General features: G+C 40.1%; 1 protein-coding gene across 1 annotated transcript; it reads left to right on the top strand.

Annotated features, from left to right (window-relative positions):
* The first annotated feature begins 24366 nt into the window (after nucleotides 1–24366).
* On the top strand, nucleotides 24367–25730 carry LOC133804017 (transcription factor MYB44-like). Its single transcript, XM_062242161.1, has one exon. It carries the CDS (start codon nucleotides 24785–24787, stop codon nucleotides 25538–25540), a length of 756 nt encoding a protein of 251 aa, XP_062098145.1. The 5' UTR covers nucleotides 24367–24784; the 3' UTR covers nucleotides 25541–25730.
* The last annotated feature ends 46359 nt before the right edge of the window (nucleotides 25731–72089 follow it).

Raw genomic sequence — 72089 nt, 5'->3', positions numbered from 1 at the left:
TCCCCTAAGTCATACTCATCTTTTTCTTTTTCTGATAAGAGCTTCTTCATCAGCTCCTCCATTTGAGCAAGACGCTCAAGGGTTTGGTCCTGACTTCCTTGGTTGTTCCAAAGTTGTTCAACAGCTCTGGTTCCATGGTACGCGTTAGGCGGGTTATCATCCCCCCTATCTCGAGATAGGTTATATGGGACATTCCCGCTGTCACGTACTTCAAATAGGCCTTCCCCTTGGCGAGCACGACTGCCATTTCCAACTGGATCTCCTCTCTGAGAGTTCAGATGATCTCGGAGGTCGCCCCTCGGGACGGCCTGAGGGCTTTGAGCCGAGCTCAAACGATGGCGCAGGTCTCCGCTGGAGATGTCACTTCGACGAATTCTAGTCCAATAACTTCCATTTGAAAAGCTCGGAGCCCGCCGCTAGGGGTGAGGATCCGGGACTTCCCTGGGCACCCGGCTACGATGGGAAGGTCCGGCAGAAGGGGGATTTCTCCTGCTTCTCCCATGAGCCAGAATGTCTAGGACTGGATAGGGAGGAGATGGGTATCTTATTGGTGAAGGAGGATGCCTGACTGGGGACGTGATCCTAGTCCCGTCAGGGCGAATTAAGCTAGGTCGCGGCCGCTCCATTCTACCATCCTCTGCGTCCTGTGCTCGGCGGTCTGAGCGGGGCACAGGACAGCTGGCCAGGGCGGGCTGTCGTCGTGAGCCCTCCTTGGATCTCCTTCGCGAGCTTCCTTGAGCCCTCCTGGGTGCACTCGAGGGCAGAAGTGAGCTAGGAGTTGAGGTTCGGACCGATCGGCTGAATTGCTGCTCGGCCCTAGGAAGTTCCTCAAATGTGGTTTCCCAGTGGTGCAACGTGGGAGTAGAATTTGATGTTGGGGGTCTGACCGACCGACTGGGCCTAGACCGGTTACCCCGGCGGGACTTATGAGTCTCACCATGCCTCCTTCTGATGTTAGCGTCAGTTGTAAGAGGGGGTAGTCGGGCCAAAACCTCTTGAATTTGCTGGTTTGCTTTCGCTAGCTAACTCCTCAACTGTGCATTTTCCATTTCTACCGCCGTGTAGAAATCCAAGTTCGGATTGGGCGACCGGGGAGCCAAACTTCCGGTGTCGTCTTGGCCCATTGGCTGCTTGCCCGGTCGATGCTGAACCTCAGGGTTCTGATCATCGGACATGGCGGCGTAGTGGGCCTCCTGCCCATCATGTTGATCCGCCTCGTTACCATGTCTTGAGCGAGTAACTACCATGATTGGGTATTTGCGGTAGCACCAATCTAAAAGCTCTCAATGAAAGCACCAAACTGTTGACGCGGTTCTTCGACAACAGATAATTATATGAATAAGGAGAGGGATTAGTGCTAAATGATGAACCGTAATGGATGAATGATCTCAAAAGAAAATTACAACTCGAGTACTTTTTTAGGTGGTTCAAAGGTTAAAATTCTTCTAGTCCACCAGCCAATATTATTGATATATCTATGATATTCCTTACAGGGTATTTCTTTACAAATTAGAGGCCAACCCCTTGCAACTCCCAAGGTCTCCATATTTATAGGGAGATGACACCTGGGTGTTGGCGAAGGAGGTCATCCCGTGACCCTCTTACCCATCATGTCACTTCTGCGACATTCATGATTAATTCATAAAACCTGACAATGAAGTTTAGTCTAATCAATAGGTAAGGGGGATAATGGGCCGCATGGCCCAAACCAGTCATGGGGTGCCTGAACACGCACGTTTATGCTGCGTGTCTGAGAATTCAGGAATGGTGTAGACACGTGATGTCTAATATATGCATGTTTACATTGCGTGGTTGACTTTATAAAGGGTCGGAGGTGTCAACTCAAGCTCGTACCCCGAGCTTGATGTAGTCTCAGCTCGTGGTGTCCACACTGTTGATCCGATGCCTTAGTAATCTCACTAAACCTTTGGCTATCTCGAGCTAAAGAGGTAGAGACTTGTAACAGCAGCTCCGGGTAGGTGGCCTCCACGTGGCTGATAGAATTATGCCCTTTTCCAGCTCGCTAATAACCCGTGGATATTTAGGGCATACAAACACAGACACCCAAATAAATGAAAATAATTGACATTGGGTTTTCTACCTTTCCAGATTTCATAAGGAGTTTTATTTGTACCTGGACGTAGAAAAACACGATTAATTGTGTAACAAGATGTATTAATTTCTTTAGCCCACAATTTCTTTGTGAGTTTTTTGTTATTTAGCATAACTCTGGCCATTTCCTGCAAAGTACAATTTTTTCGTTCCACTACCCCATTTTGTTCAGGGGTATTGGGAGCAGAAAATTCATGTAAAATTCCAAAAGATTTACAATATTCATCATAAACAGAATTTTCAAACTCCTTACCATGATCACTTCGTATTCTTACAATCTTTCCAATGTTACAATTTTTTCAACTCTAAGTCTTGTACATAGTGTTTGAAAAGCTTCAAATGTATCTGATTTTTCTCTTAAGAAATCTACCCAAGTAAATCTAAAAAAATCATCCACACATACAAAAATGTTTCTCTTACCATTAATACTTCCAACTTGTATAGGACCCATGAGATCTATATGCAATAATTCTAACACATTTGAAGTATTAATATCAGACAATGCTTTATGGGAAATTTTCAACTGTTTTCCCAATTGACATGATTCACACTTACCAAGCAATTCTTTACCCAACTTGGGTATACCACGGATGAGACCTACATTAGCAATCTTTTTCAAGTTTTTGAAATTTATATGTCCAAGTTTTTCATGCCACAAGTCAGTAATATTAAAACTTGATGAAGACGCATGACATGTGAATTTTTGTGTGAGTGTGTAACAATTATCTAATGAACGAGAACCTTTGAGAACAATATCACGACTTGGATTTATAACATTACACTCATCATGCGAAAAATTAACAAGAAAACCTTGGTCACAAATTTGACTTATGCTAATTAAGTTGGCTTTCAGCCCATCCGCAAGAAGCACATTTTTCAGTTTCGGTAACCCTTCAATGTTTAGAGTACCTTTACCTAAAATATTTCTTGTCATTCCATCCCCAAATGTTACTACTCCACACTTCAAGGATTTGAAGTTGGTAAGTATGTTGGCATTACTTGTCATATGTCTTGAACAACCGCTATCAAAGTACCATGAACTAGATGCATGCATTTTATGATAGGTAAAGGTAGTCAAGCAAACAGCGTTAACTTTCTTGACCCATATTGTTTTATTTTGAATTTCTTTTGGTCAAGAATTGATTCATACTACCAAAGTGTTTAACATAATTCTTTTTAAACAAATTTAACAGAGAAAAACACTTAGGTCTTATGTGTCCTTTCATCCCACAAAAATGACAAAATGGTACAAATTGCCCAATGTTTCTTTTTGGAGAAATTTTCTTTAGTTGTAGATCTGTTGGAACAGGTGACAACTTTGTGGTCTTGGCAGAGTGACTTGTTCCTGCAAAATGGTTAGTTGGCACAACAATCATAGATTTTACAAAAACCGTTTTTCTTGAGGATTCAGATCCATTAGATCCTAATCCACTATAGTCACCAGCCTTTTTTCCTGCAGAAAGAATATCATCCAATATTCTAGATCTAGGAGTAAGCATTTTGACATCTTTTTACAAAAGATCGATTTCTTTACTCAAAGAATTAATTTCATCATTTTTGGAAGCAATAATCCTCTCAAGTTCTTCAATTTTTTCAAATTTTTTTAATTATTGCTAACCATTAGACGATTCTCAGAGCACACTTTCAGCCATTGATCATACATTATTTTATAAGACTCTTTCAATGACTCCTCATCTAAATCATAATCATCAGAATCAATGTTAGAATTCTCATTATTCTGAACAGAATTATTAAGGCATAACACATCCTTGTAATCAACTGAAGAGAAAACCATACCTTTGTGAACAGAGGTTAAGGCAACACTATTTTCCTCCTCATCACTCTATTCAGAGTCTTGATCACTCCACGTGGCTGTCATGACTTTCTTTTTCTTTAAGGTATTTGCACACTCAGATTGAATGTGTCCAAATCCTTCACATTCCCTACACTGAATACCATTTTTATTGGTCTCAAAGGGTTTAGAAAAATTACCTTTTGGATTTTTGGATATGGCCTTTTTGTTTCCCAATTTCTTTATGTATTTTTGGAAATTTTTTGTCAACAGAGCCATCTCATCGTCCTCGTCATCCGAACTTTCCTTCTTTTCTTTAGAAGATTTCAAGGCAATAGATTTCTCCTTGATTTCTTCTGTCTTATCTTTTTGTCTAATTTGTTGGTTTAGTTCAAAAGTTCGGAGTGAACCCATCAATTCTTCTAATTTTATTTTGTCCAAATCTTTTGCTTCTTCAATTGCAGTTAACTTCTTCTGAAACCTGTCATGGAGAACTTTAACAATTTTTCGAACCAAAACATTCTCTTCAAGTTTTTCACTAAGAGCAAATTCATTAGAAATATCTGAAAATTTTCTCATAAAATTCAGTGAGGGTTTCATTTTCAAATTTTGTTGTGAGCATAACAAGCCTAGAACGCTTGACATCAGCAGTTCCTTCAAATTGAGTTTGAAGGATTTGCCAAGCATATTTGGAAGAATCACACGAAGAAATCAATTTAATGTAACCTTCACCAACACCATTAAAAATAGCATGTAATGCTTTATTATTGTAACTGGATAGTTTATCTTCAGCATCAGTTCAATCCAGTTCAGATTTTACCTTAGTTACATCATCGCTTTCTGCTGGAGGAGTCCAACCACTTAAAACAGCTCTCCAAGCCTTTTCATCTTGAGATTTGATGAAGGCTATCATTATAACTTTCCAATATGGATAGTTCGAATCGTTGAGTAAAGGGGGGCGAGTTATGGGGCCTCCTTCTGTGAAAAAAGACATTGCAAGAACAAGAACAACAAACAGAATAAACCAAGATCACATTCAGAAATGAGTGACCCGCTCTGATACCAATTGAAATTCCATTTTTAGAAATTACCAAATTAATTAAACCATGTGAATTAATTAAAGTGCGGAATGGTAATTAACTATTTAAACAGATTACAGTTCTGTCAGGACAGAATCCGAACTTGTCACGACAGAACCTGAACACAATAAAAAGACAGTGCAAAACAATAAAGAACACAACAAATTTTTACAAGGTTCAGAAACCCTTTCGGATAAACTACTCCTTGGGGCCACGCCCAGAGAATAAAACCAATTAATAAAGAATCACAAGTACAAAATATTGACTTAAACAAAACAAAACTCCCTCTTGAGATTTGCCACAACTTTGTTGTACTTCTCTACACTAATCTGATCTTGATTGAAACGCTCAACCACTTGAACTCCCTTCAATGGCCAGCGAGTGCTTGCATCCTCCCGACGCAAGGCTTGTAAAAATCCTCTCCCGAAGAGTTATGAAAGTTGTGTTCAAATTACAATGTATATTCACTCATGAACGTGGTATAAACTCACCACATAAACTAAACACTCATATTTCTACAAGATCACGTGAATACTATGATCTTGAATACAAATAAGGAACTCTCACAAATATTACAATACACTCACAAATTATGCATCTAAGCGTTCATTTTTCTCACTACCTTTAGAGCCCTATTTATAGAGTCCTTTTTCGTGCTCATAAAGGCTGAGAAAGAATCTCATAATGAAGGCAAGAATAATTGAAGATATTCTTGATTGATGAAGAATGGATTTTTTAGAAGATGCTGATTCGACAGATACGATTTTGGTGGGGACGGCTCAGACCTGTGTCGGATAAAAAATAGCTCAAAATAGAAAGAACAATTAATGACATTAAAGATTCAGTTTCCTGAATTTTATTTCTTGAGCTGTACGAAAATATATAATCAAATATTCCATAAATGACTTTGGATAAGTACTGAATATTTGCTAGATATAACTTCCCTTTATAATCAAATTAAGACAATATAAAGCTAAATAATGAAGCTAATATAATCCGAAATTCACAAAATAAAAAAGGAAAGTGAATTTCTAAAAATTACAATTGTTATCCCTAAAATAAGAAATGAATGACATGGCAGGCATTAATTACACGTGGCTGACACCTGGCAGAATCTGTGTTCGACTATCGACCAGGAAGACGTCCAGTATCATGCGATCGGTTTCTTCATACGACCAGCCTGATCGTACGAACATTATACGCGGAGGAAATCTTAGGCAGTTATGATGGAATCCGAAATTATCTCCCATGATTTCCTGAGTATCCGATTATTTAGGAAAGAATATCTGTAACAAATCAATGTAAATCTTCCCTGAGCTTATAAATAGAGGAAGAGGGCTCAGGGAAGAGGATCAGATCCTTTTCTTTTGAGCAAAAAGAGGTCATTTGAGATTAGAGAGAGATTACACTAGAATAATTGTATTTTCTTCTTCAGAGGTTAGTGAAACTCATTGAACCCCAGTTCTTTGATCACCCCTTTGGATCTTATTTCAATAACAATTCAAGTGGACGTAGGGTATTACCATATCCTGGGGCTGAACCACTATAAAATCTTGTGTCTTTATTATTTTTGTCATTGCATTCTTTTCAACGTTTTCATCCACGTCAAGCGTATTTTGACTCTGTGTCAGTTGGCCAAAATCTGGGTCAACAACAATAAAGGGAAACAGAAATTGATCTTTTAATTAAAAAGATATTTCTATAAAATATGCCAATTTTAGGATTTACAATATATGTGAAGGTGACTGATCGGCAAGAGCCAGGAGCAGCAAGAGCCGGGAGCGGCAAAAGCCGGGAGAGGCAAGAGCCGGGATCAGCAAGAGCTGGGAGCGGCAAGAGTCAGGAGAGGTAAGAGCCCTGAGCGACAAGAGCCGGGTGCGGCAAAAGCCGGGAGAGGCAAGAGCTGGGAGCAACAAGGGGCCGAGAACAGTGTTGAGCACATGGAGTGCGGGCCGTTAGGGCTATACCCTCCTAGGATGCTGGAGTCATCCTCTCGGTGAAGGCCGCAAACCCAGGGCTCAGAAAATCACTTGGGACGGCATGGCCGCTATGTGTTTAGCTTGTTGGCTGCTTCATTGTATTTTGTTGTAACACTGAACTACTGCGATATTATACTGCTAAGATGTTGATATGTTGTGCTTATGTGTTGATATGTTGCTATATTACGCTATTGTGCTTATGTGTTGATATGTTGCTATGATGTGATGCTATTGTGCTACTGTGCCATTGCGTATTCTAATAACAGTCTATAGGTTGTTTATTGCCTTGAATTAAGTGTTTATTTGTTGGGATAAATTATAGTAAGTTGTGCTTTAAGGTTCTCTTGCTGGGCCTCGGCTCACGGGTGCTCTGTTGTGCAGGTAAGGGCAAGGAAAAGACTAATCAACCATAAGTTAGAGGGCATGGAGCAGTGCGTACATGTTTGGCCTATCTGGCTGCCACAGGTGGGGTATTTTGAGGAGCTGGTCATGAACATTGATTTTGTCACCTAGGTCGACTGTAAAGTAACCTTTTGAGTTGTAAATGTGTTTTTAAACGATATTTTTGGGATCCCAATGTAATCCTTTTCGTGATCTAAAAGAACGACCGCCTTTTTACACCGAAATCTTATTTAAACAAGTTTACATTTTAATTAACTACACATTTTAACCTAAAGCCTCGATTAGCGAGTGTTTAGCACGTTTCAAACTCACTTAGTAACGGCTCTAAGAAAGTAGGGCGTTACAGATCGGTGGCTCAATTAGAGTACGCAAGGCCTATAGGGAGTCTTATGTATGTCGCCCAGTGTACTAGACCTAATATATTATTTGCGGCAAGTAAACTATAGTTGGTTTACTAGTAATCCAAGTGTGGATCACTAGAAGACTATTGGGAAAGTCCTAGGTTATCTTAAGAAAACCAAAGGATTAAGCCTTCACTACTCCAAATTTCCTTCAATCTTAGAAGGATATACAGATGCAAGTTGGATATCCAGTCTTAGGGACAACTTGTCTACCACTGGTTGGGTATTTACACTTGGTGGGGGTGTAATTTCTTAGGGGTTCCAAGAAACAAACCTATATGTCTCACTCTACTATGGAAGCAGAGTTCATATCCTTAGCTGCTACTAGCAAAGAGGTCGAATGGTTAAGAGATCTTTTGATTGAGATACCCCAAATCAAAGAGAATGTATCCACTATATCGATACATTGTGATAGCCGAGCAACATTGGCTAAAGCATACAACGAAGTGTATAATGGGAAGTCTAGACACATTAGTCTAAAACTTGGATATATAAGAGAATTGATTCAAAGAATAGTCATCTCAATATCCTATGTGAGAACAAGTGAAAACTTGGCGGATTCTTTTACTAAGCAACTAACGAGAGATTTAGAGGCTACCTCATCTCGAGGGATGAGACTTAAACTCCCTAAAGAGATTCACGATTGATGGTAAATCTTAATACTAGTTACTTAACTAGTGTTAGGTTCAATAGGTAATAACAAGTCAATCAAGTGAATATTAGTTGTACTCCCATCTGAGATGTGAGTACTTATGAGTTACCAATTTTAGGGGTAAAACCAAGAAATTTTTAATAGAACTCGATCTTGTGAAGACAAATATTTTATGGTAACAAAATACTACAAGAGTTCTACCTATATGGACCTAGAGGTGGTGTTGTTTCTCATGAGAATTGAGAGTATTCTCAAGAACGTCCTATTGGGATTAGTGCCCTTTAAATCATATGTTTTGAACAATGTTTTATAAAATAAATAATTGAAATGAATTTTTGCATATATTTTTTGTTTATTATTATTATTATTAGAATAATATTATATGAATATTAGAAAATTCTCAAATTCGTTATTGTGACTATAATCTTGTATTGGTACGAGAGGATTAAGAATGTAGGGAACGAATTTAAACAGTTCGCAATAAAACAAAATTATGTGAAATCTTTGGATTAAATACTGTAAGTACTGTTCACTAATATTATGAATACATGTAATAGAGTCCAAGAATGGGTCTTGGATATTTCTTTTATTTATTTAATTATTGATTTATTATTTGAATTTGGTTTTTTTGAATTTTGAATTTCAAAATTTTAATTAATTCTTTTATAAATCTATCATATGGAAATAGTTTTTAACATAAGACTTTTGACAGAAAAATATAGATTGTATTATTCTCTCTATTCCTGAAAACTGTCTCAGACATAATATTTCAAGATCTCATGTGTTGAGAATATCTTGTGAATCAGAAATTTTTCCCGACCATTACTCGATGTGCCCACACACATCTTGAGGTGTAGAGATACATCTTGGAAGATCTTGGTCTGAGTATTTTGAAGAACTGCTTTGGATTGGATGCTCGTTGGAGATACAAAAAGATAGCGATGAATCTTGATAGTTCTTCAACTAGTAAATCCCCATCTTTTATTTCACTATGATTAATGTATTGCGTGTTAATGGATCCAATTATTTAAAGTTTGTTTAAATATATTTTTTAAATCTCTGGGCCCATCACCCTGTGTTTTCCGCTGTGCACATGGTAAACCAGTTACCAACACGTCCATGAATGGAAAGTGCACATGACCATTAACGGTGTAAAGCGAGACATATAGGTCTCAAGTGACCATAGCAAATGTGTGTGTGTGTTATCACTTGTTTGTTATTATGGAAAATTGGTTCAATGCCTAGTGCAATCAACTTTTCAACAAACTTTGTTATAATTACACTAAAGTAAAGTTCAAGTTGAAGGACACTTTACTTTACGCACTAGTGCAATGACTTCTATAAGAGAGAGTTATTATTTAATCAATTGGGGGATATGTTATATTTTAAATATAATGTTGATTGATTAATAAGTGTTACAATAGTGAATTATTTAATCTAGTGGGGGAATGCAATATTATTTATATAATATGATATTTAGATTAAATAATGTGACAATGAGTGTCACATATTGTAACATATAAAATGAGAATTACAATATTTGGATATGTGAATATTCAAATATGTAACATATTTGGAGTTACAAATTCAATTACAAGTTTGTAACTCCCAAATATTACCCAATAATGTATAGATTTAATGTTACATATTTTGATTTGAATTTATCAAAGTCATAAGTGATATGGCTGTTGGAGACATGAATTTAACCTCGATAATGTGTTTGGAGGTTACAAAGTCATGTGGGAAGAGTATAGAGCCGTTTGAAAAATTGCAAAATGGAGTTTTGCTAAAATTATGTTGCGACCAGGAATAGCTCTGGTCGCAGCCAGAGAAGCTGACAGCCAAACCCAATTTCTTTTTTCCATCTTGAACGGTTCTAACAACTCATGTAACTCCCAAAACTCACACTACTACAAATATAGGCTTTCTCTGCGGTTTTTTTTAAACAATAAATAAAAAGCGTAGAGAAAAGGTTTGAAAGAGTCAAAAAAATTATATTTAATGTCCGCGCCCTATTTTATTGCGGTTTTAAAAAAAACGCAGTGAAAGGTTTGAATGACTCACTTTTCTCCGCGGTTTTGGGTCTAAAACCGCAGAGAAAAGTGTAGAACTTTTCCCCACTTTTCTCCGCGGTTCTATACCCAAAACCGCAGAGAAAAGTTATAACCGCGGAGAAAAGTGGTCTCCACCCACTTAAGCACAAAAACCTATTTTTCCCTCTCATTTGCACATCTTCTTCCCCTTCACAGAGACACGGCCGAAGCTCGCCCACCACCGTCCCTACCCACGGGTAAGCCCCACATTGTCCATTTTTTTTTTGTTTTTTTTTCCATTTCCTTGCATATTAAAGCTTGAAATCATGTATATATACTTAATCTTGAGTTATTTTGAAGTTTTAGGGTAAAAATGAAGAAATTTTGTGTGGGTTTAATGGTGGTTTCTATGTATGTTTATATGGTTATTTTTTTTAATATTTTTTAAATTTTATATAGGATTGGAAGACATTGTCATTGTTTAAAACGTGTATTGATCACTAAAACTTGATTTCTTTAATGTATATTTCGGTTTTAGGGTATTTTTGTATTATTTTATTTATAATAATGTTGTTTACATAATTTTTTATATTAAAAATTAGTGCTTGCATAATTTTGTATATTATTTAGGTAATGATTTTTTTAAAGTATATTTTTGTTAATTATATTATTTTAGGGTCAATTCAATTACCATACATTTACTAATGTTTAACTTTTTATTGTAGGAAATATTTGTTTGAGTGTGAGGTTGAAATTGTTGAATATTAATTTTTAAGGTAAGTAGTAATTACTACTTAATTTTTTATTTTTTATTTTTATTTTTTATATTTATAAACTATTGTTAGAGGAGTTTGAATATATTAGATATTCATCCATGGTGAAGTAGGTTCTGAGATAAAATTGTGTGCTGCAGAGATAACAGAAGGTTGAGAACATGTGTGTCTTAGTGAAGTAGGATCTGTGAATTTTCTGTGTGCTGCGGTGACTTATGGTTGAGAACATGCATGTTGTTTGTTATATGTTTTATTTGATGTGAATTTATAGGTAGATAACTTGGGATATGCTATAAATACAGAGGAAACTCTGCCCAATTTTTTTTTGATGATATTAGTTGAACATGTTTTATAAGTTACTATATATAATAATAATGTTTTTGTTTTTGTTGAAATTTTAAATACATATGAATTTTGGATATGTTATAGAAATAAATGAAACTCTGCCCATTTCATTTTATAATTTAATAATTGAACATAATTTTAGAGTATTACTATACTAATTTTCTTTTCTTAATCAACTTAGGAATTAGGTAGATATTATCATTATGGATAAGTCATGGATTCTTGAGGATAGAGAAACACAACAATTTCAAGACGGATTCAACCAATTTTTAGAATTTTTCCAAACAAATTGTAGTGATCCAGAAAGAATTCATTGTCCATGTATAGATTGTGGTAATGGAACAAAAGGAAATATTAGCATGATAAAAAATCATGTATTTTGTCGGGGATTTGATACAAGTTATCGTACATGGTATTGGCATGGGGAATCATTGAAAAATAATAATCCATATCCATTCGGGAGGCGAGGGGTTGATGATTTGGGTTATAGTGATTTTGACGATCATCCTATGGAATTGCTCGGTGAAGCACAAGAAGAGTTTGTTGATGATCCTTCAAAATTTGATAAATTGGTTAGAGATGCAGATAAACCATTATTCAATGGTTGTCTGAAACAAAGATTACCAACGATGGTAAAATTTTACAACATAAAAGCAGAAAATGGAGTTAGTGATAAATGTTTTAGTCAATTTTTAGCTGCTTTTAAAGAGATTTTGCCGTCAGATAATTGCTTCCCTGAGTCTACGTATGAAGTGAAGAAAACTTTAAATTGCATAGGCTTGAAGTATGAGAAGATCCATGCATGTCCGAATGATTGTGTGTTATATCGTAAAGAGTATGCAAACATGGACACTTGCCCAGAATGTGATTCACCCCGCTACAAACCTAACAAGAGTAAGGAGATTAGGAAACTTATTCCTCAGAAAGTGATGTGAAACTTGCCTTTGATTCCGCGGCTTAAGCGATTATATCGAAGTGCAGAACACTCTGAAAACTTAATATGGCATGAGACTAGGCGAGTGAAAGATGGTAAACTTCGACATCCTGCAGATTCGCAGGCTTGGAAAAAAGTTAATAACTTAAATCCAGAATTTAAAACTGAAGCAAGACATCTTCGTCTAGGTCTAGTTGCCGATGTTGTAAATCCACATAAATCTCTAAGTAGTAGGCATAGTTCGTGGCCTGTCTTCCTTGTTATGTACAATCTTCCTCCGTGGTTAGTGATGAGAAGAAATTTTTTGATGCTCACGTTAATGATTTCAGGCCCAAAACAACCGGGACACGATATAGATATTTATTTGGCACCATTAATTGATGATTTGAAAGATTTGTATGAAAATGGTGTTGAGGCATATGACGGTTTTAAGAAAGAAGTCTTTAACTTAAAAGTTGTTTTGTTGTGGACTGTTAATGATTTCCCAGCTTATGGTAATCTATCAGGGTTAAGCACAAAAGGTTACCAGGGATGTCCAATATGTTGCACTAACACAAAGGCTATTCGTCTGTCTAATGGGCACAAAATTTGTTATATGGGTCATAGACGATATTTGCCCCTAAATCATCATTATAGGGACAAAAAAAAAAGCATTTGATGGTGATAAAGAACAAGGTGTTGCTCCTTTGCCACTTTCGGGGCAACAAATTCTTAAAGAAGTAGAGAAAATTGATTTCAAGTATGGAAAAATGTAGAAAAATAAGAAAGTAAGTGGATGTTTCCAAAGGAAATCAATTTTTTTTCGTCTCCCTTACTGGAAAGATTTACTTGTTCGACATTGTTTGGATGTCATGCATATAGAAAAAAATGTGTGCGAAAGTATTATAGGTACATTACTTGATATTCCCGGTAAAACTAAGGATGGTTTAACTAGTCATTTAGATCTTGTTGAAATTGGTATACGAACTGATTTAGCACCTGAACAGAAAGGTAAACGCACATATTTACCTCCTGCTTGTTTCACGTTGTCCAGAGAAGAGAAAAAAGTTGTATGTAAATCATTTGCAGAGATGAAAGTGCCTGATGGCTATTCATCCAACATTCGAAACTTGGTATCCATGGGAGATTTGAGGCTAATGGGTATGAAATCACATGACTGTCATATGTTGATGCAACAATTACTTCTGATTGCTATTGGTCAGTATTACCGAAAAAAGTTCGAGATTGTTTAACGAATTTTGCATATTCTTCAATCATTTATGCGGAAAAGAATTAGAAATGAAAAAATTGGATGCATTGCATTGTAAGATAGTGGAAACTCTATGCAACCTTGAAATGTTTTTTCCGCCATCCTTCTTTGACATTATGATTCATTTAATGGTTCATCTAGTAAGGGAAGCCAAGTTGTGTGGACCAGTTTGGGCGAGATGGATGTATCCATTTGAAAGAAGTATGAAGGTGTTGAAAAGTTATGTGTGTAATCATTATCGTCCTGAAGCTAGTATGGTTGAATGTTATATATCGGAAGAGGCAGTAGAATTTTGCTCAGAATACATGAGTGGGGTTGAAGCAATCGGAATCAGCAAACCACGAAATAACTCAGATGGAGTTGATAAAGGACTACGAGGGAATGGAATAGTGATCACCATGTCTAGGGCAGAATTAGATCAAGCTCAATTGGTTGTGTTGTAAAATAATCCTAAGATTCAATCATATATTATGTAAGTAGAAAATATATTTCAATCATATATATTAGAGTAGTGATTTTCTTTTTGTTGTTTAAACTTTTTGTTATTTCTTTTATGTTTCAGTGATCACATAGAGTTATTACAGTCGATGATTCCAAACAAGATTAAAAATAAACAAAAATGGGTTATAGATGAGCATAATAAAATGTTTTGCCAGTGGCTGAAGAATACAATTTTGACGAAGTTGGGAGAAAAAGATCATGGACTGTCGACTGAGTTGAAGCGCATATCTCTTGGAGCAAGTATTGATGTAATAAAGCATCAAGCTTACATTGTTGAAGGGAAACGATTTCATACTAAGTCAAGAGATGATGCTCGGCTGGTTCAAAATAGTGGAGTAAGTGTAGTCGCAGAAGCTATGCATTTTGCCAGTGCAAAAGATAATAACCCAATTTTAGGCACAATGACATACTACGGGGTTGTTGAAGAAATATGGGAGCTAGATTATTCATTATTTCGTATTCCTCTTCTTAAATGTTCTTGGGTAGACAACAATACTGGAGTTAAAACTGACGAACTTGGATTCACTCTGGTTGATTTAAGCAAGAAGGGAAGCAAGAATGATCTTTTTATCATGGCTGCCCAAGCGAAACAAGTGTTTTACATTCTTGATCCAGTTAATGATAAATGGTCCATTGTTTTATCAGTTCCCGAGCAGAAGTTCTCAGAAAAAGAAGAGTACGATGAAAATTATGATTTATATCATGACTGTTTCATTGTTGGACAACCGATACATGAACAAGTTGAGAATATTCAGGAACATTATAATGAAAGCGATAGCGATGATCGTGATTATCTTAGAATCGACATCAAAGAAGGAATATGGGTCGATTGTGAATCGACCAGAAATAAAATAAGAAAAAGAAGAAAACATGTTTAGTATGTTATATAATTCATTAATACTTGTGATTATTTATTTGTATAATGCATTAACACTTGTGATTATTTATTTGTATAATGCATTAACACTTGTGATTATTAATTTGTGTGATGCAGATGGCTGATAAAAGAGATGACAAAGAGAAACAACAAGGTCGTGGTAAAACAAGAATGAGTTACATGACCCAACAAAAAGCCAAAGGAATCAAGAAAAATCTTCAATGGAACGATTTGGGACAACCAATAGGTGATGTGTATACAAACATGATATCATATCTTGGATCTAGAGTACGAGCCACGATTTCTATCAACTCAGGTGATTGGAGGAAGGTCCCACAAGATTTGAAAGATGGTCTATGGGAGGATATCATTGTAGGAAATTATCATTATGATATTTATTTATTTATGTGTGATATCTAAATTTAATAATTACTTTTCTTAATTATATTCTCAGGGTGGTCACAACATTCCTCAAACCATCAAACGTGAGATTTTGAAAAAAGCTGGTCAAATAATGAGAGATTTTAAAAGTGAACTCACTACCGAGTACATCAAACCTTTGGCTGAAATGGGTATGATGGAAGAACTCAAATTTCCCCCAAAGAGGTATAGCGATATAATTGACGAGAGAGAATGGTTACAATTTGTAACTAGTCGTCTAAGTCCAGAGTTTCAAATAGTGCATCAAGAACAAAAAAAACGTGCATGACTAATGAAGTCAAGGCATCGAACCTCTCGTAGAGGAATGGCTAATATAAGAGAAGATTTGGTAAGTATATTTGATATTATAGTTTAAATAATGGTTGATATTATCGCAACATATAACTATAATTATCTTGTACAATGTAGAAAAAAGAACGAAATATTCAAAATCCAGAGAGGTATCAAGTTTGGCTTAGATCACGTGAAAAAAATAAAGTTCTTGTGGCAGAGCTAGACCGACAGATTGCCAAAAAGATAGTAAGTTTTCTAAGGTTTTAGAATCAATATATTGTTTTTATTTATATAAACTAATTTAACCAAATAATATCTTGAGTAGGAGGACGTCAAAGAAAAATTGAGTCGTGGCGAAATTACAGCTCAGGGTCGAGATGACATCTTGACTCAAGCATTAGGGACACCAGAACACCCAGGTCGTGTTCGAGCTGGCGGGTATGATAATTTATAATAGTTTTTTTCTTTTAAGAATTATTTAGATTGGTTTATTGATGGACTTTATTGATTTTTTTTGTAGGCTCACTGCGACCGTTTCCAAAATGTTTGGAAAAAACATAAAAGAATGACTGCAAGAGAGGAGATTGCTTGACTAAAAGCTGAGATTGAAGAGCTAAAAAGACATAAATTTAGGACAGAAGAGGAATTATCTCAAAATGAAGAATATAATGAGGAAAATGATGAGTGTGGATACTACAATGAAGGGCAATTTGATGAGGGACAATATTATGAGAATACAAGTGATGAAGTCTATCGACCTGCCCCCAACGCAGATGATCATTTTCATCAAACCGAAGACTATCCTTTTGATGAAGATGATGGATCATCAATTTATGAGTCTCCGCCACCACCGAGCTATGAAGTTTATTTGTGTTCTGATAATATTGACAATGTGGTGGCTAAGGGTGTAATCATTGTACCAAACATGGGTAGCCAAATTACCGTTCATGGAAATGTACTTGATGATTCAGTTGCGAGGGTTTGGCTTATAGGTGTCTTACAAGAAGAAGCTGAGATCCCTATTCCCTTTGGTAACGTACGATATGTTGGGGACGCACGAGACACATTCCTGCCTTGGCCAAAAAATTTAATTGTGGCTTGTCAGGTATAAAATTATTTGCTTAGATATTTAAATTTTATTTTTAAATGGGTACACTATATTGATATGTTTAATGCTATTATGTATAGTCCATCTTCATCTAAACACAAATCCCTATCACCAAGCCCACATTTATCATCAGTTGGATCTCACGTAGTCATCCCCGCTGAAATAACTCAACCAGAACCTTCAAATTGGTTAACAGATAACCAATGGGACAAAATTGATATGAGTCTAAAATTTATAGTGAAGGAGTATTATTCCAATAAAGGAATAGATGGGGTTGTACAAGTTCCCGTTGACCCGGAGTTTATAGGAGAACGCGAGGCTATCTTCATCACTTCGAAAGACGTTTATCAAGCAGCCTCCATGGATAATATTGGATCCTCAGCTATGCTGTTTGGTATGAGGTATGTATCAATCCGTTATGTCATTACAAACTATTAGAGGAGTTTGAATATATTAGATATTCATCCGTAGTGAAGTAAGTTCTGAGATGAAATTGTGTGCTGCGGAGATAACAGAAGGTTGAGAACATGTGTGTCTTAGTGAAGTAGGTTCTGCGAATTTTGTGTGCTGCGATGGCTTATGGTTGAGAACATGCATGTTGTTTGCTGTATGTTTTGTCTGAATTGAATTTATAGGTTCTAATAATTTTGGATATGCTATAGAAATAGAGGAAACTCTGCCCAATTTTTTTTTGACGATATTAATTTATTAATTGAAAATGTAATATGAATGATTGATTCTCTACAGATGCATTTGGGAAAGCATGCACCCAAATTCACGACAATTATATAAATTTTTTGACACCGAACATCTTTCTATTGGCAATGATGAAAGTAAAAACTATACGGTGGATCTTATAGCCAAATGGATGATGACTATGGATAGACGAGGCCAAATATATTGCATTCCTTGGATTGTTGAGTAAGAACGAACTACTTAAACATTATCACTACTATAGTTGAATTTTAATTTTATAATAATCATATTTTATTATTATTTTAGTCGACATTGGATGTTGGTGCTCGTGATGATGCGGGGGATGACCATAATTTTGAACCCTTTAAAAAATCATAAATCTCCACCAATAATTACGGAGGTTATGGGAAAGTAAGTTCTTCAATTGTAATGTATGCATTATTAATTTTTAAAAGTTGAGAGCATAATATGTATTTAATTAATTTTAATTTTTGTAGAGCATACGCACAATGTTTGGAAAATGAATACATCGTCACATTTACAAAATTGGTGAGAGGTTCTTGTCCAAAACAACCTGAAAGTCATGAATGTGGTTATTATGTACTAAGATACATTTATGATCTTGTAAATGCACCGAATCCGGCAGAAGTTATCAAGAAGAAAGTATGTTATATTTTAAACTCTTTTTTGCTTAAGAAAAACTAGATATAGTATTTAATTATCTAATCTATATTAACTTTTCAATTTTGCAGTGGTTTGACAAAAAGCAATTCAATGTCAAAGATGATCTACTACCACTACAAAGTGATTGGTTAGCTAGATTAATGCCATTTGTTTATGAAATCTAAATTTTTGTATGTATGTAAGATTAAAGTGCTAACTTATATTGGTTAGAACGATTAAAGTCTTTGATTCATTACTAGCCAATTATTTTGTATTAAATATGAAATGTATATATAACAATTTTTTAAATTGGTTATACTATTGAAAATAATTATGTATAATTAAAATTGAAAATTAATTTTTTTTATTAAAAATTCTGGGTTATCAACCGAAATTGAAATTTTTTTTTTAATGAGAAGCTCTTTTCTCTGCGGTTGTAGTAAGCAAACCGCGGAGAAAAGAGACTTTTCTCTGCGGTTTGTTTATTACAACCGCAGAGAAAAGTCCCTTTTCTCTGCGGTTTGCTTACTACAACCGCAGAGAAACGTCTCTTTTCTCCACGGTTGGCTTACTACAACCGCAGAGAAAAGTGTAGCTTTTCTTCGCGGTTTGCGTAACACTTTTCTCTGCGGTCGAATACACTGCGCTTTTCAATACTCTCGAAAACCGCAGTGTATTGAGTAAAAAAACCGTAGAGAAAAGTCTTTTTTGTAGTAGTGTCATTTTTAATTCCATAAACATTCAATTAAACATTGGTAACAACCATGAGGTTGGTGAAATTTAAAATTCAAAGAGTTTCTCAAAACTTTATAAATAGGAGCCTATTGCTCACTTATAAGACACACAATTTCTATCCACTAGAACACTTGGCTAGAAAATCACCTAGAGACTTGTTTATTCCAGATAGCTATTTTCATATTGTGAGAATCCCTTAGTGCTTGAGATAGGGGAAATAAACTTTTGGCAAAGGTTGTAAACATTGTTCAAGTTGATAATCTCCAATGCTCTTCACTTTAGTTGTGTGAGTGAGAGTGTTTTGTTTATTGTCTTGTTATTTCTTTTCTACTATTGTTTTTATATCATCTTCTCTTTATTTTCTATTTACATATTTGCTTGTATCTTTTGCTTTTAGAGTTGTAATCTCTTCTGCATATTTCTTCTACTACTTCTAGTTTATTTGTACTTATTATCTAGAGTTGTATTTTCTATTATTATTTCCATCTACATATTTCTATATTTACTTGTATTTTTGTTATTGAGTTATAATCTTATTTAATTAGCCATCTTGTGGTTGTATTATTTTACTTAGAGTTATAACTGTCTTATTATCTTTTATTGAGACAATATAATTATCTCCAAGACCATCATAAAGGAGTTGGAAAATTGCTGTAACACCATACTTAAGAGAATATACAAAAACATTTCTCTATTGTTTTTTTTTCTTTGTTCTAAGTTATTCATTTTTTCCGATCACTTCTTAGTTGATGAGCTCTTACCATCAACATTAGTTATGGTATAATATTAATTTTCTATTTTTGTTTTAACTTTTTATTGGGATCTTTATTAATGGTGATTGACTAATTATTATGTTTATTTGTTGTCATAAATGGAATAATATTTGTTAAATAATATCATTCTCACTTTCTATAATATTGTTACAATAGTTGTCTTGATATGAAAAAAAAAAATCTATTATTTTTATGATGAGCGCCCCCTACAAATGCGAACACCATCTAAATATATTAAACTTCATATTTCGGTTAGAAGTTTGAACGTGAAATTCCCAAATTATTAAAATATGCATTCTTATTCGTCCAAAAACTAACCAAACATACCTACTTAGTATGTTGTGATAGCAATCGCAAACAGAAACTTGTCCATTATACGATACTTAAGTTTTTCTTAATGAAGTCTAACAAACAAACAAAGAGACAATAAAAAAAATAGAATGTATAATAATAATAATAATAGAAAACAACAGCAGGAAGATCAATAACCAATTTTCACCAGTAGTTTGACCAAAGGGACAAAGACAAGTAACCCATTCCAACGCGGTATTGGGCCAGAATCCTGTAGGGCCAACCCAACCGGCAAATGGGTTGGAGGGGGACAAAATGTGGGCCCTTAACCATCCCAATCCTGCATGCATTCTTGTGTTCCCAGCTCTTTTCTTTCTTTAATTTTTTGTTTTTAAAAAAATAAATATATCAACAGACAAAAAGAAAAGAAAAATATCTTAATTTAGAAAAACCCGAGTCCCGAAAGTGGGCCCCACTTACAACCGCCTGAGTAAAGAAAAGAAAAATATTCAACTGTGCTATGTTCAGTGAAAGGGAAGAAGAGAAGCAGTTCCATCCAGTGATTTAAAATAAAAACAATAATATAAATAAAAGAGAAATGAAGAAGTCGGTGGACTTTTTCTAGGGTTTTGAAGATTGATGATGTAGCTGAGGGTGCCAGGCTGGCAGGGGCCAAAGCTGGCGAGTAGTATCCAACTGCTCAACTGCTTCTCGCTAAAGTTACATCTCACTGGTCCTCACACAAGACTCCATAATCTTATAAAGGAAGGCCACGTGGGCGGCTACGATGGTGCCATCATCACTGCCTTCCGTTCAGATTACTGGGGTGGAAAGCTGTGATTTTTTTTAACTCAAGGAGGAAGGAAAGCTGTGCTTCGCTTCGGTTCGGATTATAGGCTTCGTTCTAGGCGCGTGGTTATGTGTCTCTACTCTATCTTGTTAAGTACTCTAAGGTTATTCAAGAAAATAAATAAATAAATCATCTCTTAAAGATTATATTTATTTGGAGGTAATAGAAAAAAAAATATTGAAAAGGAATGAAAACAAGTACATTCTTTTTTTCCTGAAAGCAATCAAAAGAAAGCCAAATCACCTGAAATTTGGAATAAATATTTTACTAAATAATGGATAGAATTCTAATTTCATTTCATATTTTATTTTTCCTTGCTCTAATTGTCCTTTTGTGGTACCAAAATAATTACTTAACAAAATTATAAAATGTTAACCAAAAATTATTTTATCGTATATAATTTTAACATTTTTTTTAATGAAATAAGATTATTAAATCTTTTTTAAAAGAAGTTTAATAAATTAAAAAAAATGTATTCTAAAATTGTTGTGAGTTTTGTTATAAAATAATGTTTTTTTTATAAAGAAATGATATTATATACTATTTAAATTTGTTATATAAATAGTTTAAGCTTATTAAGTGTATTTATATATAAAATAAATTATTCCCTTTTATTTCACATTAACCAAATATAAGTATAATTATTCAATTATTGATTTCATAACTCCAACCAAACGTTCGCTATCTCACTTTTATTTTATTACTATTTTTATTTTTATTCTTGTATCATTGTTTCATTCCTTACGACAAAACGTACCCTAAAGTCTAAAATTAAATAGCACCTAGTATTTGATCATTGATTACGATTTGTACTTTTTTTTTCTCAATGTATTGATATGAGGTATCCTATGAAAATATACTAGGTTGTTTGTACGCCTTAACTAAAAAATTATTTTTTATTTTTAAAAGCAAAAAATTATTTTTTAAAAACAAGTTAGAGTGTTTGGCATTATTTTCAGAAAATAATTTTTAAAAACAAAATTACAAAAAATAAAAAAAAATTAGAACAACAAAAAATTATTTTTTATTGTTCTCAAATTTTCTTTCCTAACTTTCTCACTTCTTATTTTTCATTATTTTTTTTTTAAAATTATTTTATCTCATTATTTATTACAAACTTTTAAAATATTTTTCTCTTTATAAATATATTTATCAAACAGACTTGATATTTTTTATTGTTTTGGGGTGCTATAAGATGTCTAACATGACTTGTTGCAGTGTTTATATAAAATTAAAATATGTGACACACATTGAATTACATTAATAGCATCATGCTATATCTAGACACCCCATAGTAATTTTTTACAATTTTGGAGACAATCTATCACATTATCAAGTCCAAGATTTTAAACCAATATACTATTCATTATTTTTTTTTAAAAAGTCTAATTTTGGAACAAGTTATCAATGACTTAGTTTGTTTTATAATTGCCCAAATTCCCATAAAAATGTTATCTAGACTAACCATTTCTTTTTTGTATAAAAATATTCAAATAAATTTATTTGATTTGATTTGATTTTTTGTTTTCATTAAATGTAATGATAATAGGGGACCTGTTTTCTTCTTATATTTATCCACTTCGGGTTTGTTTCGTAACCTTGTTTCATTAATTTATTGAGAATCAACAATACCTACTTCTTAAATTGGAAGGACCGAAATCCTTATTAATTAGGGAAAGTGAGTGTGACGCGAGGAATGAAGCGAGTGGGAAGAGTAGCTTTCAGGTATTGAATAAAAAAGTCAAAGGGATTCAACAAATATCACGTGAGATTCTTACAGGCTGGAAGTGGGCCCATCCGACGTGGAAGACGTTGAAGTCATCCTCAACCAGACTATATTTTAAATAAAAATCGGCCATATTTATCTATTTATATATTATTTATCAATTCAATCGGATTTCGCTTTTCGCGAGCCCCCATTTCAGCCGTTGATTTCAAGTGACTAAAAGGGCCTATTAGAAGCGGATTTGGAGTCTTACAGCTGTAAGTCTAAGCTAAGCTAAGCTAAAGTTAGTCAAAAAAGGCCTTTGGGCCCACTTGCCGTTTCAAAACGTTTTCTTATTTGTGTTGAACAGCTCGGCCTTTACTGTCATGTTTTAAACGCTCCAATTAGTTCCTCTAAACTTTGCATGAAAATGAATGTAATCTCCTTTAACGGTAATCATAACACGCATACTTATATAAATCCTTTTGTACATGTATAAAATTATATTTTCAACATATACAAAATTATTATTTGTGCACATTAAAAAAAATTATTACTTATAATTTTGTAAATGCATCCGAAGCAGGATTTCATTTTTAACGAGATAATGGTATTTTTTTTTAAATGTTTATAAGAGTTTTATTATATTCTTTTACAAGAATATTTAGACTATAATTGCGACAATGTCCCAATTCGATAACGGTTTTATCATTATCTTAATTTTGATCTTATTACTTTTCTTTTCTCTCTCTCTCTTAGCACTTCATTTATTTAGTTCATATAAGTTTGTATATATATGTGTATGTATATTTATACTTTGTATATCTTCTCCATATATGGAACTATTCAAATCACAAATTTGCTCCAAGCATCATGAATATATATATATATATAAGCCTAATTAAGAGTAGCACATAAAGTACTCACTAATCGATTAGTTAGTCTTACCAAGGAAGTATAAATTCTCGCCCATAATATATTAAGAATAATATTAGGTTGGTTTTCTATGTGAAATAGGGATGAGAAAAATAGCTGAGGTTCGGGTAGAGAACGGTCTATCTTACTTATTTCCCATATGCTTTCTTATTTCAAGTGTGAGAAGAACAAACAATATTACCCTATTAAAGTGACATGTATTAATACACTCGATCCGTACTATATATATTATATATCACTACAAAATTAATTTGTTGAATGTATTTAATTTATAAAATAATTATATATATTTTACCCTTTCATTAGTTCAAGGATCTACCATACACTAATGAATAGTTCATCAGGAAAAGTTAATTCAAGTTAAATCATCATCTGTAATATGAAACTGGCCTGGTATATAAGATTTTTCGACACTACTTTATTACTTAACAAACTATTTTTGCATGCTCTAATATAACATTACTTAACAAACTCTTACTTGCACATTAATACATATATGTGTTAGCTACAAATTTCAAGTTTCACTAGCAAGACATGAAAATTAATCATGATCTTTCTCACTTTTTATCTGCACTAAACATATATACATATATATATATGTATATTATATAGTAATTAAGACATAGTGATCATTGGTCATTATTATGTTAAATAAAAATGTCACGTAAATGGTAACAAAATAAACAAACATCACATCGATTAGGCACCTTAAGCCTCTTGTATACTTGTATCATGTAAAACAAGACAACAAAGCAGAATCAAACGGAAACCGCGACCGCGACACCAATTTTTATTTCTTTTGTTAACAAAAAGAATAAGATTGTGCGCATCTATGCAGTACATGGTGCAGTTAAGTACTCCCTCCCACCCACTTTACAAAACCCAGTTTCCTGGAAGTTCCCTCATTCCTCTTCCCCCATTCATTACTACATAGGTTATACATAAAAATATCTAATTTCCTTAATTCTCTAAACCTTATTGGGAAACCAAATAAGTTCATGCACCCATTCCCGCGCCCCCATCTTCCTCTCTTCTTCTTCTCTCGCTCTCTCTCTTATATATATAAACCAAAGCTCACTCATTCTTTTCTCTCATTCTCTGTATATCAGTTCTAGTATTTATAACAACTGGGAGTACTATTTATTATATCGATATCTATTGACTTGCACGTGCAAATAGAAGCAATGAATTATAATAGGTGTTCCTCTTCCACTACTTCATCTTCGGACTCTTCGTCTTCGGAATCTTCGGGGAATAACAAGGTACCGAGAAACGGGAACAAACCGGAGCGGATCAAAGGCCCATGGAGCACTGAGGAGGACCGGATTCTTACCGGCCTCGTGGACCGGTACGGACCCAGGAACTGGTCTTTGATAAGTCGATACATAAAGGGTAGGTCCGGCAAGTCCTGCCGACTGAGGTGGTGCAACCAACTCAGCCCGAGTGTTGAGCACCGCCCCTTCTCGGTCGCCGAGGATGAGACCATACTAGCCGCTCATGCCCGGTATGGAAACCGTTGGGCCACCATTGCCCGGCTCCTTCCGGGTCGGACCGATAACGCCGTCAAAAACCACTGGAACTCGACGTTGAAGCGGAGGGTTCGAGAGGCGCATCAGATGGAGGACGAGGATCATCATAATCATAATACTATCTCTTGTGGAACCGGTTTTAGGGGTGAGCCCAATGGATCGCTGCCATGTGCCAACACTAATAGTATTATGAATAATAATGTTAACGGCCAGTCGTCGCCGTTGTCATTAGAAGATGACCCGCTGACCACGTTGACTCTGGCTCCACCGGGAGTAGGCGGAGATGTAATGCAGGAGGAGCGGAGGGAGAGTTTTCCGGCGGGGTTTTGGGATGTGATGAGAGATGTTATTGCGAGGGAAGTACGAGAGTATGTGAGTACGACGTTTTCTGATAACTCTGGCTTCCGATAGTTCTAAAAATAATCAAAAGCTTTTTGTTTATTTAATTTTTTTTCCTTATGGAATTGTGGATGTGTGTTACTCTCACACATTGTTGTTCGTTCGTGGCTGAATTTCTGTTAATATTTGTTTGCATTAATAATTTAAAAAAGAAAAACTAGAAAGAAAAGAAAAATATTACTTTTCAAATTTGCTGATTTTACTCGAAATGGTATTACAGCCTGTACCCAGATAAGATTCTAGCAACATTACGAGATAACCATTAAGCCATAAATTACTACAACCTTTAGATAATTTCGCCTCCTCTAACAATATATATATATATATATATATATAAATGAAATATTGCTTAAATATTTTTTTATTGGAAAATTTGAAATTTATAAATATAAATTATCTTTATTTGTTTGTAGAATGCTACAAACTGCGCAAGGCGTGAACTGTGGTATTTCGATTATTTAAATAAGTGCCTGCTATTTGGATTATACGGCCGAAGGAATTAACAAATTTAGAACATTTTTTTTTTAAGTATTCAATATTTGATCCATGCCCATCTTAAATTTTAAAATTTGATACAAAAATATTTTTGTAGGAATGTATAGATTTATATTATTTATTTATAAATTATAGGTAAATTCTATATTTATAGAAATTATACCCCAAATTTTGTTATATAATGATGTATATATTATAGTTATAGTAGATAGCCCGCCAATTTTTAAAAAATTCTAAATATTTTATAATGTCAAAAACTAAATTTCAAAATACTTAGTTGCACGCGTATAAAAAAAAGACACGCATTTAATTGAATGTTTAAATCTTGGTTTGGGCATTGTAAATTATTTAGAATTTCCTAAAATTTTGTAGGGTGACTACTATAATTACAATGTACAACGTCATATAAAAAAATTTGGATTATAACTTCTCTACATGCCGGAAACAGAATCAGCCCTATCCATAGAGGCTAAACTATATATAAACATATATAAAAAATAATGATAAATTTCTTTCCTGAAAGTGCATGCGATGAGAAACAATACTCAATGGAGGATCAAAATTTGTGTCTGCGATGGATCAGTGAGAGGATTAACGAATATAGATCTTTTGAAAACCTCCTGAAGACATGAACTCTTCTATATAGATAGATAGGGGATTCTCATAGGAATTGAGAAAATTTAAAGTGCACCCGTAAAAAATGGTGTACCGTACACTCCTTCGTGTTTTCAGTACCTGGATAATTTTTGGTGTATCAATTCCCTGGACAAGTGCCGCGACGCAGCCCACCCAGCACTGCGACGCTAAGGCGACTCAGAGAACCGCCCTAGCCCCTGAGTTCATACGGGCCACGACGCTCTAGGAACAACGCTGCGACGCAACACAGCGAACCTAGAAATTATGATTTTCAGAAATGACAAACTAATTCCAAAATCCAATTCAACAACTTTCCTACAATTTTCCAACCTCTGAACGCCTTTAGCAACTTAAACGCTCAGGAAACAACAGCCAAAGACCTCAAAAACACCCTAAAACACTGAAACACAACACTTACCAAGAACACTTAAATAAATCCCAGGGTTACAACTCCATACCTCTGAATTTGTCAGAAACTCTGATTCCCTTGGCTCGATGACGCCCCTAGCAGCCTCCAGTCTTCAACCACAACCTCAATTCCAACTCAGAGCACCCCTAGATTGAAAGCTTCAAGAATTCCACACTCACTAGCTTGAGATACTTAGCCTATGCTGAGAGATAACTTAGAAGGAGAGAGGGAGAGCTAATGTTATACGTGAATAACTAAACCCTCAGTAAATGGTTCCATCTACTCTAATTGTGTGTTCAAATGACCAACTCACCCCTATACACTCTTAACCTTAAAGGTAACCTCCAAGGGAAAATCGGTCATTTTGCACTACTTCCCGCTAAACCTCAAATAACGCTGTAAATTCCCAATTAATTCTAATCTCCCAAAAAATCACCAAATAAATTCCCATTACCTGATCAACCCCGGTAATGTACTAAGTTACCAAAGTACCCCTAGGCTCACTCTGAGCCGGGTATTAATCCTTGTTGTGAATTTTCCGCTAACTCGCTCACTAGGATTGCCTCAAGCCGAATATCACAAATATATCCACATAATAATGTGGTCTCAATCACATAACACATATAGTTACAATTATACTCTCAACGAGCCAAAATTATAAAAATGCCATTATTAACGAAAACGGGTCCACGTGCATATTTAATACACACAAACATGCATAAATATTCATGTCACAATATAATTCAAATATGCCACATATATTCAATTAAATTCACATAATTCGCATATAAATCAAGTTATGCCCTCCCGACACACTAATCAATGTGCTAGGCCTTATTAGCAAATTTGAGACGTTACCGTAATGGGCGAGCTGCAACTAAGATTCTTCTCGTCGTTCTTGAACTAGGTCTAGAAATGCATTAAGCAGGTCATGATTTCGTTCCTGCGTTAAGGTTTTCTGCTTGTGTGATGTCACCATAGCCTCGACTAGGAGCATTGCTCCACTTCCAAAAGTTCGAGAGAAGGGAGTATGCCTAGGGGAGGTTCGATGTGAGGTCTTGTAGGCCCAGAGAACTTGTGGGAGCTATTCAGGTCATTGGCCTTTAACGTCCTCTAATCTTTTCTTTAGACTTTCCTTAAGAGATTATTTTACTGCCTTGACCTGCCCAATGGCCTGCAGGTATGCCACTGAAGAGAAACTCTTAATTATGTCATATTTCTCGCAGAAATTCATGAAAAGATCGCTATCAAACTAAGCTCCGTTGTTAGACGTACACGATCTTCTTTTGGAGTCTAAAATGACATATTATGTTCTTCACTACAAAGTCCAATACTCTATTCGAGGTTATAGTCGCAGAGGTTCGGCCTCAACCTACTTTGTAAAGTAGTCGACTGCGACGACCGCGTAGCGAACTCCTCCTTTGCCAATAGGCAACATGCCAATCAGGTCAATACCCCATATAGCAAATGGCCAGGGCGAGGAAATCATGGTTAACTCCATGGGTGCAACTCGAGTAATGGTGGCAAAGCGTTGGCACTTGTCACACTCGAGGACATATGAGGTCGAGTTCTTTAGTGTGGGCCAAAAGTAACACTATCTTAGAACCTTCAAGGCCAAGCTTTGCCCCCCAGCATGGTCTCCACAAAATCCCTCGTGGAACTCTTTAAGGATAGCCTACGCTTCCTCGGGCAGAACGCATCTTAAAAGAGGCATGGAATGACCTCGACTGTACAGAATCCCCTATACTATAACATACCTCGAAACCTGGCATAACAATTTTTGTGCGTACTTGTGGTCTTTGGGAATTTTTCCAGACATGAGGTATTCTACTATTGGGGCCATCCAGATCGGTCCTTCACGAATCATTTCGATCCCTCTCGGCTCCTCTTCTATGCTTGACCATTCTAAGAATTCTACGGGGACCACACTCAATGTGTCCGCTGCTTTGGCGGTGGCGAGTCGGGCTAGAGCGTCAATGTTGGTGTTCTGCTCGCAAGGGACTTGCTCGATGGAATAGAACTCAAATTCTGATAGCTCAAGTTTTACCTTAGCTAGACAAGCTACCATTTTGATTCTTTGGGCTTGATATTCCCCTAACACTTGATTAACCACAAGCTGAGAATCACTGAAGCGTTGAATTTCTTTCGCTTTCAGCTCCTTTGCTACCCAAACTCTAGCCAACAAATCCTTATACCTCGCTTCATTGTTGGTCGCGTCAAACCGAATTAGAGAGCCATATGGAAGCGATGTCCTTCAGGTGTCATTGGGATTATTCCAGGTCCAGATCCATTTTCGTTGGATGATACATCAACTAAGAGTTTCCACAATTTTTGTACCGGTTCCTTCATAGGTTCGTTCTGGAACCTGCTACATTCGGCTACCAAATCGTCGAGCGCATGGCCCTTTATTGATGTCCATGGCTTGTACAATATCTTGAACTGGCTGAGCTCGATAGCCCACTTCAATAGACGTCCCAATGCTTCAGGATTTTGCAAGATCTGCCTTAAAGGTTGATTGGTTAAGACGTGTATAGTGAGGGATTAAAAATACAACCTGAGCTTTCTCGAGGCCAAAATTAGGAAAAACGCAAGCTTCTCAATCAAAGGATATCAGGACTCAGCTCTCAGAAGCTTCTTACTTATATAGTACACTAGTTTATGCACCCGATTTTCTTCTCGAACTAACACAGCGCTAACCATGTTCTCTGTTATTGCAAGGTATAGGTATAGACATTCCCCAGCAATAGGTTTTGATAAAATAGGGGGTTCAACCAGGTGCTTCCTCAGAACTTGAAATGCTTGTTTGCATTGTTCTACCTATTCAAATCGTCTATTTCCCATGAGCAGATTATAGAAGGGGAGACATTTGTCCATGGACTTGGATATGAATCGAGTTAAGGCCATGAATTTTCCAGTTAGGCTGTGGACTTCTTTCCGCGACCTAGGCGACAGTATTTTTAACTGCGATCTGATTTTTTCAGGGTTTTCCTTGATCCCCCTTGAGTTAACTATGAAGCCTAGAAATTTCCCCGACGAGACCCCAAAGATACATTTTTGGGGGTTCAGCTTCATATCATACTTTCTCAGCATGCCAAAACATTCTTTCAGATCAGATTCATGGTTATTGGCAGTTTTTAACTTGACGAGCATGTCATCAACATACACTTCCATGTTTTTCCTTATATAGTCCACAAACATTTTGTTGACCAGCCTCTGAGACGTGACACCATCATTCTTTAGCCCAAATGGCATGGATTTGTAGAAGTGTACATTGTGTTCAGTCATGAAGATGGTGTGCACTTGGTCCGCAGGGTTCATCACGGTCAAGTTATATCCAGAATACACATCCATGAAGGACATGAGCTCGTGGTCGTCCATGGCGTCAACTAGCTGATCTATTCTTGGTAGTGGAAAATAGTCTTTTGGACAGGCTTTGTTGAGGTCAGAGAAGTCAATGCAGGTCCTCCATTTTTTTTTTGGATTTGGAACCAGAACGGGGTTGGCAATCCAGGTCGGATACTTTTCCTCCCTAATGAATCTGCATTTCAGTAGGCTAGCAACTTCTTCCCCTAAAGTTTCTCCTCGCTCCTTCCCCAATAGCCTTTGTTTTTGCTGCTGTGCAGACATGTTTTTGTCCAAGTTTAGGGTGTTCATAATCACACTCAGACTGATTCCCACCATATCTTCGTGTGACTAGGTGAAGACGTCGAGGTTTTTCCTCAGAAACTCGAACAATTCCTTCTTTCGTTCAACTCCTATATTCTTTCCAATCCTTACCATTCTCGAAGGTTTTTCTGGATCAAGATTTATGTCTTCTAGCTCCTCTAAAGCCTGGAGCTCAAATCGGTCTTCACCTATCCTTGGGTCTATTTCATCTGGTTGGGCGACCTCATTTTTCTGCCACCTAAGGTTCTTCCGCCTCTTCAGCAATTACCATTTCCTGAGGCTCCTCATTCTCTTCAATTATCACCATGGCTTGTTGCCCGGGTTGTGATTTTCCCTTCATGGAAATGATGTAGCATTCCCTGGATGCAAACTGATCCTTTCTTAATGTGCATATCCCCTAAGACGAGGGGAACTTTATGGCCAAATGACGAACAATAGTTATGGCTTCAAATGCCATCAGTGATGGTATTCGCAGTTGGGAAAACTTATATAGGATCTTAATTATTTTCATGTAAATCATATGTTAAACACATTAATATAAGACAACCTAGAACATGTTTCTACAATTGAATTTAAATAGAGATAATGATAAGAACACTTACATTATATGCAGCGGAATGAATGAGTCCTTCCTTCAGTTTCTCTAACCTTGAATCCTTTCTTTCGTAGGGTATCACCAAGAAACTGAACCAATCTTCAATTTTCTTCACAGTCTTCCAAAGTATCCTTAGAATCACCTAGAATAGAGTGGGCAATTCTCAACACATGAGATAGATACAAAGAGAAGAAGAATAGAAGATAATATTGAGGCTTAGAAAATGACTTATGCTATAGAGAGAATCTAAAATCTAGAGCATCAAGATTAGATCATTTGATCTTCTCAAAACAAGTCTTTATGTATATTCATCTTTCAACTCTCACTTAGCATTCCTTTTATAGACTCAATTAGGTCATTTATTGTGATTAAAAAATCAATAAAATAATAGATAATATCAACCATTAGGTCAAAATTCTCATGGGCTTTAGCCCCGTGAAATTTCTCATTTAATTATAAGCTCGCTGGACTTAAAATCTAGGTCTGTATTATTTTCTTTTGATTAATTAATTAAATAATTATTTAAATTCTTTATCAAATTAATTATTTACAATTTGAACCTTGATTTAAACTTATTTATTAATTTAGACACCAATTTGTCTTAATTAACAAACCTGCCCTAAAATCTCTTTTCTTCTCTAGATTGTATAACTCTGTGAAATTATCCAAAATTGACCTGGTCCACTTTGATAATTCTAATTGATAATTAAATCAATTAATTGAGACTATCTAGATAATTTTTACCCAAGGTACACCAGGGACCATGAGCCTATGATATCAAGCTCAAATAAGTTATCATAAATTTAACAAATAAATTTCCTAACTTATTAATTCCTCGTGACTCCACTAAAGACTCAGAATTGCACTCTTGAATTCATAGAATGCTTTATAAGCAATATAGATACGTTATTAGTTATCCATTGTTACAACCATAATTGTCACTCAATCCTCTATAGACGGTCTACAATGAGATGAGACTAAAATATTGTTTTACCCCTCATTGTATTTTATCCTTAAAACACTTAGTTCCTTGTAAATGATATTCCAGTAAACTAATATCAATTACTAAAATGAGATCTCTATCATTTTGCACCTTGAACCAAACTGAAAGGAAACCATCGTTTTGTTGGGGTTTTATGCCCTAATTAAAACCCAAATTCTTTGTAATCTCATTTTATTATCAATAAAAGAATAGAAATCATTTTTTTGACTTGGTCAATCACTTTGCTCACATGTTTTATTTTCATGATTATTTGTTTAATATAAACTTCTATTAAATCCCGAGCATATAGCTAATCTTATTTATAGTGATGTAATCACAGTGGAATATAAATATGATTATATGTTCAAAATAAGTTAGTCCTAAGAATAGTCAGTGCACATGATTTACACTGACTTGCCAATCTATGATATGATCTACTTACACATTACAGTGTTATGTTCTTTCCAGAACATTACCAAAGTAGATAAGATCGGATGTATTTGTTGCATCAGAATGGACCGATATTGACAGTTGATAAGATAAGTAAACATACCGTTATTATCTATTCTAGTCATATCATATAGTTGACCATAGGTCAATTCAATCTCAATTCTGAGTGGTTAGTATTCTAACTGATTGTATTATTTGAGTTATTTGACTTGTTCGTTACTAGCTTACCCTACGGACTAGCCCATACTTACATCTTGGGAACTCGGTAGTATAATTGAGTGGGAGTGTTAATCATAGAAATGAACATCTATAGCTTCTGATGCAGAAGTGAAACGATGGTTTCCTTTTAGTTTGGTTCAAGGTGTTAAATGATAGAGATCTCATTTCAATAATTAAATTAGTTTACTAAAATATCATTTACAAGGAACTAAGTGTTTTAAGGATAAAATACAATGAGGGGTAAAACGGTATTTTAGTCCTATCTCATTGTAGACCGTCTATAGAGGATTGAGTGACAATTATGGTTGTAACAATGGATAATTAATAGCGTATCTATATTTGTTATAGAGCGTTCTATGAATTCAAGAGTGCAATTCCGAGTCTATAGTGGAGCCACGAGAAATTAATAAGTTAGTAAATTTATTTGTTAGATTTATGATAACTTATTGGAGCTTGATTTCATAGGCCCATTGTCCCCATTGTATTTTGGATAAAATCATCTAGATAGTCTCAATTAATTGATTTAATCATCAATTAGAATTATCAAAGTTGACCATGTCAATTTTAGATAGTTTCACAGAGTTGTGTAATTTTGAGAAGAAAAGAGAAATTATAGCAGATTTATTAATTAAGATAAATTGGTATCTAAATTAATAAATAAGTTTAAATCAAGGTTAAAATTATAGATAATTAATTTGATAAAGGATTTAAATAATTATTTAATTAATAAAATTGATAGAAAATAATACAGGCCTTGATTTTAAGTCCAATGGGCTTATAATCAAATGGGAAATTTCACGGGCCTAAAGCCCATGATAATTTCGACGTAGGGCTTTAAAATGACTATTATTTTATTGATTTTTTAATTAAATTAGATGGACTAATTGAGTCTATAAAAGGAGTGCTTAGAGAGAAGTCAAAACATAAGTTTAATCACTGGTTTTCTGATAGTTTTAGATTCTCTCTAAACACAAGTCCTTTTCAAAGCCTCTTTGTTATTTTCTCTTCTTCTCTCTATATCTATCTCATGTGTTGAGAATTGCCCACACTAGTCTAGGTGGTTCTAAGGATACATTGGAAGATTGTGAAGAAAATAGAAGATCGGTTCAGTTTCTTGATAATACTCCGTGACAGAGAGGATACAAGAGTTATAGGAACTGAAGGAAGGACTCTTTAATTTCACTGCGTATAATGTAAGTATTCTATTATTTGTTTCTCTTTGAATTCAATTTTAGAAACATGTTTTAGGCTATCTCGTATTAATTTGTTTAATATTAGTGTTGACCCTCGTTTTGGTCAATGACACAGAGTCAGATAAACGACAGGAAAATAGTACAAAGCTTGAAAAAACAATCTAATGGAAAGTAAAGAACACAAGGAATTATAGTGGTTCGGCCCCAGTGATTGGTAATGACCTACGTCCACTTGATACTATTATTAATATTGAGCTTCAAAGGTATGATCAAAGAACTAGGGTTCCTGAGTTTCACAGACCTTAGAAGGAGAAAACAATACAAACGATGGATAATAGTAATGTAATTCGGAAAAAGATCAAAAGATCCCTCTTTGAGCTATTTCTTGTATATTTATAGGCTCAAGGTGGGTTACATGAGTCAATTAGTCATATCTTTCCTTAATAAATGGATCTTCAAGTCATAATGAGGAGATATTCTCGGATATCATTACAACTGTACATATTTACTCATAATTAAACGGAGTATACAACCAGGCTGGTCGTATATAAAACTTGAACTTCACATATGGAAATATCTCTGGTCGATAGGCGAGCAGCATCTCTGCCACATGTCGGCCACGTGTCGAAAGTTCTTGCCACGTCATCAACAATTGTTTTTTGGGTAAACATTTGCCCCCCAAGTTTATTTATTGTGACCAGCAATTAGTAAACTTAGGAAACTAACCTTTCATATGCCCCACAAAATTTGTCAGAGCCCCTCGTGCGTTCTCGAAAACTGTGACCTAATCACGTCTAATCACACCTTTTCGGTTTCCAAGTAATCCCTCTGATGGCTATTACACTCCCCCATGCCTTGAAAAAGGTAACTCATGATTACCCCTTTTCAACATATCTTAGCCTTTATAAATAATCCTCACATTTACCATTTAACTTTTTACTCACCATTTTCTTGCCAAGAACCCTCAAGAACTCCATCTCAGAGCTCAAAACTTCAAAGGTTTTTCGTCGCTGTTCTAAGGATCCTTTGTTCGCATGCCCAAAGTCGTTCCATTTCAGAACCTCCAACCTTCATCCAGGTAAATTTCTTCAACTTTTAAGCCATTTGACATGCCATGCATACTGCTATACGACTGTTTTGAGTTCTGAAACTTCTTGTGTTCTTGGATAGAAATGCATGAGGATTGTGGGAATGTTGATTGATGCTTGATAGGGTAGTGTAGTTTTGCTCTGTAGGAGTTAGGAGCCAGTTTGATAGTCAAGATCGTAATTTTAGGGCATAAAATCGAAGTAAAAATTCGATTTTTAGGCTAGCTGAAAAACTGGGTTTTTCCCGCCCCTTCGGAGTCGAAAAAGCTTTTTTCCAAAAACTTTTTATTTCCACTTTTTGATCTATTTTTCAAACTGCTCGCATAGAACTTAGTGTTTCCGTTAGAATGCTGCTGGTCGTAGACGCGAGCAACGTTATTCCAACTTTCAACATAAGCTCCCTGGCTGTGCGTCTTATCTCCTCATTTCTCTATTCGCAGTTTACATGCAAGATATGTGGGGAGGAGAAAGACCTATAGACGATGATCTATTGGCTCAACTGCTCGAGGACGAAGAGCAACCATCATCACTAATTCTTGACATCCCATTCTCTCGTGTCAATCCAAACACTTCACCTGCCTTGACTCAAAATATGGCTCGCACCAAAACCAAAGCCCAGAAAAAGAGAACCCCCGATCCTTCTCATCAGCCTGCTCTTAGGGCTGAAGCCCTCGACCAGTGATCGAGACGAAAATGCTCTTGACCCCAACATCCAAAGACACGCTCGACCCCGACATGCCATGCAGCCAGATGTTGAGTGGCATTTAGTTCTTGAAAGCAGAATGACGATCAAGATGATCACCAATTATATCAGGAAGTACGGTCTCACGGGGGTGAGCCTAGTCAGACCTAACCAAGACCAAAGGGCGAACCTACCTGGAGGCGCCTTCAGCGCCTGTTCAAGGTTTCACATCGAGGCAGGGGCTACCTTTCCTCTTCACTCATTTTTCCAGGGGGTGCCCAACTATTTCGGAGTTGCCCCTTTTCAAATAACCCCAAACGGATATAGGATGCTCGCTGCACTCTATATCCTGTACAACCACAAGAAATGGCCCGTGCCAACGCCTCATGAGGTCAACTACCTGTTCGACATCAAATCTAACCCCAACCAAGAAGGCACGGGGTTTTTTCACTTCTGTCATCAGGAAACCGGGCGCACCTTCCTGAATGACACCACCCATATATCAAATATGGGGAGGTACTACCAGGAGTACTTCCTCACAACTGACATGATCGCAGACAACCTAGCCTTCGCTCAAGGAGGTAAAACTTTTGTATCACTGGCTGTTACTTCTTCACTTAGTGTTCTCCTCCACATTTTCTTAAACTGTGAATGTCTTCCAGGCCCATGGCTGCGACCAGACCCAACTCCGGACATGGAGTTGAGATCGGTGCTCCTAGCCAGCATGACTGACATAGAAAAAAGCGTCAAGCATCTGGTTACAGAGGCTAACCTTAGGTTGGTTAGCCTCTTGGCCCCTCATCAGGGCATGAGGGAGCCAGCAGCAGGGAGTGCCATTGCCGAGGAGCAACTCGAGCAGTAACCTCCAGCGTCACCTCCACGAAGGAGACCGACTGGGGTCATGCTCAGGGAACCTGTTGGCACTCCTCCAGCAGAGAGGCCCTCGGCCCCATTGGGGAAAGGAAAAAAGAAGGCCACTTGTAACGCCCTACTTCCTTAGAGCCGTTACTTAGTGAGTTTTAAGACAAATCAGTGTGCAAAGATCCCGCTAACCGAGGTTTTGAAACGAAAGTGTGACTAATTAAAAGTTAAGGCTGTAATCTTTGAAAATGCGTCATTTCATTAAAACTTCTATTATTAAACATTTGGGATCCCAAAATAAGGTTTGAAAACTATTTACATCTTGAAATAAGTTCACAGTTGATAAATCATAAAATCGTAGATTATTACAGCCATTTTCAAATAAACCCCCAACCAAAGCAGTCGGGCAGGCCAAACATGTACGCGCCGCTTCACGCTCTCCGTACTCATGGTTGGTTGATTCAGTCATTGCCCTTACCTGCAACACAGAGCACCCGTGAGCCGAAGCCCAGCAAGAAAACTCATGCAGAACATAACATATGCAATGTATACAGTTTATCATAACAGATAATCCACAAATAAACAAGTCAATCATTAGACTAAGCAAACACGGCCATGCCGCCCCAGGACCCTTACCAAAGCCCTGGGGTATCGGTTCTCACCGCGAGGATAACTCATGTATCCCTTGGGTCCCACCCTGAATATATATCATAACACATGTATCCACCGGGCCCCGCCCTGATTATAGCATCCCATGTGCTAGGTGTTACTTTCGGCCCACGGCCGCCCCGGCTTACGCCGTACTCGGCCCACGGCCGCCCCGGCTTACGCCGTACTCGGCCCACGGCCGCCCCGGCTTACGCCGTACTCGGCCCTTGCCGCTCATTTCATCATAATCACACGTATAGTACATTTGAAATAATCATTCACACACATCATGATTCATTTAAGGTTAAACATTTGCACATAATACAATCTGGGGCCATGCCCTAACCTCGGGTGTTATAGTTTTCTTACCTGTATTCCGAGCCTCCTGATGCACTAAAGCTGCGAGCACGGTCCTCCAGCACGAGCCTCACAAAGGACCTAGTCACAACACACAAGAAACATCCCTCATTACTAATCAACCCAAAACCACTTCCCGGGACCAATCCCACACTCCCGGGGCCTCTAAAACCTTAAAACAACACCCCGGAGACATCCCCCGAACCCCCGGAGCAAAGGCCTAAAATTGCCTAAAAATGATGCCCTGAAATTTGCCTTGTGCCGCGGCACCACAACCTTGTGCCGCGGCACCCATCAGACAGAGGCTCCCTTGCCGCGGCACGAAAAACCTGTGTCGCGGCACGCCTTCGCAGACCCAGAATTCTGGGTTTTCTCCTGCGTTTTCTCCGAGCTTAAACCATCCCAAATCATACAAAACCAATACCCAAACCCCTAAAACCAATTCCAAGCTTCATATGAACAACTTAACAACCTATAGGCACTAGATACAAGATCAAAACATCAACACACTCAAGAATCCACCCCTTGATTCCTAATTTCAGCATCTCAAACCAAAAACTCAAACACACTAACTCAAGCTCTAGATTTCACAATTCAAAACATAAATCAAACTTAAATGCTCATAAAATCCATACCTCAAGTGGAGAATCCACCCAACAAGCTCCCTTGATTCACCTCCTAAGCTCCCACTTCAGCCCATTTTCCTCTTCTTCTTCTTCTCTTCCTTGCCCTAACTCTCCTCCTCTTCATTTTAGCAAAGCCATCATATATCCCAAATGCCCAAACCGTGACCCACTAAAAACCCAGCTGAGAATTGCCTATAACCCTTGCCAAATGACCATTTTACCCTTTCCTACTAATCCTCCTTAGCTAAACCTCAAAGGACACTTAAGTCTTTTCATTTCTATTTCATTTCTACCACTTTTTACCTTAAAACTTGTTACCCACAGCAGTAACTAATGGTTACCCAGGTTACTAAATCTCCAATAACCATTACCCGCTAAATCTCAACTTAGCCATAAAATTCCCGAGATACCCCTAGGCTCCTCCCGAGCCGGGTACAAAATCCCGTTGTGACATCTAAGTTAACTAGCTCTCTAGGACCGTCTCGGCACGTGCATCACAATAATAAAACCACACACACGCGGTACAATTCACAGAATACAATTATCACATATCAATACAGTTATGCCCATCATGGCCAGAATTACAATTATGCCCTTCTAACACGATCCGGGCCTATATGCATACTAGTAAACATAGCCATGCATCTCAGTTTAAACAAATAGCCAAATAACATGCTTTAAATCATAATCATGCATTTAATTCATAAAATCACACATAAATCCCAGCCTGCCCTCCTGGCACACTAATCAAGGCCCTTAAGCCTTATTAGCGAATTTGGGTCGTTACAACTATCCCCTCCTCATAAAAATTTCGTCCTCGAAATTTATCCAAACACACCAGTCAATAAACCCGCAGTTTTGACCATAACTTCCAAGGTCCACCGCCTTTACTTTACTTTTCAACAACACTCTTACAGGAGTAACAATCTTGCCCCTCAAGATTTTGTCTAATAGCCATGCTCCCGATAGCTTCTTGCTTACCCCGCAACCCTTCTGAAACTTCAGGGTCTGCCTAGATTACAATTACTAATTCATTGTCTTCTCGATAGCCAATTCATTGACCAATTCATCACCTCTACTAGGTGGGATCAGCTTATAGGCCCCGCTGGCCTAACCCTTAGTACAACTTCTGAATTTCATGTTGAAATAAGAGTCAGAACTCTCCCTTCTTTCTCTGAACACCTTACAGATCCTCGTCTGCTATTACGTAGAGCTACAAATATTTCCTTCCGGAACTTTATTTCCTCAACATTTAACAATTTACCTGCTCTTTATTCTTTCGAATATGCAGACACTCCTGCCTTAAGGATTCCAACAACCTCTCTGGCATTCTCTCTAAACCAAAGCCAACCCATAGTATTCATTATGCGTTACATTAACAAGACACCAACAACTGCCACCGCGACTAACTCGTCAGGGATTACACTTCGCTTAATACCTCAAGTATTCGCCTACTCAGCGCTTAATTCTTTAAGATCTTTAATAACTTTCAGACTGCCAATTCACTTGCAATCAACTGACAATTCCAGGTTCCCACTCTGTTCTTTTTGTCCTCTAAATCCATTCCAACCATTTAAAATACTATAGGCTCTCAATTCCGTATCATCGACGTTCTATCTCGAACCCAGTTCACTTGACCCAACAACATTAACTCCCTTAACTGAGTTAAAACTTTTCATGTCCAAACAATTTACTCAAGGTCTAAAGTGGTCTATTCCCATGATACACTACCACATCACCTAACCCCTCAGGGTCCAAAGGAAAACGCTATATTCCGGCACCCGCTCGACCCTCCCGGTACGACGTACCCTAGGAGGTGGAATGATATCCATTCAGAATTCTCGTTCATAAACCAAATCTAATTGGATCCTTCATCCATTCCTGGTATCCTACTGTACCACCATGACAGGGTCCTTCCCTGTTTCAACTCAAGTCAACACTTCGGATTCCATAGCTCAGTGACACTCACCAGCTAACCCTTACCTATTAACATCATGCCGATCTCAGTCGTTGCTTTGACCACCCCAATATAATCTATGGCGCTATTCCCCGACTGACACGCGCCTTACCGCTAGGAGTTCCGCCTCCAATTAAATTTCCCCTCGTCCAATCGAGACTCAAACACTGATCATCAGTCTGTTACTTTTCACCACAACTGGGCCTCAACGTTAACCTTCTTACTAATACCCAAAACTCAAGTACCTTATGCCATACACAACAGTCGACTTAACGTTCCAAGTGTATCAACCATGATCCATTCTGTCGCCTCCCGCAAGGTTCGATCCACCCTCGCGCCAACTGCACCTGGGCGTGCACAATCCGTGATGCACTCCCACATTTCCATAACCCTACCATGGATCAGGTCTTTTATGAAATCGCTCTTTACTTAACCAAATCACACGCATACTCCCGCATTAGCAGATACTAAACAATCACACCTTGTCTTCTGAATTTCTTTCTGATTTGATACCACTCAGTCCGTCTAACCTCGAGTTTACTGTTCCCCTCGCCTCTGATGTAGTTGTCTCCGGAGGTGCTTGTGCAATAGATGACGCGCTTACCAGTCTTGTTATGCCTTCAATTCTTCGGACGTTCTTCATTAGCTTCTTTGTGACTTCAGATCAAATCTTCACATACCTGTCCTTTCTTCTTGCAGCTGTAATCTGAGAACTCCTGACGACATCCAAACTAACACTCCGTAGAACCTTACCTGTGACTTCGCCTTCTGGGTACAAACGTCTTTCTCATAGTCACTTGCTCACCATTTCTGTCTGGGAGTAATCCATATGTACTGCTCGTGAACTTGAAGGGAACTTGCCCACACCGTTCATGCATTCTCTGTCTAAAGAACTTACCTGTGCTGCTGCAGCTTGAACCGTTCCAGAATCCTTGTTACCAATTCCTTACACCCTGCCCCGTGCAACCTAATCAATTCACGAAAAGTCTTTATCCTTGGTTTCCAACTGGCAATAACCAGGTCGTAGATCAACTCTTGGGGACATCGTCCCATCTTGTATCCAACATTGTACTTTTCGTCCTAACCCGATGATACTAGCAATCCCCGCAGTATAACACACTGGCTATACCACGCCCAGATTCCATTAATTGCTTCGATAGACTTTCTGTCGGCCAAGACCGTCTTTTACAACATTCTTTATACCAACCCTATCTGTAGTCTGACCTTGAAGTCTCCCCTAAATCTTTCTTTACATACCCACGTAATTTTCCCACTGACCAGCTCCGTCTCCTTTACGTACTCCAGATGATATCCTCAACAATCCATCTGCCAGAGTTTCTAATTCCTTCTCAATAAGTATCACTGTCCTCAGCCTCTCGAATGGCACCATAGAGGCACCCTCTCTATGTCCATCACCCTCTCGGAGCATTCGAAACACCGAATCCTTCCAGTTCGCTACATGACCAAAGCATAAGCTCGTCAGATACATACTCACCCTTGAGGACTCGGCCTCGAACTTTGAATGTATCGCTGCACTCTGGTTCTCCGTTCCCTCACCATGGGAAATCCATCCCAACATCTCGAGTCATTCTAGGTAGAAGTCATGCCCTCACCTGACCTCCTCTCAGGTGGCATCCTCTTCCTCATATGCATACCAATTAACCTCCTGGTTCCTGTCGCCATCTCGATATCTACCTTTTCAATCAGGCTTCTTTCAAATCTCAAATTAGGTGCCCAAGCACTGTCTGGGGTCCTTCTATCTCAACAATCGAGAATCCAACCTCGCTGCGTTCTATCAACAAAAGTACCGTCTTATCAGTCAGACTTTTCCCCTTTTTCTTGGCAATCCAAAAGCCACAACCCTATCCGGGGTTCTTTCAACTTGATTATCACGAATCTATCTTTGCTAATTCCATCAAAGGAAGCACCGCCCTTGCGACTCTAGCACTCATGCTCTATACATCAACCATCAGTTCCTCAAACAATATGGCCCTCTCCGCCATCCACATGCAGACCAAAAACTCTTTCCTCAAAGCAGCCCAAATGCCTTAGGTTATTCCAGATCTCATGCCCTTAAATGGGTCGTCATCCAATTCCGGTACATCCGCCAGTATAAATTCCCAAATGAATTATCCAATTCACCAGACCCATTGATCTATGCGGTTGTTACCCCTAACAGTCCAAACCAGACTTACACATTTGCCCGTCTCCACGGTTCTAATCATGTCTTTAAAATCTCTTCTAACCATTCATCATCTAGGTTCTTTCCAACCCAATAAACCAGTACCTCAGCCCGAGTATCACTTCCAGGAAACTCTCTACCTCCACATTTAACATAACCCCCTAATCAGGATCTCTCGTCCTCTTAACCAAGGGTGGAATTAACTCAGCTCATCTATTGATAAATTCCTTGTCAACTCGTACCTTCCTCAACACTAGAGGATAACACCTTATACGCCTTTCATATAGTACCCTTATCTGTCCATACTTCACAGTAAACCATCACCGGTAACCTTACTGTTAAAACATCTAATTCAACCATCTCCCCAGAGAATCCGCTGTTCTTCTATCCCATCTCAACTAACAAACTCCACAGCTAACTCACACACTAGTGACCCTTTGCTGCTGCTCTCAGGGATAACTGGAGATCTCAAATCCAACTTACATCTAGAAACCCCCTTTTCAACACAATATCAGGTCCCCAAACCTTTCTAGGAACCAACAACTCGAATTCATCCGTCAAAACCGACCAACTCCTGAACTCTGTGGTTCATACTCTGAACCAACCCACCACTAGGTCCAAATATCCACAGGTATAATGCACACACAAGCATATACTAGCTCAAATCCACAATGATATACATTTAGCTACCAGATTTATCACCACTAAGTATATCCAGGTCTCAACATGCTTCATACAAGCAAATAAACGGATAAACTTATGAATTTAATTCAGAAAATTAACCACATACACTCAATATTCAAACCATTATGCCAATATTCATCCATATGCATAATAGTATTATTCAGCATGCATCAATCTCAACATGCAATACTAAAGGGCTCAGCCCAACAGCATCTTCTGCATATGTCAACTCATTTCTCATGCTCCATATAGATAAGCAGGCAAACAGGGCATTCAAACATATATTCAGACATGTCAATTAATCATACCAACCAACCCTGAGTCGAGCTTGTCACTGACAGCGAGCGTACATGTTCGGTCGATCTCCAGAACCAATAAACCTTGGCTCGCTCTGATACCAAGTTGTAACGCCCTACTTCCTTAGAGCCGTTACTTAGTGAGTTTTAAGACAAATCAGTGTGCAAAGATCCCGCTAACCGAGGTTTTGAAACGAAAGTGTGACTAATTAAAAGTTAAGGCTGTAATCTTTGAAAATGCGTCATTTCATTAAAACTTCTATTATTAAACATTTGGGATCCCAAAATAAGGTTTGAAAACTATTTACATCTTGAAATAAGTTCACAGTTGATAAATCATAAAATCGTAGATTATTACAGCCATTTTCAAATAAACCCCCAACCAAAGCAGTCGGGCAGGCCAAACATGTACGCGCCGCTTCACGCTCTCCGTACTCATGGTTGGTTGATTCAGTCATTGCCCTTACCTGCAACACAGAGCACCCGTGAGCCGAAGCCCAGCAAGAAAACTCATGCAGAACATAACATATGCAATGTATACAGTTTATCATAACAGATAATCCACAAATAAACAAGTCAATCATTAGACTAAGCAAACACGGCCATGCCGCCCCAGGACCCTTACCAAAGCCCTGGGGTATCGGTTCTCACCGCGAGGATAACTCATGTATCCCTTGGGTCCCACCCTGAATATATATCATAACACATGTATCCACCGGGCCCCGCCCTGATTATAGCATCCCATGTGCTAGGTGTTACTTTCGGCCCACGGCCGCCCCGGCTTACGCCGTACTCGGCCCACGGCCGCCCCGGCTTACGCCGTACTCGGCCCACGGCCGCCCCGGCTTACGCCGTACTCGGCCCTTGCCGCTCATTTCATCATAATCACACGTATAGTACATTTGAAATAATCATTCACACACATCATGATTCATTTAAGGTTAAACATTTGCACATAATACAATCTGGGGCCATGCCCTAACCTCGGGTGTTATAGTTTTCTTACCTGTATTCCGAGCCTCCTGATGCACTAAAGCTGCGAGCACGGTCCTCCAGCACGAGCCTCACAAAGGACCTAGTCACAACACACAAGAAACATCCCTCATTACTAATCAACCCAAAACCACTTCCCGGGACCAATCCCACACTCCCGGGGCCTCTAAAACCTTAAAACAACACCCCGGAGACATCCCCCGAACCCCCGGAGCAAAGGCCTAAAATTGCCTAAAAATGATGCCCTGAAATTTGCCTTGTGCCGCGGCACCACAACCTTGTGCCGCGGCACCCATCAGACAGAGGCTCCCTTGCCGCGGCACGAAAAACCTGTGTCGCGGCACGCCTTCGCAGACCCAGAATTCTGGGTTTTCTCCTGCGTTTTCTCCGAGCTTAAACCATCCCAAATCATACAAAACCAATACCCAAACCCCTAAAACCAATTCCAAGCTTCATATGAACAACTTAACAACCTATAGGCACTAGATACAAGATCAAAACATCAACACACTCAAGAATCCACCCCTTGATTCCTAATTTCAGCATCTCAAACCAGAAACTCAAACACACTAACTCAAGCTCTAGATTTCACAATTCAAAACATAAATCAAACTTAAATGCTCATAAAATCCATACCTCAAGTGGAGAATCCACCCAACAAGCTCCCTTGATTCACCTCCTAAGCTCCCACTTCAGCCCATTTTCCTCTTCTTCTTCTTCTCTTCCTTGCCCTAACTCTCCTCCTCTTCATTTTAGCAAAGCCATCATATATCCCAAATGCCCAAACCGTGACCCACTAAAAACCCAGCTGAGAATTGCCTATAACCCTTGCCAAATGACCATTTTACCCTTTCCTACTAATCCTCCTTAGCTAAACCTCAAAGGACACTTAAGTCTTTTCATTTCTATTTCATTTCTACCACTTTTTACCTTAAAACTTGTTACCCACAGCAGTAACTAATGGTTACCCAGGTTACTAAATCTCCAATAACCATTACCCGCTAAATCTCAACTTAGCCATAAAATTCCCGAGATACCCCTAGGCTCCTCCCGAGCCGGGTACAAAATCCCGTTGTGACATCTAAGTTAACTAGCTCTCTAGGACCGTCTCGGCACGTGCATCACAATAATAAAACCACACACACGCGGTACAATTCACAGAATACAATTATCACATATCAATACAGTTATGCCCATCATGGCCAGAATTACAATTATGCCCTTCTAACACGATCCGGGCCTATATGCATACTAGTAAACATAGCCATGCATCTCAGTTTAAACAAATAGCCAAATAACATGCTTTAAATCATAATCATGCATTTAATTCATAAAATCACACATAAATCCCAGCCTGCCCTCCTGGCACACTAATCAAGGCCCTTAAGCCTTATTAGCGAATTTGGGTCGTTACACCACTGAGCCTGTCGAACACTCGGACGAGTCTTCGGATGATAATGGTACAATTATTTCGATTTTAGATAACTTGCTAATTCCCTGTCACCTATTCGACGGGGAGGACAATTTTAAATATGCTCCAAATTTAGGTCCAGACTTCTTCATTTCGAAGAGTGAGTATAAGACGAGTAGAGTCTATAGTATAGCGACTAGTAATAATAGCTCGGGTATTTGACTTTGCAATCTTTCTTTACTTCTTTTTCTGATGTAATATACTTGGTCATTTATGCTATCTCACTGTTCAACATTGTTCTTCTTTTTCATACATGGAATCCGTCAATGTGTTTGACATTTACAGCACTCCTGAGGCTGTCGCGGCTCCCCCGAGCAAGAAGAAAACCAGCAAGAGGCAGCACGGGTAGAGTAGCAAAGCACCTCAGGCGAAGAAGGCTCGAAATGCAGGCCCTTCAGAGGATGGGCCCTCCACCACCACAACTCCATCCTCTCCTCGCGAGCAGCAGATTCCTCCTGCTCCAGCCGGATCAACTCCACCTCCCGCGGCCCCGACCAACCAAACTCAGCAGGCCGATCCTGCTTCAACGGGGGGCAACATAACTGAACGCGCCTTTAAATTGGTCAAGGACAGGGTCGCTAAGATTGTGAAGCACGACCGCTGCCAAGAGGCAATGGCTGCTACAGAGGTGATGGATGTTGACCTGATCCTGAACTGCACCCTGAACGAGTTCACCAATGTAAGTCATCTTTTTCTGTGGAAACAGGTCTTCTTTATTTTATTATTAGTTTAACTTCTACTCCAACTGCAGGCCATGCTGACCCTCACTACTGACCGTATCCGCTCGGGTGCTGTCACCGAGCAGGCCAGGACTTTGGAGCAATGGCATTAGGATCAACTTAAAGCTGCCGAGGCAAAATACGTCGAACAGCTGGCAGTGGTGGTTGAGGAAAAGGCTAAACTGGCTAAGGAGTTGGAGGAGAAGCAGAGGTCTCTGGACAAAGTTCGTGAGTAGAGGGACCAATTTAAGGAGTCCAACCACTTCAATTTCCGCACGGCCCAACAGCTCGAGGTGGACTTGGTTACGAGTAGGCAGGAGACTACTACCTTGGAGGGCCGGATTGAGGAGTTGGAGAAAGCCAACGCCAGCAACTTGGAAAGGTACAAGAGTGCCATTCTTCGATGCTTCTATGATTTCTGGAAGCATAACCAGGGTGCCAACTTCGACTACCTTCCCGAGAATGCGAGAGACGCCGAGCTTGCTCGCTGCGCTGCTCAGCTGGCCGAGGAAGAAAGGTCAAGGGTTCCTACTTCCCCTGAAATCTTGCTGGCTGCTGGGATGGATGGGGTAGACAACGAGGCTACAGGCGTCGTCGATCAAAACCTTCCCCAAGATCCTCCAGCTCCTCAGGATCCTTGAGCTCCTTAGTCTTTTCTGCTTATATTTTATTTTTTTAACTACACGACCTACGGGTCATGATGTAAAGACAATATAATTTTTTGTTGCTGCATGGGCAGCTTTTACTTTTACTTGAACAATTACATTCGAGCAGTAATGACTGCTCGTGGTGTAAGAGGATTCGTTTTGATATTATAATATATTTTCATATTATTATAACATATGTTCGCATGATCGAACTTAACATAGCACTTTGGTTTGATTTAACAAAATAACAAAATTTTGAAAAATACTCTAAGTGCCCTAGCATGCTTTCACTTATTTTGCTCATGTGTTTACATACCTTTTAACGATATGCTTTGCTTACTTGTACCTTGTATGCCCCCCAAGTGATTGAGGAGCTTTAGGTCCTTGGTCACTTGCCTTGACCAGAACCTGCTTGAACATTACTTCTCATAGTAATATGATTAGAATTATAATACAACAAAACAACACACGTAATGAGCAAATACTTGTAATAAATACAATAGTTGGCAAGAAATGACTGGCTGAGCACAATCCCTTTTATTTCTCGTAATAAATGGACTAAACATGTCTGTATGAGTGATCAATAAGATCTTACACTTTTTCAAAACTTGTAAAAAGTAAAATTTATACAAGCCAATTCTTTAAGAAGAATTGTTCATTGGTAATACTTGCGCAGGTGTTCTACATTCCAATAGCGAGGAACGAGATCTCCATTTAAGCGTGTAAGTTTATAAGTGCCTGGGTGAAGGACCTCATCAATCTGGTAAGGCCCTTCCCAATTTGGCCCAAGTATTCCAGCAGCTTGGTTGCGGGTGTTAAGGAAAACTCTTCGAAGTACAAGATCTCCAACATTGAATTTTATTTCTCGTACTTTAGAGTTGAAATACCGGGCGACCTTCTATTGGTACGCAGATACTCGGAGCTAGGCTTGTTCACGCCTTTCATCAATTGAGTCCAGGGATTTTATCAATAGCTGGCTGTTAGAGTCTTGGTCGTATGTCAATCTGCGGTGCGAGGGTGGATCTAACTCGACATGCAACATAGCTTCATACCAGTACGCCAAGGAAAATGGGGTATGACCTATTGTTGTTCGGTGGGAAGTTCTGTACGACCAAAGGACTTCAGGTAACTGCTCTGGCCACGCTCCCTTAGCTTCTTCAAGTCTTTTCTTCAGGGTATCCTTCAGCGTTTTGTTAACTGCTTTGACTTTCCCGTTCGCTTGGGGATGAGCGACTGAAGAAAAGCTTTTGATAATATCATGTCGTTTGCAGAAGTCCGTGAATAGATCACTGTCAAATTGGGTGCCGTTGTCTGAGACGATCTTTCTTGGTAATCCATATCGACAAATGATGTTTTTGACTCTGAAGTCAAGCACTTTCTTGGTCGTTATGGTTGCGAGTGGCTCAGCCTCGGCCCATTTGGTGAAGTAGTCAACGGCAACCACTGTGTACTTTACACCACCTTTTCTGTAGGCAAGGATTCGATTAGTTCTATTCCCTAAACTGCGAAGGGCCATGGACTCTGCATCTGCTTTAACTCGTTGGGAGCTGCTCGTGGGATTTTAGAAAATCTCTGACCCTTTTCACATCTTTGCACGAACTCTATTGAGTCTTCATTCATGGTTGCCCAGAAATAGCCTTGCCTTAGGATCTTTTTTGACAGACTCTGCCCCCCAGCGTGGTCCCCGCAAAAACCTTCGTGCACCTCTTTCAACAACTCTTTGGCTTTCTCCTTTGTAATACATCTGAGGAGTGGCAGTGAGTATCCCTTTCGGTACAGGATCCCATCGACCAGGATATACCTAGCAGCTTGTCGCTGAAGGGTCCTGGCTTTGTTTCTGTCCGCTGGCAGTATGCCGTTTGATAGATACTATACATATGGTGCCATCCATGTATCTTCCATCTGGATGACCAGAGTGGTTTCTACTGCTTGGATGCTTGGTGCCGACAGGCGCTCGACTAGCACTATGTTTAGAGTATCAGCATCCTTTGCACTTGCCAACTTTGCCAAAGCGTCTGCGTTGGAATTCTGATTGTGAGGTACTTGCTGGAGAGTGTATCTATCGAACTGGGCTAACAGATCCTTTTCTTTGTCCAGATAGGCGACCATCTTCAAACCTCGCGTCTGGTACTCTCCCAAGACTTGATTCACCACCAGCTGAGAATCACTATAGATGTTAAGCGCTTTTATGTTCATATCCTTGGCTAACCGCAATCCAGCGAGTAGTGACTCATATTCGGCCTCATTGTTAGAAGCAGTGAAGTCAAATCTGATTGCATAGTGAAATCGATGCCCTTCCGGCGTTATCAATATCACTCCGGCTCCTGCGTGGGATTCGTTGGATGAACCGTCTGTGAACAATTTCCACGAGGGTGCTTGGATTTGACTCTCAGGCTCGCTGGGCTCTTCAGTCTGCTCGCCACCCGCGAGCTCTGTGAATTCGGCGATGAAGTCAGCCAAGGCTTGTCCTTTTATCGCTGCTTGTGGCAAGTAAGATATGTCGAACTGCCCTAGTTCGACTGCCCACTTTAGTAATCTTCCTGCAGCCTCTGGCTTTTGCAGGACTTGTTGAAGAGGCTAGTCGGTTAAGACCGTAATTGGATGAGCTTGGAAGTAAGGCCGCAGCTTCCTAGAGGCCAAAACCAAACAATAGGCTAACCTTTCAATGGGGGGATACCTCAACTCTGCTCCAATAAGCCTTTTGCTTACATAATAGGCAGCCTTCTGCACACCTTCTTCTTCTCTTACTAGAACAGCACTAGCAACGTAGTTCGTGATTGCCAGGTAGATGAACAAAGTCTCTTTATCAACCGAATTTGACAGGATGGGTGGTTGCGCCATATGCGCTTTTAGTGCTTGAAAGGCCTGTTTGCACTCATCTGTCCATTCAAATTTCTTATTGCCTCTAAGTAGATTGAAAAATGGGACGCACTTGTCTGTCGATTTCGATATGAATCTACTAAGAGCAGCAATTCTCCCGGTCAGGCTTTGGAGATCCTTAATCTTCACTGGCGACTTCATCTCGATCATGGCCTTTATTTTCTCGGGATTAGCTTAAATTCCTCTCGAGTTAACTATAAATCCCAAGAACTTTCCTGATCCTACTCCGAAGGAGCATTTAAGGGGATTTAACTTCATCCTATATTTATTCAGGATGCTGAAGCATTCCTGCAAATCCCTTACATGCCCTTCTGCTTTCTTCGACTTAACCAGCATGTCGTCGACGTAAACCTCCATGTTTGTGCCGATCAGCTCCTTGAACATGTGGTTGACGAGTCTCTGGTAAGTCGCACCAGCATTTTTCAAACTGAAGGGCATCACCTTGTAACAGTAGAGCCCTATATCAGTTCAAAAGCTAGTGTGATCCTCATCAGGGGGGTGCATACTAATTTGATTATACCTGAAGTATGCATCCATGAATGAGAGGATCTCATGCCCTACAGTGGCATCGACCAGCTGGTCAATCCTTGGGAGTGGGAAATAGTCTTTGGGGCAGGCTTTATTAAGGTCTATAAAATCCACGCACGAACGCCACTTGCCATTCGGCTTTGGGCACGAGTACGGGATTAGAGACCCACGATGGATAAAATGCCACCCTGATGAACCCATTCTCCTTCAGCTTCTCGACTTCCTCTTTCAAGGCCTTTGATCTATCTTTGTCAAGTAGCCTTCTTTTTTGTTGCACTGGTGGAAAGCTTTTGTCAATGTTCAGGACATGGCTGATGACTGCAGGATCTATCCCGACCATGTCTTTATGTGACCAGGCAAAGACATCCTGGTTCCTCCTTAAGAACTCCACCAGTGCTTGTTTTGTTGTTGTCTCTAAGTTTTTACCGACTTTCATAACTCTTGTCAGATTTTCCTCATTGAGTTGGACCTCTTTAAGGTCCTCGATGGGTCCCACTTCTTCTTCAAAATCCCCAAAGCGAGGATCTAAGTCTCTATCCTCCTTTGGGCAATGCCCTATTTGGTGAGATTATCACCTGAGCGGGCTTGAACTTCAGTTGCCATTTGCAACTCCTTCCTGGTGGCATCTCTCGATACACCCTTCTTTGCCTTAGTGATCGAGGCGTTGTAGCACTCCCTCACTTCCCTCTGGTTTCCCAACACGCATCCTACCCCTGCGTCCATTGGGAATTTCATATCAATGTGCCATATAGAAGTGATGGCTCGTAGGTCGACCAGAATTGGTCTCCCTATCACAGCGTTGTATGCTGAAGGACAATCAACTATTATAAAAGTAGTGAGTAATGTCCTGTTAGCAGGCGCAATGCCTGTTGTGACTAGGAGTCTAATCGACCCTACTGGGGCGAGCCCTTCTCCGGAAAAACCATAAATGGTTTGGTTGAACGGCTCCAGGTCCTTCACGGATAACTTCATCCTTTCCAGCGAGGACTTATATGGGATGTTGACCAAACTTCCTGTATCGACCAACACCCTTTTCACCATCATGTTTGCGATCTGTACATTCACAACCAGCAGATCAGAGTGTGGGAATCGTATGTGTTGGGCATCGTCGTCAGAGAAGGTGATCAGTTCCTCTTCTGTTTGAGCCTTTTTTGGTGCACGATCCTTGACACTCATCATCTCGATGTCCTGGTCATGGCATAGGGTTCGAGCATATGATTTCCTCGCTTTCCCACTATCTCCCGCAAGATGTGGGCCTCCGCAGATGGTGAGTAGGGTACCTGCCACGGGAGCTGGCTGTAAAGGTGGCGAGCCTCTCGCTGAGAACCTCTCGCGGCTCGTACATATCTTCTTAAATGTCCCTATCTTATCAGGAACTCAATTTCATCCTTCAGCTGGTTATACTTATTAGTGTCGTGCCCGTAGTCGTTATGAAAATGACAGAACTTTGTTGAATCTCTCTTAGAGATATCTTTCCTTATTGGTGCGGGCCGTTTGTAGGGCACACTTGAGCTGGTCGCCTAGTAGACCTTGGCTCGGCTTTCAACAAGGGCAGTGTAATTGGTGAATCTCAGTTCATACCGATTACCTTTGGGGCGCTTACTCTCGGAGGTCGAGGGTTCGTTGTTCACCCGCTTTCCACCATTCTTACCATTGCCATTCCTGTTGCCTTTTCTATTGCCATTGGGCTTAGACCCGTTGGCAGCTTTGATGGGTTCTTCCTTGGGCCCCTTGTCTTTTGCTGGCAATTTCCCTTCATTGGCAATCGCATCTTCGAGCTTGATGTACCGATCAGCTCAATCTAAAAACTCCTGGGTACTTTTAACCCCATGCTTTCTGAGGCTACTCTAGAGGGGAGAATGGCGCCTAACCCCAGTAGTTAGGGCCATCATCTTGCCTTCATCGCCCACAGTCTTGGCTCCAGGTGCAGCTCACATGAAGCGTTGAACGTATTCCTTAAGGGGCTCTCCCTCTTTCTGGTGTATCTCGACCAATTGATTCACCTCAGTGGGGTGCACATGACCCGCATAGAACTTTCTGTAAAACTCCTTCACGAACATCTACCAGGAGACTATACTTGCGAACTAAAGAACCACTCTTGGGCGACATCAGAAAGTGTCGCTGGGAAGATCCTACAACGAGCATCTTCAGAGACTTTCTGAATGTCCATTTGTATCTCAAACTTGTTGACATGAGATACTGGGTCTCCATACCCGTCGAAATTTGGCAGAGTTGGCATCTTGAATTTACTGGGGGTTTCTACCACAGCAATCCTTTGTACGAAAGGGGTGCCTCTCCTCCGATCGTACTCAATGTGTGATGTTCGCCCCTCGACCAGCTGTTGCACAGCCTGGTTCAGGGCATCGATTTGAGCCTGAACGACTTCTGGGATTGTTGGGGCCTCTGGTGCCTGGGGAATGTGCTCGTCGTGCCTTTCTCGGTGGTCGTTGAGTACATCCCTCAAGTCATCATCTCTTCGCCGCTGCTCGCTGGCTCCGAGCTGACTAAAGACGTTATTCTACCTGGGCTGTCCCCCAGTGTTACGACTTGCTGGTCGGTCTTCTCTAGGTGGGGGGCTCCTGCTTCCACTTCTCTCTCCATCCCTCCAACCAACATTTCCTCTTCCTGAGTCAGCTTCATTGTAGCCGTGGCCATCTCTGAACCATGGCTGGCTATGGTGAGACTGACTATTCCCTCTGTTGCCTCCTTGGGCTGGCATTTCCCGAGCGTTAGGGGGAGGCCTGCATTGGTCGGTGGGTCCCCGTGCATTGTCATGCCGTGGGGGGCCCCTGATCGCAGAGCCTGTCTCTGAGTTCCTCCTGTTGGCAGAAGGATGCTTCCCCCTGCTCGGTGGATGCGGCTCTTCATCCCCTGGGCGTCTAGGACTGCGGGGCTATTGCCTGACCCTATTCTTCCTCGGGCGCGGGGGATTGCCTCGACCAGCCTGAGACGGAGGCTGCGTCTCAGGATCCCTAGGTGGGACATCATCCTGAGGCATAGGTGGCTGCTCCGGCCTCTGAGGGCTTATTGGCTGGAGCGGAGGACTAGGATTGGGGCCCCTTTGAGGTGGCCCGTATGGCGACTGATTTGGCTGGGAGGCTGCTGCAGCCTGATTCCTAGCCAGCTGGATGGCTACTTCAAGGGCTTCCATGGCATCCCTCTGCCGACGGTCCATCTCCACCTGCCGCTCGCTCAGCTCCTGGTGCTGGCGCTCTATCTCCCTTTGCTGCGATGCCATTATCTCGACAACATTCTCTTGATTGGCCCTCAGATTGGCCAACTCGTCCTGCAACACTCCCAGTGTTGCCTTCAGGGTCTCAGAATCTAACTCCTCCTCATCAAACTCCAAATGAGGTTCGTCTTCAGCCACATTTGGGGGAGGAGGCTGGGATGGAGCAGTGGCAGCCTGTCCAGTCTTCTTGGTAGTTTTCACCATTAGATCTTCTTTTGTCAAGCTCTCAATGAAAGTACCAGAATGTTGACCCTCGTTTTGGTCAATGACACAGAGTCAGATAAACGACAGGAAAATAGTACAAAGCTTGAAAAAACAATCTAATGGAAAGTAAAGAACACAAGGAATTATAGTGGTTCGGCCCCAGTGATTGGTAATGACCTACGTCCACTTGATACTATTATTAATATTGAGCTTCAAAGGTGTGATCAAAGAGCTAGAATTCCTGAGTTTCACAGACCTTAGAAGGAGAAAACAATACAAACGATGGATAATAGTAATGTAATTCGGAAAAAGATTAAAAGATCCCTCTTTGAGCTATTTCTTGTATATTTATAGGCTCAAGGTGAGTTACATGAGTCAATTAGTGTTATATTATTTTATATTATAATGTAAAATTATATTATATTATAATATAATGTTTTAGATTAAATAAATGTGACAAAGTGTGTCACATATTGTAACATATAATAGAGAGTTACAATATTTAGATATATGAGATATATCCAAATAATGTAACATATTTGGTGTTACAAATTAGTAACCTCCAAATATTACCCTTTATTGTGTAAATTGTTGTTACACAATATTGAGATGAATTTCATAAAAGCCATATGTGATATGGCTGTTAGAGATATGATTTTAACCCCAATAATGTGTTTTGAGAGTTACAAAATCATTTGGGAGGGTTTGGAACCGTTTGGAAAAACAGCACAATTTTTGTGCTGAATTTGGTCAGTGGCCACGGCCACCAACATTCAGTGGCCGTGGCCTGTGGGTCAAAGACCAGTGGTCGCGGCCACTAATGTCTCTGTCCGCGGCCCCAGGCCAAAAACTGACCAAATTTTCAGTTTTTTCAATATTTGTTGAACGGCTCAAAAAACCCAAATAACTCCCAAATCTCTTTTTTAATTCCATATTAATCCAATTAAATATTGGTAACAGCCATGGGGGTTGGTGGAATTTGAAATTCAAAGGGTGTCTCTAAACTCTATAAATAGGAGCCTATAGCTCACTTGTAAGACACAACTTTTCTATCCACTAGAGCACTTGGCTAGAAACACCTTGAGGCTTGATAATTCCATAAAGCTTTTCAATATCTGAGAGAGATCCCTTAGTGCTTGAGTTAGGGGGAAATAAGCTTTTGAACAAAGGTTTTTGTTATCCAATAAATTAGCATTGGTGACGTGGCAAGTAATCTCTGGACACGTGGCTGACACCTGGAAGCGTGTGCTAGAGTATCGACCAGAAGGCACAGTAGAAGCAGGGTAAGCCCGTCTTACCCGTGACCAGTCTGGTCGATGGTTCCGTGTACAAGGCAACATTTATGGGAAGATCTTTATGAATCCTGAATTTATCTCATACAATCTTCTGGGTATCCGATTATCCAGGAAAGAATATCTGTAACAATCTTTTGTAACCCTCCTTGAGCCTATAAATAGCAAGAGATAGCTCAAGGGAGGGGACTTTTTGGCTTTTGAATCACTCGAAACTATAATAATTCTCTTAGTAAACTTGTATTGTTCTTGAGAGGTGAGTGAAACTCATTGAACCCTAGTTCTTTGATCACTCTTCTGATTCTTATATCAATATCAGTCTAAGTGGACGTAGGTCATTACCAGATCCTGGGGCCGAACCACTATAAATTACTGTGTTTTGTTTACTTTTGTCATTACGTTCTTCTCTATACATTCATTCACATCAATCACATTTTGACTCCGTGTCAGTTGGCCAAATCTTGGGTCAACATTCTGGTGCTTTCATTGAGAGATTGATTTATTGCTGTTAAGAAAACTAATGGCGAAAGCAGGAAAGAAAGCTGGGCAGGCAACCGCCGCTGCACCGTCAAACCCGCCACCTCCTCCTCCTCCTGCAAGCATAGCAGAAGATGAGCCGCAACTGGATTTTGAAGAGGAGGAAATGGACGATGCAACGCTGAAGAGTACTCTGGGTGCGTTGCAGGAAGAACTGGCTAATCTGAGGGCCAGTCAGGAGACTGCCACTGAAGTTATGGCGCGGCAGCAGCAGGAGATAGAAAGGCAGCGCGTGGAATTGAGCGAAAGACAGGCGGAGGTGGATCGCCGCCAGAATGAAGCCATGGCAGCCCTGGAGGCAGCCTTGCTGTTGGCTAGAAATCAGGCTACACCTGCCTCGCAGCCTGACCAACTGGTGAATGGGCCACCCCAGAGGGGTCCTAATCCGAGCCCACCGATTTAGCCTTTGAGTCCGCAAAGGCCCGAGCAGCCTCAGATGCCCCGTGACGATGTCCCACAGGATCCTGAGGCACTGCCACCATCCCAAGATGCTCGGGGTAATCCCCCGTAATAGAGGCTGAATAGGGCCGAGCATCAGCCTCGCAGCCCTAGACGCCGTGGGGATGATGAGCCGAACCTACCGAACAGAGGTCGATACCCTCCTGGCAACAGGAGAGACTCAGAGTTAGGCTCTGCGGTCTGGGGCCCCCCACGGCACGATGGTGCACGGGGACACCACGACCAGCGCAGACCACCCTCTAACGCTCGGGATGGTTCAGCAAGGAACGGGCATTGGGGGAACAGTCGATCTCACCATAGCCAGTCAAGGTTCAGAGATGGCCACGGATACAATGAGGCTGACTCAGGCAAGGGAAATGCCGGTGGGAGGAATGGAGAAAGAGGTAAAAGCAGGAGCCAAGTACCTCAAGATGACCAACCAAATAGACAGGATGCTGGGGGGCAGCCCAGACAAAATAATGTCTTCAACCGGCTCGGTGGTAGCGAGCAGAGAAGAAGAGAAGAGGACCTGAGAGATGTACTCAATGATCGCCGTGAGAGGCACGGCGAAAATGTCGCCCCAGCAACAAAGGCCACCACGATTCCTACCGCAGTGCAGGCCCAGATAGATGCACTCAACCAGGCTGTTCAGCAGCTGGTCGGAGGAAGGACTTCTTACATCGACCACGATAGGAGGAAAGGCACTCCTTTCGTCCAAAGAATAGCTAACGCCGAAACTCCCAGCAAATTCAAGATGCCTACGCTCCCAAACTTTGATGGATATGGGGACCCAGTTTCGCATGTGAATAAGTTTGAGATTCAGATGGACATTCAGAAAGTGTCCGAAGACGCTCGGTGCAGGATCTTCCCTGCAACACTTTCTGAAGCAGCGCAGGAGTGGTTCTTCAAGTTCCCACCTGCAAGCATAGTTTCCTGGGAAATTTTCGTAAGGGAGTTCTACGGACAGTTCTATGCGGGTCGTGTGCACCCAACCGAAGCAAACCAGCTAGTCGAAATTCGCCAGCAAGACAGGGAGTCAGTGAAGGATTACGTCCAGCGCTTTATGCGAGTGGCAGCTGGAGCAAAAACAGTAGGAGACGAAGGCAAGATGATGGCCATTACCGCAGGGGTTAAACGTTGCTCTCCCCTCTGGAAAAGTCTCCGAAAGGAAGGAGTTAGAACAACTCAGGAGTTTTTGGACCGAGCTGATCGTTACATCAAGCTCGAAGAGGCCATTCCTGATGATGGAAAACCCTCGAACAAGGGTAAGAAGGACGCCGAACCCGCCAAAGCCGCCAATGGTTCCAAACCTAATGGCAACGGCAAAGGCAACGGAAATGGCAACGGTAATGGCAAGAATGGTGGAAAACGGCCGTATAACGAGCCTTCCACCTCCGACAACAAACGAGCCAAGGGTAATCGTTATGAACCTAGGTTCACTAACTACACTGCCCTCGTGGAGTCTCGGGGAGAGGTTTGCCAGGCCACAAGCTCTAGTGTGCCTTACAAGAAACCTGGACCCATTCGAAAGGACATTTCGAAAAGAGACACTACCAAGTTCTGTTGTTACCATAACGATTACGGACATGACACTAACGAATGCAACCAGTTAAAAGACGAAATCGAGTTCCTTATTAGACAAGGACACTTGAGAAGGTACGTACGGGCCTCAGGAAATTCCCAACGAGAAGCTCCAGGTGGCAACGAGCAGGCGTCCACACGCCAACACTCGCCACCATTACAGCCTGCCCCCGTGGCTGGAACACTCTTAACCATTTGTGGAGGCCCGCACCTCGCGGAAAATAGCGGAAGGCCAGAGAACGATATGCTCGGACTCTGCGCCACGACCAGGACATTGAGATGATGACTGTGGAGGACTGTGCACCAAAAAAGGCTCGGTCGGAGGAAGGTGAGATAACCTTCTCTGATAGAGATGCCCAACACGTCCGGTTCCCACATTCTGATCCGCTGGTCGTAGACATCCAGATGGCCAATATGATGGTAAAGAGGGTACTAGTCGATACAGTGAGTTCAGTGAACATCCTGTATAAGTCAACACTGGAACGCATGAAATTGTCCGTAAAGGACTTGGAGCCCTGCAATCAGACGATATATGGCTTCTCTGGAGAAGGACTCGCCCCAGCCGGAATGATCAAACTTCCAGTAACGACGGGTACACCGCCTGCAACAAGGACATTTCTCGCCACTTTTGTAGTGGTCGATTGTCCTTTGGCGTACAACGCCGTTATCAGAAGGCCCATACTAGTTGATCTACGGGCCGTCATCTCTATGTGGCACCTAGCCATGAAGTTCCCAACGGACGCGGGGGTAGGACGCGTTTTAGGAAACCAAAGGGAAGCCAGGGAGTGCTACAACGCCTCGATCACGAAGGCGAAAAGTGGAACGTCGAGGAGCACTACCCCAGACCGATTGCAGATGGCAGTAGATACGCAAGCCCAATCAGGTGGTGAAGTCACCAAATAGGGTGTTGCCCAAAGTGAGGATGGAGATTTGGATCCTCGCTTTGGGGATTTTGAAGAGAATGTTGGACCCATCGAGGACCTGGAGGAGGTCCAACTCGACAAAGAAAACCCGACCAGAGTCGTGAAGGTTGGGAAAAACTTAGAGCCTACCACAAAGCATGCACTGGTGGAATTCTTGCGAAAGAACCAGGAAGTTTTTGCCTGGTCGCACAAAGACATGGTGGGGATAGATCCTGCGATAATCAGCCATGTCTTGAACATAGATATTACTTTTCCACCCGTGCAACAAAAAAGAAGGCTGGTCGATAAAGATAGATCAAGAGCCTTGAAAGAAGAAGTCGAAAGACTTAAGGAGAATGGGTTTATTAGGGTGGCATTTTATCCGTCGTGGGTCTCAAATCCGGTGCTGGTCCCCAAGCCTAACGGCAAGTGGCGGACCTGTGTGGATTTTACAGACCTCAATAAAGCCTGCCCAAAAGGCTGCTTCCCACTCCCAAGAATCGACCAGCTGGTCGATGCGACTGCAGGACATGAGATCCTCTCGTTCATGGATGCATATTCGGGTTACAACCAGATTAGCATGCATCCCCCTGACGAGGATCACACCAGCTTTCGGACCGATACGGGCTTGTACTGTTACAAAGTCATGCCCTTCGGACTGAAAAACGCAGGTGCGACTTACCAACGGCTAGTCAACCACATGTTTAAGGAGCTGATCGGTGCAAACATGGAGGTATATGTGGATGACATGCTGGTAAAGTCAAAAAAGGCAGAAGGACATGTGAGGGATCTACAAGAGTGCTTTGATGTGTTAAAAAAGTACCAGATGAAGTTGAATCCCCTCAAATGTTCCTTTGGAGTCGGATCAGGGAAGTTTTTGGGGTTTATAGTAAATTCAAGGGGAATCGAGGCTAACCCTGACAAGATAAAAGCCCTGATCGACATGAAGTCGCCGGAGAAGATCAAGGATGTACAAAGTTTGACCAGAAGGATCGCTGCCCTGAGTAGATTCATCTCGAAATCAACTGACAAATGTGTCCCTTTCTTCAATCTACTCAGGGGCAATAAGAAGTTTGAATGGATGGGAGACTGCGAGCAAGCATTCCAGGCCTTGAAAGCTCATATGGCGCAACCTCCCATCTTGTCAAAACCGATCGAAGGAGAAACTTTGTTTATTTATCTGGCGATTACTGAAGTTGCTGCTAGTGCGGTGCTTGTACGGGAAGAAGAAGGCGTACAGAAAGCAGTCTACTATGTCAGCAAAAGGCTAATCGGTGCAGAATTAAGATATCCGCCAATCGAAAGGTTAGCATATTGTTTAATACTAGCCTCCAGAAAGTTGCGTCCTTACTTCCAAGCCCATCCTATCGCAGTTCTAACTGACCAGCCCCTTCGGCAAGTCCTCCAAAAACCTGAGGCGGCTGGGCGATTGTTAAAATGGGCAGTCGAACTAGGGCAGTTCGATATAACTTATTCCCCGCGAGCAGCAATAAAGGGACAAGTCTTGGCCGATCTTGTTGCGGAGTTCACTGAACTCCCAGACAGTGAGCAGTGCGAACAACCTGAAGCGCCCATGCCTCAAGACAAAACTCCTTCGTGGAAGCTATTCATGGATGGTTTATCCAACGAATCCCACGCTGGAGCGGGAGTGATATTGATAACGCCGGAAGGGCATCGATTTCACTGCGCAATCAGGTTTGACTTTGCCGCATCAAACAATGAACAGAATACGAAGCACTCCTCGCTGGATTAAGGATGGCCAAAGATATGAGCATAAAGACGCTTGATATTTACAGTGACTCACAGCTAGTCGTGAATCAAGTCCTGAGAGAATATCAAGCACGAGGCTTAAAAATGATGGCCTACCTGAATAAAACGAAGGATTTGCTAGCCCAGTTTACGAAGCACACCCTCCAGCAAATTCCGCGAGACCAGAATTCGAATGCGGACGCCCTGGCTAAACTCGCGAGCGCAAAGGATGCAGACACCTTGAACATAGTTCCAGTAGAAAGACTGAATAGGCCGAGCATAGAAGCAGCCGAAGCCAATATGGAGATTCGTTTAGAAGATACATGAATGACACCTTACTTGGAGTATCTGACAAATGGTACACTGCCAGCAGATAGAAACAAAGCCAGGACTCTGCAAAGGCGAGTCGCTAGGTACATACTAGTCGATGGTGTTATGTACCGAAGAGGATATTCAATGCCACTACTCAGGTGCATTATACCAGAAAAAGCTAAGGAACTCATGAAGGAGGTGCATGAAAGCTTTTGCGGGGATCACGCTGGGGGGCAAACCTTGGCGAAAAAGATTCTAAGGCAAGGCTACTTCTGGCCAACAATGAACGAGGATTCGATGGAGTATGTGCGAAGATGCGAAAAATGTCAAAGGTTCTCCAAGATTCCACGAGCAGCTCCAAATGAACTAAAACAGATGCAAAGCCCGTGGCCTTTCACAGTATGGGGAATAGATTTGATTGGATCCCTGCCTACAGGAAAAGGCGGAGTAAAGTATGCAGTTGTGGCAGTTGATTACTTCACCAAATGGGCCGAAGCTGAACCACTCGCAACCATCACGACCAAGAAAGTTCTTGACTTCGTCATCAAGAACATTGTATGCCGGTATGGTCTGCCCAGGAAGATAGTTTCAGACAACGGGACCCAGTTTGACAGCGACTTATTCACCGATTTCTGCGAAAGGCACGGAGTTATTAAAAGCTTTTCTTCAGTCGCACACCCCCAAGCGAATGGACAAGTCGAAGCCGTGAACAAAACTCTTAAAGACACCCTGAAGAAAAGACTTGAAGAAACTAAAGGAGCGTGGCCAGAGCAGCTGCCTGAGGTCCTATGGTCGTATAGAACGTCCCACCGAACAGCAACAGGCCATACCCCATTTTCCTTGGCCTATGGATATGAGGCCATGTTGCCTGTCGAGTTAGATCCCCCCTCACATCGGCGCTTAACTTACGACCAAGATCAGAACAGCCAGCTAATGATGGACTCCCTAGACACAATCAACGAAATGCGAGAGAAATCTCAACTCCGAGTTGCTGCTTACCAGCAAAAAGTCGCCCGGTACTTTAACTCCAAAGTTAAAGAAAGAAAATTCAACGTCGGTGACTTAGTACTACGACGAGTTTTCTTAAATACCCGCGACCCCACTGCTGGAGTGCTCAGACCTAATTGGGAAGGACCTTACCAGATTGAAGAAGTACTTCACCCAGGCACATACAAACTTGCACGCTTAAACGGAGATCTCGTTCCACGCTATTGGAATGGAGAACACCTGCGCAAGTATTATCAATGAACAGTCCTTTTTCAAGGACTGGCTTGTGTAAAAAAATTTCAATTTTTTACAAGTTTTGCAAAGAGGGTTAGCCACGCTGTATGGCTAACTGCTCGTATATGTAAGGTTCTATTATAGAATCACTCGTAAAGACATGTTTAGTCCATTTTTAATACGAGATTATAAGGGACTGTGCGCAGCCAGTCATTCTTACCAACCTTTGTGAATTTACATTTGCAAGTATTTGTTCATTATGTGTGTTGTTTTGCTGTATTACAAGTATCATTTTTTACACGAACAGGAATGTTCAGTGACCAAGGACCTAAAAGCTCCTCGATCACTTGGGGGGCATATAAGGCACATCGATATCAAAGCATACTCTCAAGGCATGTAAACACATGAACAAAATGAGTGAAAGCATGCTACAGTACTTAGAGTATTTTTCAAAATTTAGGTTTTGTTAAATCATGCCAAAGTACTATGCTAAGTTCGGTCATTCGGACAAATGTTATAATAAGTAAAAATGTTATAGCATCAAGATTTAAGCTTTTACACCGCAAGCATCGCTGCTTGGATGTAACTGTTCAAGTAAAAGAAAAAAGATTTATTGCCTGTGCAGCAAAGTTTAAAAAAGAAACTATTGTCTTTACATCACGACCCGTGGGTCGTATATCCAAAAAGAAAGAAAAAATATATAAGAAAAAATCTTAAGAGGCATTCGGGGCCGGAGGGTCCTGGGCAGCATCCTGGTTAGTCGCTTGGAGTGGCAGGGGTTGCAGCTCTTGCCTCCTCTTCGGCCAGTTGGGTAGCGCATCGAGCCAACTCAGCAGTTCTGACTTCCTCTGAAAGGTAACTAAAGTCAGCACCCTGATTATGTTTCCAGAAATTGTAGAAACATCGGAGTGTCGTCCTCTTGTACTTTTCCAGATTCTTGGAGTTGTCAAGCTCCAACTGCTTCACCTTGCCCCTGAGAGTGACAATAGCCTCATCCTTAGACTTGAGTACCTCTCCCAAATGCTTGATTTCACGAAGATGGGCTTGGTTGAAATCTCGATACTCCTGCCTCAACTTGACTGCTGCATTCTTCGCAGCTTCAGCCTCGGACAGCTTAGTCACCGCCGCATCCCTCTCTCGGACCATTGCCTCCAACTCCTTGGCATGCCTAGCCTCAGCAGCCGAAAGCTCCTCGACCGCCTTTACCTGATACCTCTCGATGGCCTTTGCCTTGGCCTGCTCGAGGTAAGCTTGGGCTCGGGTACGAGCAGTAGTGGCAGACAGCAAGGCCTGAAAATAAAGCAAAAAGGAGTTAGAACTTATCATGAGGACCAAAAGACTAAAGCTTGAAATACAAAGAAGTACTTACGCTGGAGATTTCGTTCAGAGCCCTGTTCAGGATCTGGTCGACTGACAGCTCTTCAGCTTCGACCATTGCGGCTCTAACACGGTCGCCTTTGCCGATGTGATCGAGGCAGTCCCTGGCAGATCGAATGGCACGGCTCATAAGTCTGGCCCAAGAGCTTCTTCACGAGTAAGCTGCTCTCCGGCAGGCGCGGCTGGAGGTTTCGAAGGGGCAGGGGGAGTCTGCTGCTCGGAAATAACTGGAGGAGGGGTAGAAGTTTGCCCTGTTGGCGCAGGACTTTGCCCAGTTGGCGTGTCCTGAGGAAGGTCTTCTGTTCGACCCTTCTTGGCTGGAGGGCCTCGGAGGGATTCCCCAGTTCTCTTCTTAGGCTTCCGTTGGAGTTGAGGAACCTCCTCCTCATCCTCGGCCTGGTACATGTCAAAGATGTTGGGAGTTGACATATCTGCATGTAGATAAACATAGCAAGTTAATAAGAAAGGAGGCAGGTGAAAGTATATTATACAACTGAAAGGAGGTAACAAAGTAAATACCCGAGCTACAACTACTGGTCGCTACACTATTGACTCTATTAGTCATATCCTCATTATCTGGCATGAAGAAGTCTGGCCCTAGAGTTGGAGCATATGTAAAGTTACCATCCCCGTCAAACATGTGACAGGGAATTGGCAAACCATTTAAAAGCGAAATAACTTTACCATTATCGTCAGAAGATTCTCCCAAGTCAACAATAGGCTCTTTGGCCTTTTCTTTCCCCTTGCCTTGGGGAGCAGAAGGCCTTTCTGCGGAAGGGCTACCCGTGGGTTCCCTGATTGTAACCCCCGTTGGCCTCCTTCGGGGAGGAGGCACAGGGGGTTGCTGCTCGGGAACCCCCTCGGCAGTGGCTTCGTCCACCACGGACCCTCTATTTTCATGGCGAGGAGCCAGGAGGCCAGACAGCCTCAAGTTTGTTTCAGTTATCAGGGTCTTGACACTTTTTGCTGCGTCCGACATCCTGGCCAGAGTGTTGGACCTCAACACCATGTCTGGTGTTGGGGTCGGACGTAACCAAGGGCCTGAAAAACAAAGTACAGTTTGAGAAAAATGAAAGGAGACACCTTAGATTAAAGTATCGACCAGTGAAAGACAAGCTCTTACCTCCCCGTGCGAAGGCTAAATTGTTGCTGGTTATGTCTGGAGTAAGGAAATACTCCTTATTGTAATGCCCCACGTTTGATATATGGGTAGTGCCACTCAAGAACGTCCGGCCGGTCTCTTGGTGGCAGAAGTGGAAGAAGCCCGTCCCGTTGTGCTGTGGGTTAGATTTAAGGTCAAAGAGATAGTTGACCTCGTGGGGCGAAGGTTCTGGCCATTTGTTAAGTTTATACAGAATATAGAGTGCGGCCAGCATCCTATATCCATTTGGAGTAATTTGGAAGGGGGCGACACCAAAATAATTAGCCACCCCCACAGAAAAGGGATGAAGAGGGAGGTAAGCTCCCGCCTCAATGTGATACCGGGACCAGGCGCTGTTCGCACCTCCTGGAAGGTTAGCCCTCTGGTCTGCGGTAGGGCGTATAATAGTAACCCCCGTGAGGGGGAATTTCCTGAAGCAGTTAGCGACCATTCGAGGGGTCACTAGACTGGCTGGGGAAGTATACCACTCGACATCAGGCGGATTCCGATGACGAGGGCGGGCCCTAGTTTGGATATTAGGGTCAGGAACGAGATTTTCTCAACCACTGGTCGAGGGAACCCTAGCCTGCGAATCAGGCTGGGCATGAGAATTTGGGTTGCTTTCGGACTCAGGTCTTTTCTTGCCAGTAGACTTGGAGCGGGCCATTGGAGAGGAAGAATGGAGTCTGGAAGAGGATCACGAGAAAGGAATCTCGTGGACACGGTCAGCTGGTTGTTCTTCTCCCTCGAGCAGCTGGGCGAGAAGGTCGTCGTCGATGGGTCTTTCACCTCCCCACAAATCTGGCATTAAAGTCTGCAAACAGAAGAATGGGGAGGTGAGGATACAGAACTTTAAAAGGCTTTTTAGAATAACGATGGTCGAGTATAAAAGTTAGGCTTTTATACAACAGCATTCTAACAAAAAGCTAAATCTTTCTACGCGAACAGTTTGAAAAATGGATCAAAGGGTGAAAGTAAAAAGTTTTTCTGGAAAAGCTTTTTCAACTCCCCTTAGGGCGGGAAAAATTTATTTTTCAACTGGCTTAAAGATCGAAATTTTACTTCGATTTTACGTCCTAAAAAGCATGATCCTGGATTTTAAACTAACTCGTAACTCTACTTTGCCTACAAAACATTCTGTCTACAAGCACCTTAAACCAGAAACAGAAAAACTTAAACAGTCCACCATCAGAAGCATGCACCACGAGAAATTAGAAGCGCGGGGTTTCGAAAACTTACCAAGAAGAGTGATCGTGGAGGTGGAAGAAAGGTCTTCGGAGATAAAGGAGCTCACGGTCTGAGTCTTGGAAATGCAGGAAAACGGTCTACGGAGAAGTTTAAAGCTCTGGTTTTTAGGGTTTTCTGCAAAGACAATGGCGTGCGTAAAAAGAAAGAGGAGGCTTCGACGGTCTTATATAAGTTTGTCTCTGATATTAAAAAAAGTGTAATCATTAGTTTTCCTTTTTCAAAGTATGGGGAAACGGGATGGCCGTCGAAATCGTTTCTGGGGAACTGAAAAGACATGATTAGACAGAAGTGAGTTGCTTTTTTCAAGAACACACGAAGGGTTCTGACACGTCAGGTGGGGTTACCGAAGAGTCGTTTGTTCAAAAGTTTATTTACTGTTCGTAGTAAACAAACTTTGGGGGGCAAATGTTATCCAATAAATTAGCATTGGTGACATGGCAAGTAATCTCTGGACACGTGGCTGACACCTGGAAGCGTCTGTTAAAGTATCGACCAGAAGGCACAGTAGAAGCAGGGTAAGCCCGTCTTACCCGCGACCAGTCTGGTCGATGGTTCCGTGTACAAGGCAACATTTATGGGAAGATCTTTATGAATCCCGAATTTATCTCATACAATCTTCTGGGTATCCTATTATCCAGGAAAGAATATCTGTAACAATATTTTGTAACCCTCCTTGAGCCTATAAATAGCAAGAGATAGCTCAAGGGAGGGGACTTTTTGGCTTTTGAATCACTCGAAACTATAATAATTCTCTTAGTAAACTTGTATTGTTCTTGAGAGGTGAATGAAACTCATTGAACCCTAGTTCTTTGATCACTCTTCTGATTCTTATATCAATATCAGTCTAAGTGGACGTAGGTCATTACCAGATCCTGGGGCCGAACCACTATAAATTATTGTGTTTTGTTTACTTTTGTCATTACGTTCTTCTCTATACATTCATTCACATCAATCACATTTTGACTCCATGTCAGTTGGCCAAATCTTGGGTCAACAGTTTTATACCTTGTTCAAGTTGGTGATCCCCAATCCTCTTCACTTAGGTTGTGTAAGTGAGAGTTTGCTTTTGTTTCTGTTCTTCTTTCTATTGCATTATTTTCTACTTATTCTCTTGTTCCTATTACTTGTATTTCTTGTTCAAAGGTTGTAATCTTCTTTTCATTATTTCAAACATTTTAGTTTACTTGTAACATTTTGCTTTGAGTTGTATTTCCACCATTCTCTTCTTCATCATCATCTTCTCCCTTTCTTTGGTTTATTTGTATTTTCAGTTATAGAGTTGTAACCTTATTTAATCAATCTATATTTACTTGTAATATTATTGCATAGAGTTGTAATATTATAATCATTTCCATTGAGGCAAAACAATATTTTCCTAACATTCAAAAGCTTATCCCTTTTTTGTTTCAATGGAAGGGGAAACCATCAAGATCATGAACCAAGATTTAGTAAGGTTGGATAGGTTTCATGGATTCAATTGAACTTGGTGGTAAGACAAGGTAAGTGTAAATTTTATATAATAGTGATGAAATTTTATTTCATGTATTAGCATGTTTTCCAAATGTTGATATATGAATAAATTGTGTAAATGTTAACATGTTAATATAATATGAGATACATTGTAACATAGGTTGCACATCTATTTGTGAAAGTTAAATCCTTAGAAGTGAACTTTTGAGAAGCTCTACATAATCTAGTGATTGTTAATCTTATGTGTATGCTATAAGTGAGATAGTAGTACATACATTTGACATGAAAATTATGTTTTGAGAATTTATAAAGCATGACAATTAGGTTATTTTTTACATGCCTATATATTGATTTTGTGAATCAATAGATATGTGAATTATTGTATGATATTTGTGATATACTTACAATATAATTATGAGATTCAAAATGCATGCTAATATGATGGATATATGTTGACAAATTATGTGAAATTTCTTTGAGACATAATTATGTTAATATATAAAAGTATATTGATATATACATGAGAATTATCATGATTATTATGGTGTGCCATATAATATGATTATTAAAGTGATAATAATATAAATATGTTTTATCCTATATTATTGCAATGTGATGAGTTACCATTTATTTGGTAAATAAAGAGAATTATTTGAGAAATTAAAATTTCTCATTTAAGTGCTGACCATCTCAACTTATGAGATAAGAAAAGATGAACCTAAAAGGGTTACATCTTTTGATGAGTATCTTGCTATTGCAAGAAAAAATGATCAAGATGGATTCAAAATTGTGGAATGACATATTGACTCAATAGACTTATAGTCTAGAGTGTGGTCAAATGAAATATATTTGAGAATTATTTAGTGACAATAATTCTTAAATATTCAATGTCTCAATGAGGAGACATTACAAAATTGGAGAATCAATTTTGAATCTTTACACCAATGGTGAATAATATTGAAGAGAATTTTATTCTTTTTTGGTTAAAGATTATGATATGTTTAAATTAATCTCAATGAGGAGATAATTTTAAACCAAAGCATTAGAAATCAAAGTGTTTAAATAAATCATTGAGGGTTTATTTTCTTTTATTTAAGTGTTTAAAATTGACATCTTCAAATTGATTTTGATGAGAAAATCAATGGATGTCAAAATGATGTTTTCAAAATAATCTCAAAGAGACTCTTAGAAAATGCACAAAAGTTGTTTAAGAGATTTTGAGATTATTTAGACAACTAAAAGCGAAATTAGTGATTATTTTCTTGAAAAATTTTCACATGGTATTTATATCTCCATGTGAGTTATGGAAAGGAAGAAAACCTAACATAGGGTACTTCAAAGTGTGGGGGTGTCTTGCATATTGCAAGAAAAACGAACCTAATAGAACAAAGTTAGGTTCAAGAGCCATAAAGTGTGCTTTTGTTGGTTATGCGAACAATAGTAAAGCTTATAGGCTATTAGACCTAGAGTCTAATATTGTGATTGAATCTAGAGAAGTTGAATTCTTTGAGAACATGTTAAGTGACAACAATTCTCAAGCTTCAACATCTCTAAAGGAGAATATGTTATATGAGAACCATTCTCAAGCTTCTACATCCAAAGTTGATTCTCAAGAGGAGAATTCTCAAAAGGATGTAAAGCAACCCTTTGAACCTAGAAGAAGTCAAAGGCTTAAAAGTCTAGTAGTAGATGAGATAGATCCTCAACGAATTTCGTTCTACATGGTAGAAGGAAATAGAGAGGAAGTCATTAGGAAAATTCCTATTGTACTTCTCGTTGAGGATGATCCTAAGACTTATAGAGAAGCTATGCAATCGAGAGATAATGCATTTTGGAAAGAAGCCATCAATGATGAGATGGATTCCATTCTTTCCAATAACACTTGGGAATTGGTAGACCTCCCACCGGGGTCTAAGCCAATTGGGTGTAAGTGGGTATTTAGGAGAAAATACCACACTGACGGCACTATCCAAACCTTTAAAGCTAGATTAGTAGCTAAAGGGTTTAGGCAAAAAGAGGGTATCGATTATTTTGATACCTATGCGCCTATTGCAAGAACAACTTCTATAAGAATTTTGTTCGCTCTAGCTTCTATACATAACTTGTATGTTCATCAAATGGATGTCAAAACGGCATTCCTTAATGGTGACCTCAATGAGGAGGTCTATATGGAACAACCCGAAGGGTTTGTCCTACCAAAACATGAACATAAAGTGTGTAGACTTGTAAAATCCTTATATGGATTGAAACAAGCTCCTAAGCAATGGCATGAGAAATTTGATCAAGCCATCATGTCTAATGGGTTTAGACATAACAATGGTGACAAGTGTTTGTATTCCAAAACTTGTAAGGGATATGTGACCATTGTTTGCTTATATGTGGATGACATGCTTATTTTAAGTAATAGCATGAAAGGGATAGATGAAACGAAGAGGTTTCTATCATCAACCTTCAAGATGAAAGATCTTGGAGAAGTTGATACCATACTCTATATCAAAATAAAGAAACATAGTGGGGGTTTTGCGTTAGGGCAATCCCATTATGTTGAGAAAGTATTGAACAAATTTAACCATCTCAAGGTTAAAGATGCCAATACTCCATTCGATCATAGTATAAAACTTGAGAAGAATGAAGGAAGAGCGGTGGCTCAATTGGAGTACGCCAGTGCTATAGGGAGTCTAATGTACGCTGCCTAGTGTACTAGACCTGATATAGCATTTGCGGTAAGTAAACTTAGTAGGTTTAAGTGTGGATCACTGGAAGGCAATTGGAAGAGTACTAGGTTATCTTAAGAAAACCAAAGGGCTAAGCCTTCACTACTCCAAAATTCCTTCGATTTTAGAAGGATATACAGATGCAAGTTGGATATCCAATCTTGGGGACAACTTGTCCACAACTTGTTGGGTATTTGCACTTGGTGGAGGTGCAATTTCTTGGGGTTCCAAGAAACAAACCTATATATCTCATTCCACTATGGAAGCAGAGTTCATAGCTATAGCTGCTACCGGCAAAGAGGCCGAATGGTTAAGGGATCTGTTGGTAGAGATTCCCCTAATGAAAGATAATGTATCTACTATATCGATACATTGTGATAGCTGTAACGCCCTACTACCTTAGAGCCGTTACTTAGTGAGTTTAAAACAGAAATCGTGCTTTTGACTGACTCTACGTGTTTTCTAAAACGAAAAGTGTGACTAAACCAGAATTTAAGGCTGTACTCTTTGAAAATGTTTAGTTTCATTGAAAACATTAAGTATCAAACAACTGGGATCCCAAAAATAAGGTTTACAAAATATTTACAACTCAAAAATAGATTTACACCAGGTTAACTATCAAAAGAATGAGTTAATACAGCCATATACAAAATGCCCCCAACCAAAGCAGTCGGGCAGGCCGAACATGTACGCGCCGCCCCCACGCTCTCCATACTCATGGCCGGTTGACTGACTCCTTGCTTTTACCTGCCACACAGAGCATCCGTGAGCCGAAGCCCAGCAAGAAAACCCAAATAGTACATAACATATGCATAGTATATAGCTGACATAATCCACTGATAAATAGGAAAACCATCAGACTAAACAAGCACGGCCATGCCGCCCTAGAGGCCTTACCAAAGCCTGGGGTCTCGGTCCTCACCGTCAGGATAACTCATGTATCCCTTGGGTCCCACCCTGGCTATAAGCACCCCATGTGCTGAGTGTTACTTCCGGCCCCAAGGCCGTACCCGGCCTTCGCCGCTCTCGGCCTTAGCCGTTCAGTTCATTATAATCATTCAAACATATAATAATTCACTCAAGGTCATACATTTGCAAGTAAAACAATCTAGGGCCATGCCCTGCAATAACACTGTGGGCCCATGCCCTGATCCCGGGTGTTACGGTTTTCTTACCTTTAAATTCGATAGCCTTGATCACCTGACTCCTTGAGCACGATCCTACTCGAGCCCCAGCGCTTACCTAAGCAAAATCCATAAGTCAAAGTCATTAACAAACCTCAAGTCCAAAACCTAGCCTCGGGACCAATCCCGAGCCCTCGGGAAGTCCTAGATCCCCAAAACAAAGTGGTGGAATCGAGCCCCGAACCCTAGGTCAAAATCCCTTAACAAAAACCCAAAAATCCCCTTCTGTGAACAGTGCAGCGCTACAGCGCTCTAAAGAGGGCGCTGTAGCGCTACAAGCAGAACCACCCCCCAGAAACAGGGGCTAGCGCTACAGCGCCCACTGACTAGCGCTGTAACGCTAGTTGCAGACCAGCAAAACCCAAAAATCGCTTCTTGCGATTTCCTTCTACCATTTCAACCCCAAACTTGTCCAAATCTTTCCCAAGCCCAAAAACAAACTTATCAACACCTCACACTCATCCCAAGCATCCCAAGAACTCATACCCTAAGCTCAAGCAACCCAAAACTCAAGATCTACCATAATGAACCCAAAAACCAGAAATTCACTCAAACAACAAAGATAAGGTCTTAGAAATCATACCGTGGATAGAAATTCGACCTTGAGTTGAACCCTAGACCTCCTTAGCTTGCTCCTTTACAACCTTGACCTGATTTCCCCAAAAATCCCATCTATTTAGCTCAAATACACAGTT

The sequence above is a fragment of the Humulus lupulus genome, chromosome X (genome assembly GCF_963169125.1).
Source record: "Humulus lupulus chromosome X, drHumLupu1.1, whole genome shotgun sequence".
NCBI classification, from domain to species: Eukaryota; Viridiplantae; Streptophyta; class Magnoliopsida; order Rosales; family Cannabaceae; genus Humulus; species Humulus lupulus.
This window is presented reverse-complemented; position numbering and strand designations above follow the sequence as displayed.

What these genes read in the sequence shown, in the direction of transcription:
- LOC133804017 (XM_062242161.1), top strand. Translation starts at nt 24,785, where the DNA reads ATGAATTATAATAGGTGTTCCTCTTCCACTACTTCATCTTCGGACTCT.